We start from the raw sequence: 58826 nt of genomic DNA on the forward strand, positions 1-58826 counted from the left end.
AATATTTCGATCTGGATCCGATATTTAGTTTGAAATTGAATATTTGGTCTGAATTATCTGATTTCTGAAAATCAAATAAATTATTTAGTTTTTACAACCAAATATTGGATAATTCGAATCGGATAATATATGACTTTATCTTTTATATGAGTTAAGTCCACAATAAAATCCCAGTAGATTTGAGTACAATATTTGACTTTCTCTCTCTAAATTACACATCTAGACCTTATAACTTATATTAATTGGTTACTAACTTAAGAGTCGGAAAAACTATTATGGGACCACTCCTGTGGTTTTTGGTGTTATTTTGCAGAAATTTAATATTAAATTTCTAGTCAACTATCATACTACCACCACAACTACACTAAGGATATCTTTTCTCTTATATTCTTTCCTATTTTTATACAAAACAAATACTCCCTCCTATTCTACCCATTAGTCCCATTATTTTTTTTCACTATTCACTTATTATTCTTAATTTGTATTTTATTTTCAGTGTATAAGTTAAAACATAGTCATGTAAGATCTTATTTAATTCGTCTCAATACAAGGATTATTAATATTAATTTTTTATAATTTTTAATTAAGAATAATTAGAAATATTAAATGTTAAAATGTTGCCTCGACGAGTGTGAAAAACTAAATGAGACTAATGGGTTGAATAGAAGGTAGTATTATATTATTATGAAATATATGAGGAGCTATCTTTTAATGGTATTTTACAAAAATAAATAAAAAATGAGTAATATTTTGAAAAACTTATTTTACAATAAATTTCTTGCAAAGGACTAACAAATGTCGATTTCCGCCAAGTTTGAACTTTTATTTTGTGATTGAATTGCATATGGTAGTCAAAAGATAAAATTTAAATTAATAAACCTGGCTTTTGTTTGTTTTTTCCATGTGAACATTCAATCAAAACAATTTACTATTTGAAACCTCTATACTTGAAAACTAAGATTTACACATTGAATTTAGTTATTTGACTTTTTAGACACAATTTTTTAATCAATAAAATATTTATCATAAATTTTTTCTTCAATTATTCTGTATATACTCCCAAGTGCCAACCATAGGATAGATAATCTTGTGTTTAGGCATGGTTCATGGACACAGTTTCGATTATGAGCACAAGTCGGCCAACTTATCGCCTAGGACCCCATTAATCAGTGGTCTTAAATATTAACTATTTAGACCCGATTCTGAGCAATACTTTTTAGTGATTTGTTTATAAATTTTTTTAGATTTAAAATGATTTTAGAATATAATGTTATAATACAATTTGTCTTAAATTATTTTTTTGGTGGAGTGGAAATTTTTTTAACTTTTGATATAATAAAGGATCCCATTTTGAAAGATATTGCAAAAAATAAATAGGGCTTGCATGGACATCATATTACGTATGCTATTGGCCTATTGGTTGAAGGGTTGCAAACCACAAAACAAGTGTGTAAAGGAGGTGTTTGGTACAATAGCTTATTAGACAATATCAGTTTATTTTGGCTTAAATATATGGTTGAGAGGTGAAATCATCAAATATTTGTATTTGGTAAATTAGTTGATTGAAAAAGTTTTTTTTTTTTTTTTTTTTTTTTTTTGTTGTTGTAAATCAACTATTTAGTCACTAATAAACAAATGAAATCAAAGAATAAGAATAATGTTATATGTTTGAATGAGTGAATGAATGTGACATACCATGCAATTATATATGGGTTCTTTATAGTAGAAATAGAGCAAACTATGGTAACATAATGGACTAAAATGATATGCATGTAATTATTACAAAATAATGTGTTGAATTGGATTAATTTATTTTGAGAATTTTGTATTATATATAATGTGTTATGTGTTATGTATGATATATATTTATCTAACTGATTTCGAAAAGTTATCATAAAACTAATACCGAGTAAAACCCTAAGGAATTTTAAAGTCAAATTTTGAATTATATTTGGAAGTCAATCCTTTTATGAATTTTGATTTTGATTATTATAAATATGGACAAAATTGCAATACTAATGAACTCAAATTTTATTATTAAAAAAGGACTTTCATATTTTGCAAAATATAATTGCCCCAATCCAATCGTTTATACACAAGTATTTTTTAATACCTACATATAATTAATTTTCCTTTTAATTTCTTGTTAAAACTAGATTACCCATCAACAAATAAGCCATGTAGGCAATCATCAACGAATAAAAAATAGTCCAGAAAACGACGATGTATTAGAGTTCGAACAATGTGTTTCAAACTCCAATATTGCCAAGATCGAGTGTATGAAGTTTTAGTGACAAATAAATTACGCTATCAATGATATCAATGTTTGTAGGAGAAAATAAAGCAATAAAACGACACAAAGATTTAACGAGGTTCACCCAACTAAGGCTACGTACTCCGGTGTGTAGTATCTCTTATATTATCAAAAGGAGTTCAAAGAACTCTCAAATATAGAGAATTACAATAGAGAAGAGATATAGGCTAGTGTATGGCTTGGGGTGTATTTGTGGATGATTACAATGTGATTGAGAGCTCTCTATTTATAGGAGATATTACACTAAGTTACATTAAGTACATTAAAGCTATGATTAAATGACAATGAAACATCCCTAAGTACATGAAGAGTCATAAAACAACATTCTGGAGTATCAGAGACTTCGCTCGACCAAAACAGGGGTTCGCTCGGTCGAGCGACTTGGTCGAGCGGACTTCAAGAAGCTTCTGGTTGCATTTTGTCTGCTCGCTTGACCCAACCTGGAGCTCGCTCGATCAAGCGAGCTGGTCGAGCGGCTCTTCAGAGTCTTCTGACAGTATTGCTCGACTTGCATAGTAGAGCATCTTGAATCAACCTTTCCACTTCTTCATTAAGTCCCATAACTCTCACACTTCATTACCTTATTAATCCATACTTAATCACCATCATAAATCAATCATCAAAACTTAACTTAATACACCCACATTAACACATTCATGGGATTTCATCCCAAAGGTCACACATGAATGCACCTCATCAAATGTGCACTCAAGTCACACCAATCACAACAAGTCCAATTGTCAATTTTTATGTGAAATTTTGAGATGCTTAATTTGGCAACAACTTAATTTGGTAACAATTTTAATGTTAAGTTTTTTAGAGGATTTTGCAGATCTTAAAGAGGATAGCTTGAAGGGTTAAATCTTATATTATTTATTATTTATTTACAACAAGAACCAGTCAAGCTGTTGTCCTTTTATGAGTATGTGTTTGCAAAATACATATATGTTATAGATGGTATATGATAAGGAGAAAAGATTATGAAATAAATCATTTTAGGGATGATATTTTTCTTGATTCATTACATTCATTACATATTTTTTTAATGATTATATTATATAATACGACTCATATATGATTAATACTACAAATTACAAAATATAACTCATAATTAACTCATCTTTTGAGGGGTTTTTTGGCTGAATTTGACTTTATTTGGCTTTTGAATATGTAGAGATTATCCAATTATGCTAGAACAGCTACTCATTATTTTCTTATGAATTTAATCTGTTGCATAAATAGAAGAATTGATAATACGTAGAATATTTATTTTTTGAATAAGTGAGAATTTATACAACGTTACAAGGATAAGAGTCTTTTGAGTTTATTTTCAATTTTGTTGAATGCATAACTTCTTTTTGGCAATTAAATGGAATATACATATTCCAAAAAACCTTTTTACAACCCAGACTAAAAAAAAGAAATAAAGCACCCCCAAACACAAAAAGAGGCACTGACCAAATAACCCGTCAACAAGGCCAACCAAAACAAGCCAACAGAAAAAACAGAAATACCATGACTACTAATTATCTTTTGGAGTTAACAACAACAAAAAGGAAGACAAAGAAAGGAAAAACAAAAACAGTGTAGCCAAAACGACAACTCTTGAAAGGAAAAGAACAAGCTATTCAGCCAAATCGCCTTGATGAGATCCCAGAGCAAAGGAATTGAGAGAACGAAATTCAACCCACCAGACTAGGTTGACTTTCTGAGCTATTAGCAGCTTCACTCCTTACGTCTTTACTTTTAGACTCTTTTTTTCTATTCGCTTGGTGTAACATTTGGAAAATTAATATTTTAAGACGAGTAAGTTTAAGAAAATTATCAGCGCGAGAATGATCTTAAATACACATGACATAAAATATTCCCAATTTAATTTCTCTTCTTTTCCTCTTTTTTTTAAAAAAAAAAAACAAAACAACAACAAAAAAAAATAAAAACCCGGCATTGACCTTCTTCTTCCTTCTCCCTTACTTTAAAATCCTAAACCCGACATTCCCTTACATTAAACCCTTAATTCTTTTCATGCGTCAAATCTGAATCCATGGACTCATTCTCACCGGCATATTCGAAGACAACGCGCATTACTCCTCAATCCTCTTCTTCCTCGGATCTTTGAAGGATTTGGGCTGCGAAAAAATCAGTTGATTTTACTCTCTTTTGTGATTTTTTTTAAGGCAAATGATCGATTCTTCTACATTCTTGGTTGTTTGTATAAATTATGACTAATTGATCCTTCTTTCTCACTCATTTCTGAATTCGAACCACAAGGAGTGATATAGCAGCCGAAATCTTCCTCCCTTGCCTCTGAATTTTGCCGAAATTAGGGGGGAAAGAATGAGTTTCAATCTTTTTGATTAGGCACCAAATTCAAACCGAGAATCAAGCATTTAATCTGATTTTCTTTTTGTTTCTTGTAGCTACAACAAAAGGTAATCCTTCTTGCTTTCCTTTTCTGTTTATAAATAATTGTACTCTTCTTCATATACTTTCACTCGTATAACCTTTTATTCATGTGTTAAACCCTAAATGTTGTTGAATCTTGGAATGTATATGAGTTAGTTAGATGAGTTCTTAATTGGAAAACTTATGGGAAATGTGTTATTAATGAGTTATGTGATGATGAGAATTTAAGTGTGGATTATGATTTTAGTAGTAGATTTTTCGAATGATTTAGTTGTGGTTACTTCAGTGTTCTTGGATGTAATATTAACCTTTTCAAATTATGGTAATGGTTAAATGTTGATTGATTCGTTGTTCTTGAAAGTATCTAGGGTTCGTGTGGAAATTATTAGCTGAATGGATAAATTAGCTGCGTTCTGTCTAGATAATTTGTTAATCTTGTTTGGTTTCTTGGTTTTGAGTTTAAACGAACATAGAAGTGTTTGAATTGGAATACAAAGGGAATTTTGGAGACGAATGATCTTTACAAGAATATAAGCTAGCCTAAAGTAAAGTTATATATATTTTGATGATATTGGAGGTTGGAGTTAGAGCTTGCGCAATCTTTGAAATGAAAAATATTAGAATAGAAGTTGGAGCTAAGGTGCGTTCTTAGGAGGAGATGCGATGAGCTATATAAACCTAGTTGTAGTATCGTATGCTTTGTTGTGATGCTATATTTGTTTTGCTTCAGGAGGCGATATCATCGAGGAGTCCTTCTAGTGACCGTGGAGCACCAGACTTAGCTTCTTGAAGCGTACTTTTTGGTGAGTAGTAGCAGTCCCTTAAAGGGTCTGGTTAGACTACGTTCTTGAAAATAAACTTTTTACTAAAACTCTTTTGAAATTGGAAACTATTGAGACGAATGTTGTTGTGAATGCTTATTTTGATATTATGATATGGTTAATGGATTGGGCTTGCGAGCTGGTCATTGACGGAATTAAGAAATATTTTTCCCTACTCCCTATTTTTTGAAGCAAATTGTCGTTTAGATATTGACTAACTTCACCCGAGAGCGACTTAGCCTTAGAGCTATGGGGCACCTCTCAAACTAGACTTCCTGTGCGCATATAGATCTAGAAAACTAATGTTGCTTTTAAACCTATGATTTGAATAACTGTGTTTTGTTGTTTTGGATTGTTATTTCTCATTCAGTTTAATCTGACCTTCTGTTGTTTCCAACTTTTAGTTTGTCTACAGATCGGAACCAGTTGGGAATAATGGATTAGCGGAGGTGATTAGAGGTTCCAAGGATGTATATTGAGCTGAGCACTAAGGAATTTGTAGTTTTGTATTAGGATTTTGGATAAATATAAATTTGATTTGGTTGTGTTGGTTATATCGGACTTGTAGAGAATTGTATGATTATCATGTGTTTTAGTTAGATGTTTGTTTTGAGATATAGCTGAGTTAGTTACGTTAAAGAGCCGGTGACCCCTTTACTCAAGTTTTGGAAGTGTGATTTCAGTTTCTCGGGAAATGAACCCCGTGATGTCCCTATTTACTCAGTCAACGGTAAGTCGGGGTGTTACACTTTGACCCATTTTCTCTTCTCTACATAGGCAGTCTCACCCTAAGGTCTCCCATCAGCCATTCCATGTACCACTGCCTGGACAACAGTTCCCTGCTTAGGCACAACAAACAAAGAACTCCCCCAAGAAATCTTACTTTATTTACCTGTACGAGTGAAAACAATCGAATTAAAGTTGTAGAAATCAAGTGTTTAATTAAAGTTGTAAAAACTAAGGGTTGAATTGAATTGTATGCATACATTTAATTAGTAATCCTATTAAGTGTGATAATGATTGAAAAACTGAAACCATGTAACATTATCTATTATGATATACTATACCATTAACGATTTTCATGAGCTAAAATTATTTAACATGATATACTTAAATCATGTAATATTATTTAGGTCTTTATATACTCTAAATGTCTGACATCTTTTCCCTTAAATTTCCATTTATGTGTGACTTTAGACTTAACTCTCTTTGTTCTTCTACCTTTTTATCCTTTATAATTTCTTAAATATAGTTGAGAATTTTTTTGATAATTCATTGTTATAGAGAGAATGTAATGTTATATGTTTGAATGAGAGATATGGATGTGACATACCATGAAATTATATAGGTTTTTTATATTATAAATAGGGTGAACTATGGTAAATAATGGGCTAAAATGATATGCACCTAATTATTACAAAATAATGTGTTGAATTGGAATAATTTATTTGAGAATTATATTAATTATATTATATATATATATATATTATATATATATATATATATATATATATATATATATATATATATATATATATATATATATATATATATATAACTGATATTGAAAAGTTACCATAAAAAAATAGATTACCCATCAATAAACAAGCCATGTAGAAAATCATCAGCAAATAAAAATTGTCAAATTGTCAATTTCTATGTGAAGTTTTAAAATGCATAATTCGTTAACAAATTAATTTGGTTTTGGAGGGTTTTGCAAATTTTAAAGAGGATATCTAGGAGGGTTAAATCGTATATTATTTACTCCCTCCGTTCCTTTTTGATTTTCCACATTACTATAACGGGTAGTTTCAAAAGTTCTTCCACTTTAGAATACTTTCTATTTTTAGAAAGTTTTTATCTCACTTTTACCCCTTAAAATCCCCTTTTCTTTTAATGTACCCATTTTCTTTTATTTATAATTATTTTCTCTCTCATACTTACAAAACAATCATTACTTCACACTACTATTTAATTAAAATAATACCCACTACAACCTCATACTTACAATACAATCATTACTTCCCACTATTATATAATTAAAATAATACCCACTACCACCAAAGATTCTCTTTTTCTTAATCTTTGTGAAATACCCAAATAGGAACGGAGGGAGTATTATTTATAAACAACAAGAATTAATCAAGCTGTTATCATTGTATGAATATGTGTTTGCAAATACAGATAAGTTATGAATGGTATATTATAAGGAGAAAAGATTCAGAAATAAATCTTTTTAGGGATGATACTTTTCTTGATTCACTACACTCATTACATATACTTTTAATGATTATATTATTGTAATACAACTCATATATAAATAATATTACAAAATACAACTAATAATTGACTCATCTTTTGAGGATTTTTTTGCCTGAATTTTACTTTATTATGCTTCTAAATATGTTTAGATTACCCAATTATGTAATAATGGCCATGCAATATTTCCTTATGAATAATGTGCGGGTCGATATTCGTTTTTGATAAAGATCGTTGATACTGCCTACGACTTGGTCTATGAACTTTGTACATGTCAAATATATCCAAGGTAGTTAGATAAGGAAGATCGCTGAGGATGTCAAATGTACACAAGAGGTCTACTATTCCTAAGATGATAATCTGACGATACTTGTCGATAAGTAGAGACTGTGCTCCGTCAGCTGAAAATTCTGTAGAAAATATTTTTCTGATTTTTTAGTTGACGTACGGGTGAAATTAATTTGTTGCATCATTAATTTGTTAAGTTAGTTGGCACAGCATTTTATAACTTCTTTTAAAATAACCGGTACATTTTCTTAAAGGTGGAGAAAAATTCAAAGTTTTCTCCACATAATAGGCTTGAATTATTGGTTTAATTAAGAAAAACTAACTTGCTTAATTTTAGAAAATAAAACCGTAGCTTTATTTCTTGCAAATCAAGTTTTACTTACTCTTCCTTAATTTTAGGATTAAGGATGTAGTAGGTAGTTATTTTTCCTCAAAATGCTACGTGAGCTCCTATATAAAAGGGAGATGTTTTTTAACCGGTTGTTGAGTAAGTGTGTGAGTATTGAAAAATATCAAGAAATATTTTTGCTTAAAAATTGCCAATCAACTTAATAATATTTCTTGTGCAAGTCATTAATTTTTATCCTTAAGTATTTGGCCTTTGTAAAGAGTTTTTGAGAGAATTATTGTAACTAGACTTAGAGAAGTCTAGGGGAGAAGAGAGAAGCTTCGTGTGAAGCATGAGAAGGTGAAAGATAAGGACAAAGAGAAAGAGAAGGACAAAGAGAAAGAGAAAGAGAAGTTGAAGTTGACCTAGTTTTGTTTATTTGTTTTATGTAATTGTAACTAAATGCTTAAAACATAGTAGAGAATTTGAAATTCCGGGGGTCGTGGTTTTTCCTTCTATTTAGGCCTAGAAGGTTTCCACGTAAAAATTGTGTTGTCTCTTTCTAGTTTTGCGCATCAAGTTTAAGTTTTAATTCCGCAATCTAATTCCGCAAAAACATGGCTAAAACACTTTAACTTATCAAACAACAATTCACCTCCCTTTTGTTATCTCTAACTGTTTCTACAAAACTAAATTTTTTTCATATTGTAATAGGTTTATTAGGTCTCCGTTTATATTTACTTACTATTGAGTATGGTGCATGCTACGAAAGAACTCCCCTAAGAAATCCTATTTTTATTTAGAGAAAATTATAATAAACTACCTATTGTATACCTCTTTTTGCAAAAAACTACCTTATCTAAAATTTTTTGCAAAAAACTACCTTGTAAAATACATTTCTTTGCAAAAGACTAAATTAACGGTTGACTATCACGTGATAGTCACGTGAGCTTATAATGCTTTATTTGTTCTTCATTTCAGAATCTTCATTGCATTTGCTCCTCCTTCTTCATCATTGAAAAACCCTAAATTGTTGCTGTAATTTGTCTTTATCCCTTCTTTTTATCAATCCCTTGATTTACAATTCCTAAATCATTCAAAGAACCCAATTTTTTCCAGGTAATTAGTAATGTCTTCTTCTTCTTCTTCTACCGAAAAATCGATACCTGAAAAATGTGGGTGTGGAGTTCCCTTTGCAAGGAGGGTTTCATGGACCAAGGAAAATCCAGGAAGAAGGTTTAAGACTTGCGTTTTTTATGATCCTGATACAAAATGGAGGGGATGCAAAAAGTTTAAATGGGTTGATGAACCTGAAATGACTGTTTGGCAAAGAGAAGTCACTAACAAACTTGTGGAGGAGAAGCGACAATTGGCAACCGAAATCAAGATTTTGACATCAAGAGTTTGTTGCTTGGAACATGAAAAGGATCAAGCAATTTCAGAAATTAAAAGGATTAAGAAGAAATGGATGAATGAGAGGAAGCAAGGAAATCAGATTGCAAGCTTTGTATTAGGGTTTTTCTTTTGTTTTTTGTTGGTGTTTCTTGTATTAATCAAGGCTAGTAATTGAAGTTTAGGACCTATTTAAGAATAATTGTAACAGTGATTTGGGTATTGTAACATGATCATGATGAATGAATGAATTAAGTTTTTATTTTTTTCATTTAATTTCTTTGCAGGTACTGTAAATACACTTGTGTTTTAAATTAACGGTTGACTATCACGTGATAGTCACGTGAGCTTATAATGCTTTATTTGTTCTTCATTTCAGAATCTTCATTGCATTTGCTCCTCCTTCTTCATCATTGAAAAACCCTAAATTGTTGCTGTAATTTGTCTTTATCCCTTCTTTTTATCAATCCCTTGATTTACAATTCCTAAATCATTCAAAGAACCCAATTTTTTCCAGGTAATTAGTAATGTCTTCTTCTTCTTCTTCTACCGAAAAATCGATACCTGAAAAATGTGGGTGTGGAGTTCCCTTTGCAAGGAGGGTTTCATGGACCAAGGAAAATCCAGGAAGAAGGTTTAAGACTTGCGTTTTTTATGATCCTGATACAAAATGGAGGGGATGCAAAAAGTTTAAATGGGTTGATGAACCTGAAATGACTGTTTGGCAAAGAGAAGTCACTAACAAACTTGTGGAGGAGAAGCGACAATTGGCAACCGAAATCAAGATTTTGACATCAAGAGTTTGTTGCTTGGAACATGAAAAGGATCAAGCAATTTCAGAAATTAAAAGGATTAAGAAGAAATGGATGAATGAGAGGAAGCAAGGAAATCAGATTGCAAGCTTTGTATTAGGGTTTTTCTTTTGTTTTTTGTTGGTGTTTCTTGTATTAATCAAGGCTAGTAATTGAAGTTTAGGACCTATTTAAGAATAATTGTAACAGTGATTTGGGTATTGTAACATGATCATGATGAATGAATGAATTAAGTTTTTATTTTTTTCATTTAATTTCTTTGCAGGTACTGTAAATACACTTGTGTTTTAAATTAACGGTTGACTATCACGTGATAGTCACGTGAGCTTATAATGCTTTATTTGTTCTTCATTTCAGAATCTTCATTGCATTTGCTCCTCCTTCTTCATCATTGAAAAACCCTAAATTGTTGCTGTAATTTGTCTTTATCCCTTCTTTTTATCAATCCCTTGATTTACAATTCCTAAATCATTCAAAGAACCCAATTTTTTCCAAGTAATTAGTAATGTCTTCTTCTTCTTCTTCTACCGAAAAATCGATACCTGAAAAATGTGGGTGTGGAGTTCCCTTTGCAAGGAGGGTTTCATGGACCAAGGAAAATCCAGGAAGAAGGTTTAAGACTTGCGTTTTTTATGATCCTGATACAAAATGGAGGGGATGCAAAAAGTTTAAATGGGTTGATGAACCTGAAATGACTGTTTGGCAAAGAGAAGTCACTAACAAACTTGTGGAGGAGAAGCGACAATTGGCAACCGAAATCAAGATTTTGACATCAAGAGTTTGTTGCTTGGAACATGAAAAGGATCAAGCAATTTCAGAAATTAAAAGGATTAAGAAGAAATGGATGAATGAGAGGAAGCAAGGAAATCAGATTGCAAGCTTTGTATTAGGGTTTTTCTTTTGTTTTTTGTTGGTGTTTCTTGTATTAATCAAGGCTAGTAATTGAAGTTTAGGACCTATTTAAGAATAATTGTAACAGTGATTTGGGTATTGTAACATGATCATGATGAATGAATGAATTAAGTTTTTATTTTTTTCATTTAATTTCTTTGCAGGTACTGTAAATACACTTGTGTTTTAAATTAACGGTTGACTATCACGTGATAGTCACGTGAGCTTATAATGCTTTATTTGTTCTTCATTTCAGAATCTTCATTGCATTTGCTCCTCCTTCTTCATCATTGAAAAACCCTAAATTGTTGCTGTAATTTGTCTTTATCCCTTCTTTTTATCAATCCCTTGATTTACAATTCCTAAATCATTCAAAGAACCCAATTTTTTCCAGGTAATTAGTAATGTCTTCTTCTTCTTCTTCTACCGAAAAATCGATACCTGAAAAATGTGGGTGTGGAGTTCCCTTTGCAAGGAGGGTTTCATGGACCAAGGAAAATCCAGGAAGAAGGTTTAAGACTTGCGTTTTTTATGATCCTGATACAAAATGGAGGGGATGCAAAAAGTTTAAATGGGTTGATGAACCTGAAATGACTGTTTGGCAAAGAGAAGTCACTAACAAACTTGTGGAGGAGAAGCGACAATTGGCAACCGAAATCAAGATTTTGACATCAAGAGTTTGTTGCTTGGAACATGAAAAGGATCAAGCAATTTCAGAAATTAAAAGGATTAAGAAGAAATGGATGAATGAGAGGAAGCAAGGAAATCAGATTGCAAGCTTTGTATTAGGGTTTTTCTTTTGTTTTTTGTTGGTGTTTCTTGTATTAATCAAGGCTAGTAATTGAAGTTTAGGACCTATTTAAGAATAATTGTAACAGTGATTTGGGTATTGTAACATGATCATGATGAATGAATGAATTAAGTTTTTATTTTTTTCATTTAATTTCTTTGCAGGTACTGTAAATACACTTGTGTTTATGTAATGTGCGTTGTGTTTGCTGTGTTTGTTGTGTTGTGCTGGTTGTTTATGTTGTGTTTGCTGTGCTTGCTGTGTTTGCCTTCAACACTAATTTGCAGCACCCAAACTTAAAATGTAATTGCTGTGTTTGCCTACTGCTTGGAACATTGATCAAGTGACTACAGAGTCAATGAATTCTTTTGTTTTGGTGTTGTTGTGTATGTTGGAACATTGGAACATTACCTACTGAGTCAATGAATTCTTTTGTTTTGGTGTTGTTGGAAATCAGATGGCTCAGGTGCATACAACATTTAACAGCATAAGACTTCAGTACGCTCTGATCAAACAACAGATCATGGTTTTCAGAACTACATGCTGTACACAACATACAACATATAGCATACAACACTGATCAAGTGCAGTACATACTCAACACTGATTCAACTACATGCTGCACAACACAATGCACTTAACCAATCAACTTCAGCACATACTGAACTTCAGTAGGAACTGATTCAAACAGAGTTCTTAAACAAAACATCACTTTTTCAGAACTAATTTACTTAATTAAACAAACAGAGTACATTCTCAGTTCATATACTTACATACAGCTATTACATGCTGCACAACACATATCTCTTAATGAATCAACTTGAGCACATACTCAGAACTAATCAAGTTCAGTAACCATCTGAACATTGATCTTAAACAACTGAGTACACTCTCAGTTCAGTACAGCTATTACATGCTTACATTCAGTAGCCATATGAAGAATGAAGCACACAGTGACTACTTCTCAAAACACAGTAATTAACAAATTTACTTAATTCAAGATAGTAAGTCAATGAAACAAAGTACATTCTCAATTCAAATACTGATTTGCTTACATGCTGCTCAACACAATACACATTATATGTCTTACATTAATTCAGCACATTACATTCAACTTCAATTTACTTATACAGCTCTATATTTGACTTTGTTGATCCAATATACATGAAGTAGATGCTACTGTTGCACTTTGCGTTTGTTGACTACTGAAGCAAGGAACATCATTTGGTGTGGACTGTTGAGTACAAGAATTTCCCATTTTAGGCCTTCCACCCTTTGACTTCGTCTTTGTTGGTTGTGGTTTGGATGGATTCTTGCATCCTTTTTTGTAGTGACCTAAGTCACCACAATTACCACATCTCCGTTGCTTGAATTCTCGAACAGCACTTACAGGCTTCTTACATCCTTTACCTTCATCAGCTTCTTTTTTTCTTTTCCTCATTTTAGGCCTTCCAGGCATCTTTCGAAATGGTGGAGGTAGAGGTTTGGCTAAAGTGGTTGTCGGCTACATATTGTGTCCTGGCATACCGTAAAACTTTGGAGCATACGTCTTTGCATACGTTTCTACAAGATACGCCTCATGGACAAATTCACTTGGATCTAATTTTCTGATAACAATACAAGCCATTGCATGTTTACAAGGGATACCAAGAAGATTCCAACTTCCACAAAGGCATGTCTTATTGGTCAAGTTTACAACGTAAGATTCTTCATCATCATCCACCTCAAACTCAGACACATCCACTGGGATTACCCTCAAACCATATATTTCCTTTGAATTTCTTTCAATCATTTTGGTGATAGCTGGCATTAAAACACCTTTAAAGTTACTCAACCCTTCTCTTTTTGATGCACTTCTTTGCATCACATATCTCCTAATCCACTCCATAAGAGAAATTATGGGCTTCCCCCTTGCTTCTACTAAAACATTATTGAATGACTCACAACAATTGTTTGATAACATCCCAGACTTACTCCTACTACAAAAAGCATGCCTAGACCAGTGTTTAACAGGAATAGCAGCTAGATATTCATATGCCTCAACAGAAATATTCTTTATTTCAATCATCTCTCTATCAAAATGAAACTGTAAAAGGTAGATTGTCCACAAATTAGTTCGACATTACATTCAAATATTTAATTGTACACTTGAATCCATACCTTATTGTAAGCTTTTGCTGCTTTCCAAAAGTGATGTTTGTACAACTCTCCAGGAAACTTGATCTTGAAATTAGCCCAAATATGCCTACAGTAGAACCTAATTTCAGCTTCAGGAATCACCGAGTTCAAAGCTTCAATCAAACCCTACATTGTCCACAAATTAGTATAAGGGTTATAACATTAGTTAAATTTGAAACAAGATATGTGTTAACAAGTTATTACGTTCATACCTTTTGCCTATCGCTCATGAAGGTAAAATCTTCACATCCTGCTTCTACACAACTACTTGATGGATTAACCGACTTTAAGTCTTCTACGAGGAGATTTAGAAACCAAGTCCAAGTTTCTACGTTTTCTGTTTCGACCACAGCCCATGCAACAGGGAAGATGTTATTGTTCCCATCCTTACCTACAGCAGTCAGCAACACCCCAGGGAAAGGTCCCTTCAAATGTGCCCCATCAACACTTATAATAGGCCTACAGCCAGTCAGCCAGCAACAAAACCCTCCTTACATGCTGGCAAACATATATACATCCTTTGAAACAAGGGTTGAGGTGTGTCTATTCCGATACATTTCATGATTGCAGTGCTTCCTGGGTTAAACCTCCTTATTGCTTCCGCATAATCCCACACCCTGCTATACTCTTCACTAGCATCACCAACTATCATTTTCTTAGCAATTCTTTTAGCCATGTAACACTTATAGTACTTCACTTCACAACCTAACTCCCTGTTTACCCGTTTCTTAAATGCCTTTAATTCCCAATTTGGATTTTCCTCCAATCCTGTATGTATTTCTCAGCTAAATACAAAGCAGTGACTTTGTTATTTTGGTGTTGGTGACCACAAGTGTGCTCGGGAAAATAACTCCTTATTTGAAGTGTCTCCTCATCTTTCAACTTCACAGCATGAACCTTAAAATAACACTTCTTATCCTTCCCACAAACACAGTTCACAATTCTAGCTTTCGATTTCACACAATCGCATCTATTGTAGCAATACACACTTATCCTACTTCTACCATTATGCAGGTAATAATAATTGTAACCACATTCAATAGCATGGTACCTTAATGCTTTTCTAAACACATATGTAGAAGGAAACTTAAGGCCTAAAGACAAATTGATCTTACCCTTAAAATCAACCTCGGGATTGAATGTAGGATAGCTGGCTATACCTTCCTCATCAACATTCAATGCACCCAAATCATCATCATCAGACTCCAATTCATCATCATTAAAGTATATGTCTCTATTGTTTTCCTCATCAACCTCCTTATCTACTACAATCTAATTTCATCATCAACTATAAACACATCATCGAGACCATAAACTATATTTTCTGCAAACAAATCAGAATCATCCTCATATTCATCCTCATCACAACAACTGTAATCATCATCACTGCTATCCTCAAAATCACAAAGTTCTTGTTGTATGTGTCCTCTCTCAATTGGTGTAAGGTTTAGGGTAGAAATAGCAGCTGAGTTATTTGTTTTAAATCTAGGGTTAGCACTTACACATTCTTTATAACCCGTATATGTGTTTGGTGGTCCCATTTGCCCAACATCAACATCTACATTTGCTCTTTCCAACTCATCCACAACCTCATGTGCCACATCAGATCTTTCGAGCTCCACCTCATCTACCCTAACATTGCCCAACTCAGTTGCCAACTCAGAATGCTGCATTTTCGAAGTACTTGCTTTTTTCCAAATTTTCAATTTCTTCATCTTATTGATTTATCTAATTTTAAGAACCTTAATACATTATTCACACACAACAACAATCAATTAACAAATTACAAGATAAAAACAGGAAATTGAATAGGTAAAACCGCAGCCAAAGAAATTATTGTTGTAAAACGAATTCAATTTTAAAGACAAAATAAAATACAACAATGAAGAACAAAACCTTAATAGAGTAGTACTACATACCTGGAAGATTGGAAATTCAATGCAGCAAGAAGATGTCGCAAGGAAGAAGGGAGCGAATTCAAGAAGTTAGAGCACTGATTTTTTCGAATGAAGAATGGGAAGCAAATGCCTGGAAGATTGTGAAATGAAGAAGAAGGAAAGAATTATAAGCTCACGTGACTATCACGTGATAGTCAACCGTTAATTAAGACGGTCAAACGCTACAAACCGTTATAAGGTAGTCTTTTGCAAAAAAAGTATTATATAAGGTAGTTTTTTACAAAAAATTTTAGATAAGATAGTTTTTTGCAAATAGAGGTATACAATAGGTAGTTTATTATAATTTTCTCTTTTATTTACTTTTACGAGTGAAAATAATCGAATTAAAGTCGTAGAAATCAAGTGTTTAATTAAAGCTGTAAAACTTAAGAGTTAAATTGAATTGTATGCATACATGTTAGAAATAGCTAAGTTGCCCATTCATGGGGTGAAGATGGATAGTGGAGTTGTGGTTAGTGTGATTTACAAGTTTTACTGGGATCAATGGAGTTCGTAACTTGAGTCTTTAGGTAACTTTTTCAATCCTCATTGTAAGTTCATACCGTCCTATAAATTTTGAGCTCGACTTGCCTTTCTTGTCAAATCTCAAACTCCTTTCATCGACAAAATTCTCAATAGCACATATTGTCTCGCATCAAAACTTATCTTGTTTTCTCTTAAAATCTAAATAAGAATTTTTTTTTTTTCTTATCTTAGATTTAAGTTTTTTATGAATCATTTTCACTTGTTTGGTCATCTTCTTTAGCATAGCAGGATTTAAAGTGACAGACTCACTAATATTATTTCAGTATATAGTATGAAACTTATCGAGTGCTACTAACTAATTCCCTTTTATATGACTATGTATTGGAATAAATATTATCTTTGGATAAATTAACATTAATAATCCAACTTTTCACTCATCAGTTATGAATCATTTTACCTTTGGATTATCTTTTAATAATCAAATATTTGTCTAAATTTTGCTGTTTGTATACTAATAGGTTATGTTGATACAAAATAAATACAAGAATATAACGGAAATGTGGAAAAATTTGAGAGCAAAAACTGGATGCTACCATGTGGAAAAATGTTACAAAATGATGAATTAAACAGAAATTAACAAGAATATAACGGAAAATACCACGATAGTTAATTAGTTTATAAACTGAAAGCTACCATGTGGAAAAATCTAACAAAAGTGCTACCACTGGCATTTCATGAATACTGGATGCTACCATATAGAATTTTCCATAAATTAATAATAACAAATAAAAATAAACTAATTCCCTTTTATATGTCTAAGTTGTTGAATGAATAAATTTTATGTCTTTACATTTTACCTTTCTAAATGATTAAAATGAAAATAAAAAATATAATAAAAACCAACCTTTTAATTTTCTATTAAAATTCACATGCTCGATGTTAGTAATAGTGAACAAGTGAAAACGTAATTTTTTTTTTCTTTTTTTAAATTTTCTTTTTTTCATTTTTGATGAATAGACTTGATTGTTATATTTTAATTAGGTGAAGAAAATAAAATCATACAATTAACTAAAAGGATAGAAAATTATCATGAAGCGTCATCATAAAAATTTGTCACATGGAATAATCAAATTGATTAATTGCTATTCATTGTTTATATAATCTAACCAATTTGTGATTTTCCTATAATAATCTCACCTATTAACCATGAATAATACCAACTTTGAGGGGTATTCTCCTAGAGTAAAACCGGTGATCGGATGACTTGCTATAGCAAGTTTTATTTTATAAAAAAACGATAAATTAAATTAAAATGTCAAAAAATGTTTTAAAAAATTTTTTAAAAAAATTATGATTTTTTTTATTATTTAGAATTTCTACGTGAAATTTCAAATTTTTTCTCTAATTATAAATTAATTTTCAGTTTACTTTGGTGAATTACCTACTGTAGCAGGTCATCGGGTTACCCAAGTTTATTCTAGGCAAATACCCCTTAAAGTTGAAATTATTCATGGTTAATCAATAGGTGGGATTATTATAGGAAAATCATGAAAATTTTGGATTATTCTAGGTGATTTTTTCTATAAATAAAACTTAAAAAATAAGAGATAAATTTTTTAAAAAAATTTTAGTTGGACAGAGATAAATTGTGGGTTGTATATTTGAATTAATATTTGTATACTTTCGTTATCTATTTTTCTGTGTGTTTTTTAATAGTGTAAAGTACTCCATGTTCTAGGAAATTAGTCTCAAATATATATTTTGTGCAAATAAAGTAAAGGGACGAAAATGGCGAAAAATACTCCCTTCATCCCACTTATATGGCATTATTTGCTATCACACTTAATTTAAATTATTTCTAATTTTGGACAATGATTCATTAATTTTTTTTTAAATTCATCCGATTCATACATGTTACGTCTCTTTTAATTTCTTTCACACAATTTATTTTCTGTTTAATTATTATTAAATATCCACATTTTCTTAGAAACACCTAATTTCTTTTTGCCAGTAATTTAAAGGGACGGAGTTGTATACTTAAAAGGAAAGTGAAGAAAAGTGACTATTATTAATTTGTTATAATTACAATTGTTATAAAATTTTTAATGTGTAAATTTCAATTTGATAAAGATATTATATAATTATATCATTATTTAAAAATCATAATACTTTTATATCTTAATAATAATAACTGTGCGCACGAGTGCCTATACTAGTAAAATAATAAATGCATAATTAATTCCCTTTTGTATGACTAAGCTTTCGAAATGGTTTTGTTATTGGATTAATTAACATTAATAATCAAACCTTTTACTCATCCAAAAGTGAATATATATATATATATATATATATATATATATATATATATATATATATATATATATATATATATATATATATATATATATATATATATATATATTTGCCCTAAGTTTGTTGTTAGCACTAATAGGGTATGATGATAGGTAACTAAAAGCAAATAATGAACTATTAAAAACTAAAAGGGTATGCTGACAACAAATTAAGGAGAACAATTGAAATATTGGTGTCAATTTCTTTTGACTTTCTTGAATAAATAAAATAATTATAAAATAAAAGAAGATAAAAACTAATTAACATTTTCCTTTTTATAAGCGTGCCTTGTTGAAAGGATATTTTTTTTTCATGTTTTATCTTCCTTAGGTGAATAATTAAATAACAAAAAGTAAAATAAACTAATTCCCTTTCATACGTCTACGTTGTTGAAAACATAAATTTTGAGTTTTTTAGTCATTGTCACTTCTATAAATTAATAAAATGAAACTAAAAAATATAATAAAAACTAACTAAACTAACTAATTGTGTTTTATACGCATAAGTTGTTGAACAGATAATGATTTGATTCTATTTCATTTTTACATGCATAAATGATTTTAACATGGAATATAAAGCTATGAACTAATTTCCTTTTACACACATAATTTGCTCAATATATTTTTTTACTTTTTTGATCATAAATAATCTAAAATAATATTTCTATTTCATTTTTTAGAAATAATAATGGCATTTTGCTATCAGCCAATCATTTTATAATACTTGTGCCAAGCCGAAATTGGTACAAATATTATAAAACAGAGTTACAGAGATATGATAATTCAAATGCACTTTTATTTTTTTTTATTAATAAACTTATTTGGTACAAACATTTGCATATTGGTTAATAGACACATTGTAAATTAAGCAAACTATAAAAGTAAAAGTCCGGTATAGATTTGATCTACACTATTTTAGTATGAACCATCTAATAATAACGAGTACTCGCTCCGTTTTCTATTGAAGCTCTCACAAGTAATGTTCACGAGAATTAAGAAAAATAGAATATTTTAAATAGTGGATATATTATTTCAGCTCGTCTTGTATGAGACCGTCTCACCGTGAGAGAGGGCCCATTTCTTCAATTGATTACTTTAAGATCATAAATAATCGTTTTAAGGTTATGAATAATCACTCTAAGGCTATAAAAAGTAATTACATTAAAATTATAAGTGATCACTTTAACGTTATAAGTGATCATTTTAAGATAAAAAATATATATTGGGTCAGCCCAATAGAGATGGTTTCACAGTGAGACCGTATTATTTAAAAATTAGTGATATTATTTAACCATACAATCTATTAATTTTAATGTATAATAACAAATGGCAAACTAAGGATGATTGTGCCATCTATCATTTTTTGATTGGATTAAAAATATTTTACATTGCAATTTGGTAATCAAGGAAATAATTAATGAGATCAATTAAATATTTACATAATTTAATCATATTTATTTATAATATTGAACCTCAAAGTAAAAATGAAAATAAATAAATAGATATTTAAAATCAATCAATCACAATTTGTCAACTACCATAAATATGACAATTCCTTTTACATATACAATTATAGAATCCCTTTTTCAATTATAATTTTGCATTCAAGGAAAAAAAATAATTATTATTATAATAAATTTGCATTTAAGGAAAAGATTATATATCATTACAGTTAATTAATTAAATAAAAATCTTAAAGAATTTAATTGTTTCAAAATAACATTTTATATATAGGTAAGGGATTATTTATAAAAAGTTATTAATTTAACTTACTAAATGATGTTTGAATAAGGTTAAAATTAAATCAAAATAAATTAATTTGAATAAACTGAAAATAATCTAAATTCATTCATTAATAGTTAGATTATTTTATTTAATGGAAGAAACCATCAAAATATATTTATTGTAATTTTAGAGTTAAATTAGATTATATATTTTAGTAAATTGTATTGTTATTAAAAGTAATTATTTTATTAAAATATACAACATTTATATACTTAAACGAAAGATATAATTTTCTTGGATATACCTCCATTCTAAATTTCGTGCATTATACGGTTTCTAAACTAGTTAATAATAAATTTGATGGAAGAAAAGAGATGACCATATGTTAGTAAAAGTGCCAAAACTCATAACAATGGCGTTGACTTTAATCACTTAATCAAACATGTCTTAGCTTGTACTTAAAGAGAAATGATGAGGATGTGTCGAGTATAAGTGAATTGAAGTTTGGACGATCGATAAGGTGCTAAATACGTGGCTAATGAGGCTTCCTTAAAGGGTGAAGCCATGCGTTGGACAAGTTAAGGCATGAGAAAGGGTTTGCTCGATCAAGGCATTAGAGAAATAGCAAACAGAAGCTGTAGGAGCAATCTGCCCATTCGAGCAAGCCACCTGCTCATTCGAGCAGACCTATCAGAGGCTCACATAAGCTCAACAACAATGCTGGTCGTTCGAGCATGGAGAGAGCTCGTTTAAGCAACTTGCCTCGGATGCTAATTTTAACCTTTTTGCATTGATGGACATGTATTGATTTGCTTGATGCTATATTTCTTGTGTTGTTTATTGTCATACTTATTATGATGATTAGTGTCGATGTTTATTGTGAGTATGGTGATTCAAGAGGGAATTCTAAGAGTGATGTATAACTTGCCTATAAATAAGATACTCACAGAATCATTCACCATAAGCACACAAACTTGTGAGAGGGCTATTTCTTTGTAAAAATTTGAGTGTTCTTCATAGAATTAATATTGTGATCTGGAAAGGATTGTCCTCTGGATAAGAGAGTTATATTTATATTGTATTGTTGAATCTAATTTAAATAAAACTACTTTCTCCGTTTCAATTTACTGGTAATGTTTGTTTTTTCACGCAATCCAATACACTAATTCAAATCTTAATATCTCTAATTATGTATAACAAAAAATTATAAAAATTTGATATTAATAATATTTGCAATGAGACAATCAAACAAGATTTCACTTGACTATATTTTAACTTATAGATTAAAAACTAATCACAAATTAAGAGTAATGAATGAATATTTCATTTTGCCTAATGTTGCAACTAATATGGAACGAAATAAGTACATTTGAGGGGGTGGTATCCAAGATACCTCATAAACACATTGTGTCCATTCTCTCGCTTTTATTTGTTAATTATCATCTTGTGTTTCGTAAAGGTAACCTCTTGTAGCTTTTATTTCACCATAAGCATTAAAAAAATACTTATCAAAAGAAAGTTAGTAAAAATATGAGGACCGCAACTAATAAAAAAATATTTTTATAATGTTAGTGAAAAATATGTATGACCATAAGAAATATAAAAATGTTAAAATAAAACTCGTTGAAGATATGTAAGGACCATAAACATTATAAAAAAACATTAAAACGAGAATACATATGGTTACTTTTGTCCAAAATTTGTGATATAATAAATTGGTTTTTTATGTAAAGAACTGATAAAACATCCTAATGGAAAAATGAAACTTCTCTAATGAATGGAGAAGGGAGTATTTTTCAATTAAAATAATAATTATTTTTATAAAGTATTTAAATTGATAAACTCTAAAATAACGGAGTAGCATGAACACATACTTTTTCAACTTAAAAATGCCATTCAGAAAGCGGGAACATATAAAAAGGCTTTTGAAATGATTTCAACTTTTTCTAGGCGACACTAAATTTTCCCGCGAACACAAATGCCACGCTGGCAATCCGGGACATTCCATATAGACCAATTAAAATCCACGATCTCTTCTTATAAAAACAAGAACACCCTTGTATCTCTTGTGAAAAACCCTCGCCTTTTTCTCTTCTCTCACCAACCTCCTCTTTTTTCCCACACTCTCTCTCCTAGGGTTCAGGTAAAAAACAACAATGAGTGGCAAAGATGGTTCTGGATCTACCAAAGGAGGACGCGGAAAACCTAAATCTTCGAAATCGGTTTCTAGATCTTCCAAGGCTGGTCTTCAGTTTCCTGTTGGTAGAATCGCAAGGTTTTTGAAGGCTGGAAAATATGCGGAGCGTGTTGGTGCTGGTGCTCCTGTTTATCTCTCTGCTGTTCTCGAGTATCTCGCTGCTGAGGTATTTGACAATTTATTGATGTTCTTCAGTTATTTTTCAGTCGATTAGTTTGAGTTAGGCTATGGTTTTTGGCTGTTTGAGATTGACATAATTTGTTGTTTTTGGTGAATTGGTATGTTTTTAACGATTTTTAGGGTTTGAAGGTTTATGTCATATTTAGTTAGTAGCTCGGATGGTTTGATTGAGATATAGATTGTCTAATCTTACAGTATGTTAATTAAGCTTTGAGTCTTTGACGCATAATTTCAGAATCGAATACACGGTTTGATTTGATTTGCTGTGACTCTGAGTGTTTGGTTTGATTGAAATTGGAGTGTGATCATCAAAATGTCGTTGATTATTTGGATGATTTGACAGGATTTTTATGGTTTAAAGTCTAAATAATGTTTAATGAGTAGTTTTGATGGTTTAATTGGGGAGCATGTTAGTAAGTTTTAACGCTTGATTTCGGAATCCTTTTATTTGAGGCCTTCGAGACTCCTCAAATTAATATTTGATTGTGATCAATAGTCTTTATTAAGGTCTCTAGGGATATTTAATAAATTGAAATTCGAAATTTGAGTGAGAATCAGGATTTCTAGGATTTTATGAGCAAATATTCTAATTCTAAAACTGAAAATGGTGTATAGGTGTTGGAGCTGGCTGGAAATGCAGCGAGAGACAACAAGAAGAATAGAATAGTACCGCGTCACATTCAATTAGCAGTAAGGAACGATGAAGAGTTGAGCAAGTTATTGGGGCAAGTAACAATTGCCAATGGCGGTGTGTTGCCGAATATTCATCAGACTCTTTTGCCTAAGAAGCAAGGTGGTGGTGGTAAAGGAGATATTGGTTCTGCTTCTCAGGAATTCTAGAATATTCTCGGATGTACTTAAAAAAATGATGATTAAGATTAGTTTAATGGGGTTCTAGCTCGATCTCTTTCTTTGAATCTTGTTTCATATATATTTACATCCTGCAAGGAAATATAGAATAGAATGAACTCCATTAGTGATGGAACTGTGTAATTTTGATCTCGGATTTTGGTTTTTAAATGGAATTCTGTGATTTTACGGTTGCATTTAAAATAATTTATTTCAGTAACTGATGTTTATTTCAGAGAAATATTCATGTCTTAAATGCAATTTTATTCTATAAATTCTACTTCATAGTAATAATTACATTAACTCGTAAATGAGTATACACATTGTCTGGTTTTGTGAATATGATATCAATTGTAATAATTACGGTTGCATTAATTACATTGATAAGCTCTTTTGGTTATAAACTGGTAAGGGATGTTGATGTAAATATGATATTAAACTTTAAATTATTCATGCTTAATTCAAAATTTGTATAAAAATTATTATTCAAAATAATTTTTCTTAAATTCAATCTAGTTATGGTGAACAATTATCTGTCTTTATTAAGGACAAGAGTCGGGTATAAATATTAAAAAATGACCGCTTTGGAGGAGCGGTGAACCTTAACAACAAAGGAATATCCACTTGATCCTTTGTGCAAATTTTGGCTTTCTTCGAGGTACCAGCTTTACCTTAGTTTTATCTGAAGAGTCAATAGTAGCCTTTTGATGTGGTGACTTATTGGTTGTGAAGTCGGTTAATTAGTGCAAAATTCACTTTTGTCGTATTTTTCAAAAGCTCTTCTATTTCCGATATTTAACCTTCGCTATCTTTTTTATTTTATCATCATCTTCAAATAAAATTACGCATTTGCTCTTATAATTTGAAAAAATTACAATTTTACCACTGCACTTAAAATTTCCTATATATACCACAATCTCACTAATAATTTTCTTATCACACTTAAAAAACAAACTTACATAAGTAAATTTTTGGAGCAAAAACTAAGAAGTTTAATCCGCAAACAATTAATCGAGGTAATTTTTCTTTCGAATTTTATTATTTGAAAATTATATAAAAAAAATAAACGAGTCACACAGATCTGGGCGACTAGACCTCGGTTCAGTCGCAAAAAAACCGCGATTGGACCCCGGTTCAGTCGCACTATTTTGTGCGACTGAACCGGGGTCCAACCGCGGTTTTTTCTGCGACTGAACCGGGGTCTGGTCGCCAGATCTGTGCAACTCAATTTTTTTTTCATTTTTTTATGAATAATAATTATTATTTTAATTATATTATTATTATTGTTATTATTATTATTATTATTATTATTATTATTATTATTATTATTATTTTTACTGTTATTATTATTATTTTTATTATTGTTGTTGTGATTGTTATTATTTTTATTATTAAATTTTTATTTTTGTTTTAATTATTAATTTGTTATTTTAAATATGTTTGTTATAATTATTATTATTAACTTTTTTATATTCTTTTGAATATTATTTTTATTGTTATTGTTGGTGTTGTTGTTGTTATTGTCAATGTTATTAAATTTTCCTTTGATTTTATTTTTAATTATTGTTTTTGTTATTAGTGTTATAATTATTGTTATTGTTTGTGTTATTACTGTTATGATTATTATTAATGTTATTTTTTTTGTTAATATTGTTATTATTATCATTATTATTATTATGATTATTGTGAATTTAGAAAATTAATTACAATAATATTATTAATAATCCTAATAATAAATATGTTGTAACATTATGTTTGTTGATAATGATTAGATAAATTATGTTGTTGCTAATTAATTATTGTTTTTTTTATGTGGTTAAACGTAATGTTTGATTATCTTCATTTATTATTAATATTTACTTAAATTATCAAAAATTGTAGTAAATGGCTGTTAATCAAGGAAGAGAAAAGGGTTTTTTTAGAAACTTGTTGAGCGGTAATAGTTCTAGGCCTACCTTACTCAGAGGGGACCCGCATGAGAGGGAGGTAACGGGTTCAGCTAGGAGGCCTAGGCAGGAAGAGGCTGCCAGATACAGTATTGCCCAACGGTCGACTGCGTTGGACCTAGTGCGAACCCCTCTTGAGGACCAGGCTAGTAGCATCCAGAGTAGTTGGGGTTTCAAGTGATGATGATAATGTTGCTGATGATGTTGAATACAAAGCTCTTGATTTTCGCCCAGTGGACTGGACTATTGTCCGGGGGCGCGACGGGAGATTTGCACGTGGCGGCCCTAGTTCTTCAGCCGCCTCTGAGCGCACTGGACGCAGTTTCGTCGATAATGAGTCGGCCCGAGAGAGCAGGCGCTCAAAGTCCGCTAACACGGACTGATTAGTCATATCGCCCCAGCCCAGGGGGCCGACAGATACCCGATTGATCCCTAGCTATGGTGGGCGCATAGCGAAACTTATTTTCGACGGCTCCGAGCGTACACCTCCGGTTCTGGAATGCCGTAGTAGGAAGAGGCCGTTGAAGGCCATCATCGGACTGAGGGATATGACCGATGGACATATGTAAATAACATGCACACGACAATCCATGGGTGTGTTGAAGTACACAACCGCATTTGTTAAATACAAAATCACCCAGTTCTAACATACGGTTATACTCAAGTTGGAGCTGCTCCAAGGCATAGATAGATACGTGGCGATATAAAGGTCTAAAGAAATGCTGTCGCATCGACCTTGCTACAAAATTCATGGATTCCTGTAGCGCTTGTCGGATCCTAGCATGCTGATTTGTAATCTGTGCGTGTGCCCTTTTAAAAAGGGTATCGAATGAGCTATTACCGCTACCAAGGTAATACTTGAAAGATGAGTGTTGGCTTTCAACTCTGCTGCTAGTCTGGTTACCCATGTGCAAACAATCATTCGTCCACGCACGCACAAATTTCTCTCTAGGTGGAATCCATGTTCCAGCCAGATACCGAATGACCTTGTTCTTAACCGACCACGTAGTCACGATCGCTTGCCATCTCTGTTCAAATTCCCCGATTGTAGAACTTTCAACCAAGGGGTTCTATCTATCCTGCCTGATTATTTGCCCTTGTTGATTTTTTTTCCCGCCACACAACTTGTCCACCATGTTCTCAACGTCGTTTGCAATATGCCTAATGCATAACAAATAACGTACATCTACATTAAACACAACATTGAACGTAATTAAGACATATTCAATAGATAGAACGACATTAATTAATCAACAAAACCTTTTTACCTGGGAAGACGTCACGAATAGCTACAGATAAACCTTCGTCTCGATCGGTTACAATGACGCTAGGAGTCTGAGCAGGGCCGAAAATATCTCTCAATCCCTGCAACATCCAAGAATACGACACAGCCTCCTCATCTCGCATCAAACAGAACGCAACCAAGAAGTTGTGATTGGTTGGCGTCATTCCGATCACTTCACATAGTGGCCACTTTTGTTTGTTCTTTTTGTACGTTGTATCTATCAGCACAACATACGGCCACGTACATATCATTTGGATAGAGGTAGGATTTGCAACTAATAGCCTGCTTAGTTCCCCTTTGCTATCCAAGTCTGTCCAGACCACGTAATTAAGTTTTGTGGCCATATAAAGACAGTGTTGAAGGGGAGTCCTACCCTCCATCTCTTCTCTCCTTATTGATTGCCTAATATTATATATCTGATTCATGCTAGTAAAAATACCAGGAAAATTTTCTCTAATAGAAGTCATAATAAAGGCCGGTTGTATTTCGGTTGCACTAAGCTGTCGAATGTGCTCTCGAATATCTACATTGATCCTATTCGCCCTTACATGACTATCTCTGTACACTAAGAACGGGTGGTTATGTTTTCCTTTTTCACCAGGACACACCCTTACCGTCCAAGGTCTTTCTCTTGGTTTACGACTACTTGCTACAATCAAAAATTTACACCCGCAACTTCTACTTTTAGAACCAGGTCGGGCAGTATTATCTAAATTGTGTACATCACCCCTAATATTACCATAGCGATGACATCTTAAATACACACTAACTCTAGAACGTTCTTCTTTTGTTTTATAAGAAGCACGTGTAAATTGAAAACCAATTGCTATTGCTATCGCATCGGCCCAACTATGTAACTCATCTAAGGAAATAAATTCCCTATCCGTAACAAAGCTACCGGAGTAATCTACGTTGTCTCCGAAGTTTTCAAACTCCTGCAAATTTTAAATATAAATAATATAAATTAATTACATTAATAATGAAAATATAAATAATAATAATAACAAAAATTAATAAAAATACTAATACTAAAAAAACTTTAATAATAATAATAATAATAATAATAATAATAATAATAATAATAATAATAATAATAATAATAATAATAATAATAATAATAATAATAATAATAATAATAATAATAATGACAATAATAATAATAATAATAATAATAATAATAATAATAATAATAATAATAATAATAATAATAACAATAATAAAAAAATTACGACAAATAAAATTAATAATAATTATAATAACAAATAAAAAAATAATAATGTAAATAAAAAAAAAAAAAAAGAATCGCACGAAACTGGGCGACTGAACCATGGTTCAGTCGCACAAAACTGGGTGACTGGACCATGGTTCAGTCGCCCAGTTTGGTGTGATTCTTTTTTTTTTAAACACATTTCCAATGATTCAAATCGAAAAATTTACGTACCAGATTCGATTCATAATCGCTTTCGTTAGCCATAGTTAATCGATTACAAGTAACAACTTGTTTAAAATCGTACAACAATTTTAGAGAGTTTTTAGAGAGATAGTACTGTGTTTGAATTCGTACTTCATACAAGAACGCGTCTGAAAATTCGATATATATAGACAAATCTTCGGGATTAAAGTATTAACAGTGTTATTAAATGTGATTTACATTTGTTAATTAAGTTTTAAGTCCAGTGGCAATTTTGTAATTTTTTAAACTTCAGGGGCAAATTCGTAATTTCAAAGGGAGTGGCAATAAAATGAAAAGGAGTGGCGAAATTTAATAACTGCCTTTCTATTTAATTGGATAAAGTAGTCTAATGGTTTTCATGCAACCGGGTAAACTATTGTAGCTTTACTATTCATTAATTCATTACTACCATGAATATAGTGGAACGTCTTTTACGGGATTTGGAAAGATTTCTTAGCCATTGCTTGTAGGATGTTATCTCAGCCCGCGTTATTACTTTGCGCTATTAAGATGTAAATCTTGAGATCCTAATTTAGACGCATTTAATTTGCCCCCTAAACCTTTGAAGTATGGTACAAAATTAATGGGCTTGTCTGAAAATCCTCTTATGTTTTGTGTGATTGCTCCTTTTTGTGGAGTTAGCCTTTACGTTGCGAGTCTTGTCTTAAGTCTAGGTTTTCGTTCTCCAAGGCAAACTCTATCTAGATAAAATCAATCTAGAAGAAATTTGACTGTCTATAAAAACTCTTATTTGTGACCTCTCCAGAGTCTAGAACATGTACCTGGAAGGCAATTATCTGAGATGAATCCTCTGGAATAATATGTCTAGGATAAACCCTTAAGAATGAAACATTTAAGATAAACCCTCAGAGACGAAACGTTTAGGATATACCCTTAGGGGCAAACCTTATCTAGGAGGTATTTTATCTGGTAAGAACCTTTTGGACGAACTTTAAGGGAATCATTTGTTAAAGTTGGCTTCTTTTGACACAAGTTGATCCAGATTGCTGGTTCACCACTTTCAACTGGGGTAGAATCCTCTCCCCGAATTACTTTGAGTGACGTGTCTTTAACTAACAGATTTGTCAACCCTAATGGTGATTCAACGTCCCTAGGGTAGTCTTTCATCATTATCTGCGCCTTGAGTACTGATTGCATTTAATGCAAACATACCATAATCCAACTTTTGATTTCGACGGTTGGGATTCTCAATAGAAGCCCTTTAAGGTGGGGCATTGATTCTATAAAGTATCTTTCCAAACTCTTTTGCAAGAACATTAACTTTACACAAATTTCTACGTCGATATGACAAATGATATTGACTGAAATCTCAATGACAATGGTTTTTAATTTTTTAGGCCACTTAGGTCACAACTCTTTTCCACGAGGTTGCTCGAGAGTTAGATGAGACGATTGATGAGCTAATTTTATTAACTCTTTTCCACAAGGTGCAAGGCACAATTTCTGCCGGAAGACTACTGTTACATAGACCGGAACAAGGCTATCATTTTAGGATTAGGGAACCCTTGATAGTGGCTGATGAGTATATTATCAACCAAGATCCTTATTCAGATATCTACATCCCTGTTGACATTCTCTACCACTAGTTCGATCTACACTTTCTTCTTTATCCTTTCTTCCAACATATTATATGCCACTATTGCATGAGAGCACATGGGATTTCCTACTAATCTTCAAGATGTTCAAGTTCGTCTTCAAGCTGGATGTGATAACGAATAAGCCTTACGACACCTGCATTCCAGATCATTCTAGGGTAGCAGATTACATTGACCTCAACGATCTTAAACATTACTTGGACAAAACTATGTGGGTCAAAGTAAGGTAACGCTAAACGGATCTAAATCAACGTTGGAGATAAAAAATTTCACTCAATGTGAGAGACACACCTTTTTGTACAAACGTACAAGGGGATGGAACGCTTTCCATAACACTAGCCACCTCACGCTGGGGTGATAAGGCTGGACATGGTCCTAGTTGTGGTTGATATGCTCGATTATCTAGAGCAAGACATGCTTTAAGGCCTTGTTCCTTGCTTTTTTATCTTGTTGCAAGACTTATAACTTCTTTTTCCCTTTTTTTTTCCAGAGGATGTTGTTGGCCGCGTAGCTGGAAAAAGTTAGGCATTCCTCCAAGAGCAAAATACTAAAGGTCAGTTCTAAAGGCTCCAATGGGTGACACACTGACACTTTTCAGTCTGCATATTAGTGGTGGGGCTTATGCTCTAAGGAGCCCCTCCTAGTGAAAGGTTATATTGCGGGTCTTAGCTTTAAGTACTATGCAAACTCCGCAGGCTTACAAAAGACAACGCCAAATATTAGAAGGTGGACTATGTCCTTGCTAACTCTAATTTTTGTCGCCTGGGACGTAGTCCAATTCCAGAGGCATCAGCTATGTATATAGACCCTTAGAGTTAATGTTGGAGGGGATTGGTCAAAATGATAGTAAACCAAAGGGGGTTTGCACTAGGAGAGCCAAATCAATAAAAGTTTCCCCCAAGCCAACACATAAAAAACTAAGCTTAATAAACTAAAAACTGAAAACTAGAGCATTAGGGCATCTAGGGCACTAAAAGCACAAAAAAAATGAAATTAACTAATGCCTATTTATATTCTAAGGTTGCTTGGGGAACAATCTCCCCAAAAATAACTGACTTCTTATAATAGAATAAAGCTAAAATACACTAAACCACTAAAATAGTGAAAGAAAACCATCAGCTTGTGGATATCAGTAGTTGGAGACGAGTCGTAGCTTTTAGGCGACGACTCGTTGCTTTACTTTTGACTAGCGAACTTTAAATAACCGTCATTGCTTACTCGGTTGTTGAAATTGGATATATAATATACCGTTGGAAAACTCTTGAAGTATACTTTCCAATGTTGCAAACCTTTCATTAATAAGACCTTTCTATCAAAACATATGATCAAAAGAGTGATCATGTATCAAATTTCACCTTAAAACTTTTGTATTTTAAACACTTTTCTACTCTTTTGCCCATCTTCATTGTAAACATCTTCAAACGAGCAATAATCTCCTTAGTAATCTCTATCATCATTAAAACCAAAAGAATAATGCTTAAACGATCAAAACTGCTCAAAATCATCATGAATAACCAAAATGGGTAAAGTAGCATAGATCTTCAAAATAAGCATGAAATTACTAACAATAACCATCATTAAGGAGTTTAAAATGATATAAATAAGTGCAAATAATTGCACTTATCAATGCCCCTTATTTCTATAGCCCTTAGGCAGTCGGCAACCCCAGATAGCCTAAGAAACGACTGTGGTCAAGTCTGATAGACAAGTTGTTGATACAATGATTGTCTAGAATTGAAAAGGTGATGATCTTCTTCTCTTTGTGGTTCGCTTGTCTTATTGATATATAGGAACCCCTTAACATTCGATCTCTTCTAAGGGTGTGAGAGATTTTATACTAGCCACCATGGGAGGTGTTCCTATTGAAGATGAATTTCCTTCTTTTCCTATTTTTTCCTTTTTTTAAAAAAATTTGCTAAAACTTTTTGTTTCCTCATACGGGTGACCCCTAAGAGCAAGAAGTTGTTGCCAAGAAGGAAACTTCTAGAGAGCCTGCTGGGCCATCTCTGGCTCTAGAGGAGGTGGTCCTAGTCAGAGACGTGGGGGATGGGTTTGATGATGAAGTTTAAATTCCCCTTGTTAGGAAACAATGCATTAAGCCTTAAGGGTTCTGAATCAAGGAGATATTGAGAATCTTATCCTATTCGCTTCTCCGAATCGTCCAAATGTTGAGTTTTATACAATCCAAGTAGATATAGATGACCATCAATTCCTACTTCAAATATCATGAACACCTACTTTGTATTCAACAAACACTTATTTTTCATATTATATACACCTACTTTACATGATATAAAACCCTACTTCAAATACGAAAACCCATACTACACATACTATAAACCCCTACTTCACATATATTACACCTACTTCATATATTAAAAACACCTAATCCACATATTAAAAACCCCTACCTTAAATATCAAAATCACATACTTTGTATTCTGCAAACACCTACTTTGCATAAGATAAAAACACCTACATTGCATGTGATAAAATCCTACTTTACATAATATAAAATCCTACTTTACATAATATAAAATCCTACTTCACTTATTAAAAACCTTACTACACATCATAAACCTCTACTTCACATATTAAAAATCTCTACGTCACATATCCTCAGGCATGGCCACGGTCCGGGTTGGTCCGGTTCCGTTCCGGTTCCGGTTCCACCCGGTTCCGGTTCCATTTGGAACCTGTCGCGAACGGTTCCGGTTCCGGGCGGTTCCAAACGGTTCCTTGGCGGTTCATGAGGCGGTTCCGGCGGTTCCAACTCACGGGACGGGCGGGTCGGACCATCGGTTCCATTTTTATTTTTTCTTTAAATATTTATATAATAAAAAAATCCTATAATATTGCGGACGTACCTTTGATGATTACTTGATTATTAGCGAAATTCATTGCATGTCAATCCTATTCGTCTTCGTCATCATCATGTGGTTGGATAGATGCTTCCGCTGACTCTCCTCCTGACGATGATGCAGATGTATCCATCATCATCCATGGATCATCATCGTCGTCTTGATCATCATCATTCCTTAGTCCTTGTGTTCGAATCTCCGCTTGATCCCAATCTTTCTTGCAAACACATATTTGAATACTCTGTGGAGCAAGACGAGATCTCTTTTCGTCCAAAACTTTTCTACCTGCACTAAAAGCAGACTCCGACGCAATTGTTGACGCGGGAATTGCAAGGATATCCTTTGCAATTCTCGATAAAATGGGAAATTTTACAGATTTTTCTTTCCACCACTCTAAAATATTATAGCTACCTTGGTCTATTTCAAAGTGGTGTTTAAGATAACGATCTAGTTCTAAATATGAGGTCGAGGAAGAAGATGATCCTACAAAACTATCATCTTGACTCATTATATTAGCTATTACCGAATTATAGTAAGAGGGACGTGCCAAAACGCTAGCACGCTAGACGTATCGCGTTTTGGGTTATATACACTAGCGTAATAATCATAGAGTTCTGCTAAATATTTTTTACATGTTCCTACATAATTATGTACATCAGTAGGCGGGAGATCTAACGATTGGTAGTAAAATCCTATTACTTTAGTAAGGACCTCAGTTTTAAAACATGGGTCCAAAATGGTTGCGATTCCATAAATATAAGGAAATTCGGTAAAATATGCCTTCCATTTTTCCATCATATCTGCAAGAATCGGCTTCAAATATGGGTTAGTATCATCATGCGTATATTTAAGGAGATGATAAAAAATAGTAATACACTCACTTATTACTAAGTGAACGTTCGGTTCATAAACATATGAAAAAATCTTAGTCGTGTGGTCATACGCTTCTAATATATTATGTACACCTATAGCTAATTCCCAAGTGTCATCAGCTATGTAACTATCTGAACACTCACTATATAGTTGTGTTACAACTGGATGATAAGCAATCGCCTTTCTTAATAAATCGTTGGTTGAGCCCCAACGTGTAGGAGTATCTAATGACCAATACACTTTTTTAAGTTGATATTGGTCACATAATTGTTTATATCGTCTCTTTATCTTTCCAATCCTAAGCCACTTCATTATATCCCTAATTGGTTCTAATAAATCGCTTAATTGTTATATGCCAGCTTGGCAAGATAAGTTAACTATATGCGCACAACAATGTATGTGTAATAAGCTACCCCCAAGGATAAAACTAAATGCAGGTTCGTTATACAAAAGTTCTAGACGTTTAATGTTCGCGGTTGCATTATCAGTTGAACAACAAAATATCTTATCTAATAAGTTCCATTCTCTACATATCTCTACTAATCTATATTTTATGTTTTCACCGGTATGTCTTTCTGGCATTGTCTCAAAAGCAATTATTCTTTTTTGAATAATCCAATTTTGATCTATCCAATGTGCTGTTACACACATATAAGATTCTAAATGTGGGGGAGCAGACCAAATGTCAGTTGTTATGCTAACCCTACCATTAAAAGATTTAAACATTTCAACTAATTCATAGCGCATTGATTCATATAATTTAATTGTGCGTCTTTTAAGAGTGCTCCTAGGGATTGCTCTATATTGTGGTTGCAAAGTTTTTCTAGCGTAACGCTCGTGTGCCCTACTTTCACCGTGGTTAAAAGGCAATTCATCATAAATTACATACCTAGAAAATTCATCAATCATATCATTACGATTATATCTAAAAGGCATACCTGTGCTGGGAATGTCCCACTGTGTCTGTCGGCTTCCAGTTCCACTTGTGGTCCCGCTGCCGCTTGCTGCATGAGTTTCTTTTGTGATTCCATGCTTCTTTGCCAAATGTTTGTTAAAGGATCCCGTACCACCACCTAACACGTATTCACAAAACACAATAAATAAATTTTTATAAAATATGAATATATAAAGTATGTATAAAAAACTTAAAAAGTATTTACCTCTGGCGAAATTGTATGAAACTAAGGGCTTTACTCCTTGACTTTCACAAATTTGACAAGTGCATAAGAAAATATCTGGATTCTCGGTTGGTTCTTTTGTGAAATACGACCACACATGTGAAACAGCTCTACCACTAGGAGGTGGCATTGCCGGAAAAGGTTGTCTTACTGGTTCATCTTCATCTAAATAAATAATTTAAAATTATAAAACTATAATTAAATAAATAAATAATTTAAAATTTAATTAATTTGAAGAATAAAATTATAAAACTAACCGATAGTTTGGAAATTGACTCGTTTACCACGAGCTTGTCTTTGTTGTTGTTGTTCTCCTTGTTCTTCATGTGATCTTGTTGATGACTGTCGAGATATATGTATCCCAATAGGGGTCGTTGGTTCCTCTTCTTGTTCTTCTTCTTCATCAATTTGTATTTCTCTTTTCACTTTTTCTGCATAATTATGTAATTCTGGGTCGTACCCTTCTGGATAATTTGGTTCATATTTATAATTACTAATGGAAGGTGTTGTTGATACCGACGGCGACGGAGTAGAAGTGGCCTTTCTTTTGGAGGAGCTGAAACCTCCCAATGATTTTGCCACTTTAGTAACTTTTTTTGAGGCTTTTTTCAAAAATGAAGACATGATTGGTAATATTGAAATAATAATAGAATTAAGAAATAAATAAATAATTAATAGACTAATTATGTAATTAACTAAATTAAGAAATAATTAAAAGACTAATTATGTAATTAACAGAATAATTGCGTAATTAAAGAATTAAGTAGAGAGAGTAAGTAGAGAGAGTAGAAGAAGAGATAAGTTGTGAATGAAAATGATTGAAAGTGATGAGTATTTATAGGGGAAAATGCAACGGCTCTCTAACGGCTAGTTTTGGCGGTTCCGGTTCCATAGAACCGTTGAGCCGGTTCAACCGGACCGGTCCCGGTGCCGGTTCCATGGAACCGTTGGGCCGGTTCACCCGGATCGGTTCCGGTTCCAAACCGCGGTTTTTTAGGTCCGGTTCATGAAGTATTTTTCCGGCGGTTTCACGGTTCCGCGGTTCGGGGCGGTTCGGAACCTGTCGCAAACGGTTCCGGTTCCAAGCGGTTCGGGACCGGTTCGGTTCCGGGTAACCCGCCCCGTGGCCATGCCTACATATCCTGAACACCTACTTCAAGTATCATAAACATCTATTTTACATACTAAAATTCCTATTTCACGTATCATAAACACCTACTTCACATAATTAAAACTCCTTATTTCACATATTATAAACACCTATTTCTTATACCATAAACGCCCACTTCAGATATCAAAAACCCGCACTTTACATATTAAAGACCCCTACTTCACATATTCTAAATACCTACTTCTGATATCAAAAACATCTACTTTACATATAAAAATCCCAACTTTATGTATCACAAACACCTACTACACATACTAAAAACCCATACTTCATATGTCATAAACATACACTTTACATAATAAAAAGGGAAAATTGTCATTAATAATACAACCTATGCTAGATTCGCTGAAAATAAACCCACTTATTGTTTATTTTTCAATAAACTCACCTAATGTGGTATCTTGCTCATAGCATTTCATTATTACCTGCAACCGGTTAGATTTGCAAAAAGTGAGTTTGCCTCTAGCACCTCTACCTATATTAAGTCATTCTCTCTCTCTTCCATCCACATGAACTTATTCTCTCTTCCACCCAATATTATAAGAGCCGGGAAACACCACAACAACATTGAAATACAAAGGAAAGAATAAGGCCTTAAGGGTCACAATTACCCCTTTTTCTTGATCATAATTTTGTTTTAATGCCAAATTGGTGACCCAAAAAGAGAGATTGAGGGCAGTTTTCAACAACCGATGTCTATTATTAGTGGCTTCAATGTGGGTTGAATCATGTGCATGGGTTCAATATTTGTTTGGAAGTATATCCCCGGTAATACAAAGCACTGTGCGTTATTGTCAGAAGCAAATTTCTTAGGTGGGTGTGACTAGAAACTTGGGTGATTGTATAGGGGTATTTGATTGTTTGTTGAGGTTTTACATAATGTTATTGGTATGGATTTCTTTGGCTAATTATTTCCAACAAATGGAATTATTTACCCTTGTGGGTAAGTTCTTAAATTTCTTTAAGCTTAGTATAAGTATAATTATATGTTTGTGTTGCAATTTATTGTTATTAGCATAATAATGTTGTTGAAGAATAATTAGATGCCTTGAAAGACTTCACCTTCAAAAAGTTGAAAGTTCAAAAAGGTGGAAGATTGAGTTCATGTAAATGGTGGAAGATGAAGTACTTTAGAATGGTGGTAACTCTTAATGTCAAAAAAAAAGTTGGTAATCCTTTGTTATTGGTTATTCACCTGCTCGGAGCGCTATGAGCAAGGTTTCTATAGTTGGGTTTATTAAAAAATAAATAATAGATGAGTTTATTTTCAGCAGATTGAGCATATGTTGTATTATTAATGACAATTTCCCCTAATAAAAATCCCTACTTAATTTACATAACATAAAACCTATTTCATATGTCAATTACACCTACTTCACATATTAAAAATATCTGTTGCACATGCAATAAACATGTACTTCACAAATCATAAATAACGACTTCTCATGCTACAAACACCTATTGTAAATATCATAATTGCCTTCTTTACATTCCATAAATACATACTTCATATACCATAAACTCTTACTTTATATACCTTGAACATCTAATTCATTAACCATAAACACTTATTACTTTATATACCATAAACACATGCAAATACATAAACACCTACTTTATATACCATAAAAACTACTTTAACACCTATAAACACTTACTTTGACTCATATAAAAACCTAAATACTTTATAAACTCCTATATTCACAACTATGGTAAAACACTAATTTTTGCATTGTTTTACATTTACATGTCTAATTTGGTGGTTAGGTGTAATAATTAGAATGGTGTGTAAGCAGTATTAGGGAATTTGGTCTTAAAAACAAGAGATAAGACTTTTTTATCTTAAAAATCTCATCTTAAAGTCTCACAAATCTCATTCTCTTGTGTCAAAAACCCCCTAAGAGAAATTCTACTTGATAGCAACCAAATTTAGGGAAACGTGAGTGACAATATTTTTTTTAAAGTTTCTTCCTCATGATAGCAACAATGTTTTAACTTTACTTAAATCATAGCAATTTTAGTTAAATAATTTCTAAAAATAAATAAAAAAACAATTACACCCTTACTTTTTGAACGTTATACATTTTAATTTAAAAACAATAAACAAACTATAAAACCACCTAACCCACCCCTGGCCAATACCATCCCCGCCTATCACATGTCATGTAGCACAACCCCTTCACATATTATTACTCCCACGAAGCCTAAAAGCACATCCTACCAGTCGCACAACCCTACTCCATCATTTAACACCAGTCATGTGCTCACCACCTGTTTGAAAAACACAACCCACCACTTTAATCAATTGAAAAAGCCCACTCACCACCTGAAAAATCTCAAAAAATCCCAACAAAGAAAATTAACATTAGTGTTGTGCGACAGCGGAATCAAGGTCGATGAACAACAATGAAACAGCAAGAAATTCAATGCAAACAATCAGAAAATGACACCAGAAATTTAACGTGGTTCACTATCAATGTGATAGCTACGTCCACCGGCACGGAGAACAAACAATTTCACTATGATCGCAAAGAATACAAGATGAATTACAATCACGCTCACAAATTACGATGGCTCTCTTGTGATCTCTTTCTCAATTTGTGAATCATAATCCCTACTGCTAACAAGAGGGTGTATTTATAACAAATCAACTTGAAAGATAGTTTTAGGGACTAAGTAACCACAAATAACCGACCACAAATAAAGGTAACCGTCCCAAAAGACGTTTCCCGTAAAAAGAAACTTCAATTGTGTGACCCGTGTAAAACTACGCGAGCCGCAGAGTGAGATCAGAAGAAAATCCGCGCCCCGCGGACCTGAGGCAGAGTCAACTCCGCGCCCCGCGGAGTTCTACGCGTTCCGCGGAGTACTCTCTGACCTGAACCCATCTTCTTCCAATGGTGCTAGCAAGTTTGAGTCACCATTATTAACAATCTCCACCTTGACGAAAACTCGTATTCAGCAAATGAACTCATCAATACATAGTGAACATATCTCAAGCCAAAACCCGATGTAAAGCTCATGCATAAGCCGTACATCCCGATAAATCTTCAACCAAGACTCATCCGGACAAGTCTCCAACCAAGACTTATCAACTACTTGTCACCAAGTATAACAACTCATAATGCTGCACCTGCATCACAAGCCTCGGGCAAGCTCCACCTTAAGGCCAACATGCCTACAACAGAAGCTCCCCAACACCGCCTCTATGGGCCTACTACATCACATAGTAATCAATATTTAGCAAGTCTAAGCAATGTTTAAACTTACTAAATGGAACAGACTTAGTAAAGAAATTAGCTGGGTTGTCAGCGGTCCCGATCTTCTTTATCTTCATCCTCTTGTCAGTACGCAAAAAATGATACCTGACATCAATGTGCTTGGTCCGATCATGGTGTACTTGGTCTTTAGCTAAGCAAATGGCACTTAGACTATCACAATACACCGTAGCAAAATCCTGTGCGATACCCAGTTCACCTACAAGGCCTTTGAGCCATATAGATTCCTTAGCTGCAGAAGTTAAAGCCATGTACTTAGCTTCAGTAGTAGACAACGTAACCGAAGGCTGCAATGTAGACTCTTTACCATTTGCATACACAAGACCAATATCAGCTGTCCCTCTCAAATAGCGAAAAATCCTTTTCACCCCTTGCCAGTGCTCTCTCCCAGGTTGAGCCATGAACCTACTCACAACACTGACAGCGTGCGCAATATCCGGCCTAGTACAGACCATAGCATACATCAAACAGCCAACAACGTTGGCATACGGGACTCTAGAGATATACACCAACTCCTCCTCAGTTTGAGGTGACATGGACAAAGACAACTTGTAGCTCATAGATGTTGGTGTACTTATAGGCTTCGATTTTTCCATCCCAAAACGAGATAAAATCCTTTCGATATAACTTTTCTGAGTCAAGAAAATCTTACCTCTAGCCCGATCCCTATAGATCTCCATACCCAAAATCTTCTTAGCTAGACCCAAATCTTTCATGTCAAATTCCGAGCTAAGCAACTCTTAAAGTCTAGCAATATCCGATTTATTCTTTGTGGCAACAAGCATGTCATCAACATATAGCAACAAATAAATCATGGAACCGTCATCCAGCTTACTATGATACACACAACAATCATACGAATTCCTATCAAAACCATGATAAAAGAATCAAACCTCTTGTACCACTGCCGAGGGGATTGCTTAAGTCCATACAACGACTTTAGCAATCTGCATGCATAGTGCTCTTTCCCTGGAATCTCGAATCCCTCGGGCTGCTTCATCAAAATCTCCTCCTCCAAATCGCCATGAAAGAAAACCATCTTAACATCTAGCTGCTCCAGCTCAAGGTCATAATGTGCTACAATTGACAATAGCACACGAATAGAAGTATGTCGAACCACCGGTGAGAATATCTCCACAAAGTCAACCCCTTCTACCTGACTGAACCCCTTTGCAACTAGCCTAGCCTTAAAACGAACTTTCTCAGATTCAGATGACCCTTCTTTCTTCTTAAAGATCCACTTACACCCTACAAGTTTTCTCCCCTTAGGTACCTTCACAAGTCCCCACTCTCTGTTCTTGTAAAGAGATTACATCTCTTCACCCATTGCAGCAAGCCATTGCGCAGACTCACTGCAACTAATTGCTTGTTTATACGTGGCAGGTTCATATGACTCTACATCATCAGCTACACTCAATGCATAACTTGTCAAATTCTCAACAAAGCAATTCCTTCCTTCCATCTCTTCAATCAACCTAACAGGCTTCTTGATTACTCGTGTAGGTCTCTCAAGAATGGTGTCAGATTGACTAGATGACCCCTGATTAGACTGCTCCACCTCCTCCCCAAAGTTAGGAGGAGATGGAACAACCTCAGGTTCAGGAGTACTCAGCACTGGAACCTCAGCATCATCATCAATAAATTGCACTCGAGGTAAATCAACAATGGATGACTGATGTACCTCAGGTACTCCATCTGTCTGCAGCAAGTTCTCCCCTTCTTTTCCCAAATCAGAAGACTCCGAGCTCTTCTTGGAATACATGGTGCTCTCATAAAAAGTGACATCCCTACTAAGAATGACCCGACGCTCCGAAGGTGAATAGATCGTAAACCTCTTCACACCATTACCGTACCCAACAAAACACCCCGTCTTGACTCGTGGATCCAACTTACCCTCACTAACATGATAATAAGCAACACAGCCAAAAATCTTCAAATTAGAGAAATTAGGCAACTTACCACTCCAGATCTCAAACGGGATTTTGAAGTCAATTCCCGAATGAGGACCCCTATTGATGATATAACAAGCTGTTATCACAGCTTCACTCCAATACCTCCTCCCAAACCCTACATTAGAGAGCATGCATCGAACTCTCTCAAGCAGTGTCTGATTAACCCGTTTTGCAACACCGTTCTGCTGTGGTGTCATCCTGACGGTATGATGCCGACTAATACCCTCATCTGCACAGAACTGATTAAACTCTTCTTTGCAAAACTTTAGCCCATTGTCTGTTCGTAGCTTCTTGATCTTCCTACCCTTTCGATTCTCCACTAAAGCTTTCCATTGCTTAAAAGCTTTGAAGGCCTCATCCTTTGACTTAAGCAACCTAAGCCATGTGTATCAGGATTTGTCATCTACAAATGACACAAAATAGCGGAAACCTCCCATACCTTCCACCCTAGATGGACCCCAGCAATCTGAATGGACATAATCGAGCACTTCATCAGTATTGTGAGCACCCTTGCTGAACTTTGACCTGTGTTTCTTCCCAAACACACAATGCTCACAAAATTCAAGGTTGGTAACCTTGATCCCCGATAGTAGGCCCCTCTTAGACAAAAGCTGCATCCCCTTCTCCCTCATATGACCAAGCCTCATGTGCCAAATCTTGGTCATCTCCTGGTGAGATACTGATGCGCAAACCGCAGAACTAGACAGTGTGACACCCTCAAAGACATAAAGGGTGTTCCTCTTGATACCCTTAAGTACCAACTCCGAACCTCGATAAATGGACAGCTCCCCATCTGAAAACGTTCCATTGTACCCCAAATCATCCAAGGTACCCAATGAAATCAGATTCTTCCCCAAAGCAGGGACATGCCGCACCCTAGTCAATGTCAACTTCGCCCATCTCTAGTCCTCAATCTTATGGATCCGATACCCGTAACCTTACAAGGTGTGTTGTTACCTACAATAACATTACCCCCATTGCAAGACTCATACGTGTCAAACCAATCTCGACGGGGACTCATATGGAATGAACACCCCGAATCTAGAACCCAATCATCAGAAAGATCCCCAGACTTAGCAGAACTCACTAATGCCAAGTCTTCCTCCGAATTATAGTTCTCCTTCGGTTTTACTTCAACTACAACAACTTGGGACTTGCCCTTCCTCACCGGAAAATTAGCCCTAAAGTGACCCGGTTCTTTGCAGTAATAACAGGTCTTCCCCGCAATCTTACCAGATCCCTCATTGCCGTTTCCAGCACCCGACCCAGTATTGTTGCCCTTGTTAACCCCCTTCTTCCTTTTAGACTTCCCGGACTTAACAAACAACCCACTGCCACTATCCCCGTTATCACCTATAGCTTTTTGACTAAGTTCCCTAGTATGAAGTGCTGCCTTCACTTCTTCTAGGGTCAGAGCGTCTTTACCAACAACAAACGACTCCACAAAATTCTCATAGCTAGACGGTAGAGACATAAGTGAAATTAACGCAGCATCCTCATCATCTACTTTAACATCTAAGTTACGCAAATCCAGTAAAATAGAGTTAAGTTTTTCAAGATGTTCCCGTAAGGGAGTACCTGATTGCATTTGGAGGCTAAACAACCGCTGCTTCAGTAATAGTTTGTTGGTCAGCGACTTAGTCATATACAATGACTCCAACTTCATCCAAAGTTCCGCTGCTGTAGCCTGATCAGCGACCTCCATGATGATGTGATCATCCAAACTTAGCAAAATGGTAGAATGAGCCTTTTCTTCCATTACTGCTAATTGCCCGTCGGTTAATCCATCATCCGACCCCGTAGTGGTACTCCATAAAGCCAACGGACGCCAGATTTGCTGCTGTTTCAACAGAGCCTTCATCTTTATTTGCCATAGCCCGAAGCTATTTTTCCCGATAAATTTTTCAATTCTTATTGTAGAATCTCAAGCCATTGTTTCACTAAAAAAACTCTCCAAGGAATTAAAACCTGAGCTTTGATACCAATTGTTGTGCGACAGCGGAAGCAAGGTCGATGAACAACAATGAAACAACAAGAAATTCAATGCAAACATCAGAAAATGACACCGGAAATTTAACGTAGTTCACTATCAATGTGATAGCTACGTTCACCGGCACGGAGAACAAACAATTTCACTATGATCGCAAAGAATACAAGATGAATTACAATCACGCTCACAAATTACGATGGCGCTCTTGTGATCTCTTTCTCAATTTGTGAATCATAATCCCTAGTGCTAACAAGAGGGTGTATTTATAATAAATCAACTTGAAAGATATTTTTAGGGACTAAGTAACCACAAATAACCGACCACAAATAAAGGTAACCGTCCCAAAAGACGTTTCCCGTAAAAAGAAACTTCAATTGTGTGACCCGTGTAAAACTTGAAACCGTCTCACTTGAAAGTTTGTATTTTGAAAAATATACTCTCTCTGTTTTTCATTTGTTCTTCCCATTTACTTTTTGCGCATATCAGATTGATTTTCCTAATTGGGGTTAAAAAATAAAAAAAATTCCAACTTTGGTGTTCTCTAAAACTTAATTCCCAAAATGGGGTTCATATAGTTAAATAGTTTTGCTAAGCTACATTTTTTTGGATTGGTAAATCTGAACCTACAAGAGGATAATATTTTTTTGTCAAGCAAATATATGCGCTAAACAAATTTAAAAAAATCCCACAAGTCTTATAGAAAAGAGTCGAATATCCAAAAAATACTTCTACATACAACCAAAAATCTCAATCAAGTCTAAAAGTCAAAATCAATAAGGATGTTTGTCGAAACTACTATACTTAGTTTGTAAATTGGTTAAGGCCACCATAGAACTTGTGTGACTTTACCATGTCTAAAGCCAAAAAAACATGTCAAACCGAGTAAAAATCCACATTTACCATCATCAAATATAACAAACATTCTCTAAAAAACAAATATAACAGTTTAACAAATATGCAATGTCCAAGGCTATCTCTAAATGAAGATAGCATTATCCTTCTGATCTTTTGTTAAAAAAATTGAAAATTTTGATAAAAAAAAAGTAGTAGCAATTGGATGTGAATGCTACCATCTTCTTTGTTTACTGTCAATCACAATAAACTGTGAGTGCATTAACAATACATAATAAAGTGTAATTTGTTTAGTGACAATTGATGAATTGCATAACAAAGTCAATTGATAAATTGAGATTGACTAACAAATTAAACATCAACATAACATATTTTAATATTCTTATTGAAATAGCATAGTAACATCAACCGTTTACCATAGATCCGATTGACAGTTTTGTGATTATACAAGTCACTCAATAATATTTTTATTCATAGAGATCCAAAAATATCAGAAAATAAATACAAGATAAATAACAACATGACCACAATATATTAAGTTAATTGTTAGGATAGGATTTTCGAACCAAATATTTTAGCTTAGTAAAACTCCTTACGTAAAAGAACACATTTTGGGAATTAAAATTTAGAGAACACCAAAGTTGAATTTTTTTTTTTTTCAAACACAAATCATTCAAGATCCCAATACAAACTTAAAAGTCAAATAATTTAAATTGCAAGTTTTTAAAAATTCTAATAAGTTAATATTTAGAAAATATATATTGAAACGAATCTATCAAAACTCCTATAAATATGTTTTTCATAAGTCGATAAAAAATCATAATCAAAACTTAACTCTAAAATTCGTAAATTCTATTAAAAAAAAATAATAATATTCCTATTTTCTATACAAAAAAACCTTGAATAACACAACAGATCTTCCAACCAATTACAGAATGATGAATCTTAAGAGTAACCAATAATAGAAGTCCTTGACAATGAAGTTTCTTCGTTTTACTTTTCCATTTCCATTTCCATTTCCCAACCCTCAAAGGTCAAAAGTCTTTACTGTCCAAACAACGTACTTGCCTCCAATTTCACTCAAATCTAAATTCTCTCTGTGATTTACCCTTCAATAAGGAAAAATGGCAGTTCAATGGGCTTTAGTATGCCATGGCATAATCACAATGTTAATATTAGTCTCCTTTATTTGTGGGCAATGGCCAATTTTTCAGGGCACTTTCATTGAACGCATTCACAATTTCATCACTTTTGGTGCCTATGAATATTTCTTGTAATTTCTGTTCCTCCTTTCGATTATTTTTCATGGGTTCGGATAAAAAATTGAATCTTTAATTTGTTGTTGAATTGTTTCAGGAAATTTGTGGGGTGGGTTTGTGGAGATCGAGCCATGAATGCAGTTTTATCTGTTGAGTATTACTGCTGTTATCGTTCTAATCCTACACTTCAGGTAATTTTGTTATTTTTATTGGGAAATTTGTAATTTGTTTTCAAATTTTAGCTGATGGATTTTTTTACAGCAGAGAATCGTGGGTGTTGATCATAAACTTTCGTTTGGTTGAGCTGGGCGATCTTTTTTGAAGTTAGATCTTGATTATATTGGAATAGTTGTTTCTGTATTAATAAAGATTGATGCTTTAATTTCAGATTTTTATTTTTATTAGTTTACCCATTAAAGCATATTAAAATCTTGCTATAGGAGATTTGAGTGTTGGTTATTGTTTACTTGTTGTCTTTTATAAGTATGTTTCTTCTGTTATTGGTTTGTTGAATTCGGAGAGATGCTGTTTTTGTGCATTTTTTGGTGCCCCTCCTCATTGGTGTTTGGAATTTCTTGTGTATGTGATACTCATGTTGTAATTCTAGCTATTTTGATTTTTAACAATGTAGAATTATGAGTAAAGTGTACCCAAAAGGTTAAAGAATTGTGAATGCAATGAAATGTTTTGAGCTATTTGATCTAAGATAAAATTTGCTTTCTAATAAGCGAAGCAAAGTGAAAGTAACTAGAAGTATAGAGGATGCTTTCTCAATTTACAATGTTGGTTGAGGCCATTGATAAGCAACAAATGTTAGATTTGGAGCTTTAGTTTGTTGGGGAGATAATCATAGAGATTAGGATGAAGAACTTGAACACTCTATGATAGAATTTGAAGAAAGGTTGAAGCGTAAAGTTCGTTGTGCTTTTTGAGGACTCCTCAGCTTCCACTTCAGTCTTTGAAGTCTTGCATATATAAGGTTTTTATTCCCATGGAGTGAATCTGAAATGCTGAAAAGTTGAGAGTCTGTTGCGTTAGGGGTGAGTTGTCTTTTGAAGAATGGAAGCTAGCATTAGTTTACCAATTTCTTCCTTTTGTTCGATTGTAGTACCTTGAAGTCTTCACAAGTTTTCATTGGTAGGCCGATTCACATCTTGGTAAAGGGTTCTTCACGACCTCTTACTTTTTGCATATCTATCCTATTGTTTTATTTTGAGGGTTTTTGCCTAACTTTACGTTGTTTGATACTTCTTGTAAAGTTGAAAATATCGTAATTCTTTTGGTCAAGTCGTAGAAATCATCTTGCAAAAAATATAAGTTTTACTATTTGTTTGTTGCTATTATTGGAATCTATGGTTGGCTGTGGAATGGTGTGGGCATTGGGTATAATGCTTCCCATACACCAAAAGAGTCAATTATTTTCTTCAGGGCCAAAAGAGTTTAAGGAGAACCAGATTTTACACTATGTCATAAGGCCTAAGGCATTATGACTTTTATCATTCTGGGAGAAGACTTCACTTCTTGTATTGGTAGTTTCTTTTCAAGTAATAAAAGTAGAAACAAAGCTAAATTGGAGTATGTTATTGACTGACGTAGCCGTGGATGATATTATATTGACTTAGGCAGCTTTCTATTATTATTTCATAGCGAATCGTACAAAAAATGTGTGTGAATAGATGAATTGTATGCAATGGAATGAATGAATGCATGTATATGGGTTGTATGTAAAATGTGTGTGAATATACTCACTCAAGAGACTATTGCAAATAAGAGAAAGTTTGAGGGTAGTTTTGTGGTTTAGGGATTATGGTGAGTGAAAAGTGCTTGGAATTTTTTGTGTCGGTTGAAAATGATAAAAGGTTTGAGAATTCAAAAGTTGTATTGGAATCAGGCCTGACCCAGAAGGTAGGCCCAAAGGGCTACCGCCCAGGGCCCCATTATAAAAATCAGAAAACAAGGATAGAAGGGGGCCTCTAAGTGAGTACATCAAAAAGTCTAAGATTAAGTTTGGGGCCCAAAAATTAGAAGACACAAAGCTCAAAAATTAGAGGAAGATGGAAAATGGGAAATTGTACCGTAATAACTTCAACAGTTGGGATTTGACACCTCATTTTTGAGCTGTTGGGATTTGTTGTTGATTGTAAGTCCAATTTTTACCGCTTCATTTGCATAAAGATTTTGGGATAATCCTGAGTTCTCATCCTCAAGCTATATTAATAAGAAGTATATGATTACTAAAAGGATTCCATTATTATATTTAATCTATCTTCCTGGTTTTGTAACAACGAATTTCATTATTATATTTAGCTGTAATGTAGGAATAAAAATATATAGAAGTATATATTATAACTAGTCTAAATTTCATTATTATATTTAAGTTATATAGTTGTTATTCTTTTAAATTATATACTACCAATTATTGTTTGGGGCAAATAAAATTTTAGAGCTTCTCTTAATTTTAATTTTATGATTTGTTTGTTTTCAAATGAAAATCCGAATGGTATAATTTGTAGTAATGGTATTATGTGGTAGTATTTATTTATTTATTTATACGGTATAATTGTACTAGAGTATAGATAAATATCTCACTAATGTTATAATTGTACCAGTCTTCTTTAAGGACCTCATTATACGATTTTGCCTAGGGCCTCCAAAATGTCAAAGACGATCCTGATTGGAATTTTCCTTTTGTGTTATCCATCTAAAGCGAAAACAAAACTTCTCAAAAATGGATGGATACTTATTGTGCTGCAAAAACATTAACTTTGCTTGCCAATAGAAAACTGTTTCTCTATTGTGTTTATCTCCTCATCTTGCAAGGTGCAAGATCTGGCAATGGGTAGTGGTCAATGGTCATCACCTTAGATTGTGGAGATCTACTGGGAATACCTTTATTCATGTATGTTCTATCTATTACTTATCTTTCTCCGATTCATGCTACTCCGAGCTCCTCTTCAATGCTTGAGATCTTCAAATATGGAACTTTACCATGATAAGGAGAATTATGAGGTCACTGTGGTTTTTGATGTTTCGTCTCATGGTACTCCCTTGATATTTGAGTTTTCATCTCAATTATCGGTGTAGGTACCATGGTGTTGATCAACTGATTTTCTACGAAGCTCTTGAAGTCCTTTATGGTTTGCTCACTTTTTCCACCAAGACATTATGTTTTACGGTTGAAACATTTATTTGGTAGGCTAGGATTCCCCTTAGGGGCTAAGGCAGCTAGAACAATTACTTAGTTTGAGGAAAGTTTGTAAAATTAGGTTAGCTTATCATATTTAATTGGTGTTGTGAGGACAACATGTCTTTGGTTTTCACTTTTTATTTGTTCATGTATGACTGCTTTAACAATTTTAAAATTGAGACATTTATTTTACAAAAATGAAAAAATAGTTCTATATAGCTCAAAAAATAAGAATAAAGTATATTAAATAAAAATAACCATCTTAGTTAGCAAAACAAATAGAATTTCCAAATTCAATATTAGATAATGTAAAGTCGGTGAGAGAAGGATTCTCTGAATCTTTCGGAGGCTCGACAATTACACCTTAAAGGAAGAGAATTTAATTTTTCTGGTGCTAGATATATGGTTAAGGGTCCTTGGATTAGCTTCACCTGGTGTTTTAAATTGTTAGGTAACTTTTTAAAAACACCAATTTGCTGGCTATGATTGGTGTTTTTTTTGAATGCTTGGCCTATAGTATTTCAAAACATTATTGATAATGGTCTCATTGATTGTTGTATGACGGGCAATTTACAATGTCATATGGTTAAAAGAAATAGGATATAATCTATAGAAAAAAGAAAAAAGAAATGAAAAAGAAGATCAAGAAAAAAGAAAAAATCGAAAAATGAATTAGAAAAGGAGAGGGGATACATTTGAAAATTTTTTCATCCCCTTTTTTTCCCTCACCAAAAGCGCTTGTGGCTCAATGGATAGAGCATCTGCAAGTTGAGCAGAAGGTTTGGGGTTCGACCCCTACTGGGCGCAGGTATCAGCTAGGGGGTGTAACACCCCGGCCTCTCGAACCGCCGGTTACTACTCATGGAGACTGTAGCCTGACCCCACAGACCAACACAAGTCTTTCCAGCGCACTTTGGCCTCACTCGTGCGCGCACGGGAAAACTTCCCAGGAGGTCACCCATCCTAAGATTGCTCCCGACCAAGCACGCTTAACTGTGGAGTTCTTAGCAAATGGGCTCCCATGAAAAGAAGATGCACCTTGTTGATATGAGTAGTCTATCAATCCTTTTTCATGCTAAATCCGGGGTATCACAGGGGGTTTCTTGACTGCACGCATCCTCTTTACTCCCTCCTTGAAGGAAATATGTATGGTTTGTCCGCATCTTTCAGGATAAAAACCCTCCACCCGGACCTTGCCTTGTGCGGGATACTGGAGCGTCCTTTACTTTTACCTTTACCTTTTCTTTCCCTCCTAAACAATCAAGGGGTTTTCCCTCACGTATCCCTCTTTCTTTTCCTTTCCTTCCCTCCTAATTTTTAATCCAAACATAGGTTAATACATATGTGATGGATAAATTTGTCAAGAGGTTTAAATTCCTATTAAAAATTACTATGAGATCCCTCATTATTATCACTTTCTTTGCTTTATGCTTGTGGTTTTTTTTCCACCCTTGCCTTTAGTGTATGTGTTAGTTGCATTTTGCCTTTATTTGTGTGTGTATAGTTTGGAAACATAGCATCTTTTTAATCTACACCTTTTTTGCAGATCATATACCTCGGAATACTTTCAACAACGTATTACTTTATTGTGACATCCTCATTTGCTTACATCCCTAATTATTATTTGGGTGAAGTTCATAGGTATGACTATCGAAAAATCTTGTACGTAACGAGTTTTACTTCTTTTTTCTCACTTTTTCGCATGTTTTTTCCTTTTAGATTTTATAGATTTTTCTTTGGTATCATATTTCATGCAGGTACATAAGCATATTGGCTGTTGGTGTAGGTGTAGTGCTTTTTTTGCTCACGAGCTTTTCTGATCCTGGAACCGTGACTGCCAAAAACGTATACCAGTATATCTCCGTTTATCCCTATGATAATGTTATATTTTCAGAGAGAGAATGTTCTACTTGCAAAATTCTGAAGTGAGTTATACCACCTTATCTTTTAGATGTTTTCTTTGGAGCTTGCGTTCATTGTAAATTGACAACATCTCTGGCTGGTTTAGACCTGCAAGATCCAAGCACTGCAATGTGTGTAATCGTTGTGTAGCTCGATTTGATCATCATTGTGGATGGATGGTTTGTACTTCCAATTGGCCTTTTATGTTTTACAAAGGGATGTATTCAACTTTATATGTTAAATTTAGTTTATTGTCCTGCAGAATAATTGCATTGGAGAAAAAAACACTAGGTACTTCATGGCTTTTCTCTACTGGTGAGTATATGGCCACTACTCAGTTTCCTTGTGGAGTTATCTTATGAATATGATCCAAATGCTAGGAGATAAGGGCATCTTTTATATTATGCAATATTCAATCAATAGTTGCTTATCTTCAAGGTACCTACTCCCATTGTTCTTTTTACTCATGACCATTCCATGTGAGGGTTAAGGGATTTATTAATCAACCATTGCAACTTACAGAAAAACGAGAAAAAAATGAGGGTGTATGTTAGAAATACTTCACATGTGAGGAAGATCCCACGTCACTAACATAGTGGGTTGTGGACTTGAATATGATGCTTAGTGGGTAATCCTTCTAATACCATATGATTTTTGGGAAGAGTGAACCTCATCAAGTGTGTATGCAAGTCAACGCTCATTACCCAACGAGTTTGTGGGCCCGAGCTCACGGATGCCCCGTGGGTGTGGCCACACGAGTGGGCCTACAGGGTGGGTGATTATGTGATGAATTGTCACGACCTAACAGTGTACGTGTTATTGCTCATAGAGAAATCATTTCTCTTGCATGAAGTTGTTGGACCCATTTGGAGCCGAATATAGGATATCTCTAGTATGATGTATTTTATTTAGTTCACTAGACTCGTAAGCAATTAGAAAATGCTTTAGTATATTTGGAACTTGTATTTTACGTGCATAGCTGCCCGCAATTTGTGAAAGAGTTCACTTCCCTCAGCAGATTTTACTTTTTTTTGTTATACAATTTTGCTTTAGAATATTTGGATCTTATAACTTTAAAGCATCCTGTTCTCTGTTCTCATTATGTCTGTGCTCTTACAGGCATTTCTGTCTTTGTTTATATGGAACCGTAGCGATTATTTTGATTCTTGCTAGTCGGTTAAAGGAGTTGAAAGTAATACACATTTTGACAGGTAGGTATTGTATCCCCAAAACTTGAGTGATGAACCTCGTTGTGTCTGTTTGATTTTGAAGATTTTTTATTCTTTTCCTTGTGGTTACAGTTTACTATAATGTCGAGAATTCTTTTAAAGGGTTAGCTCCACATGTCGTCCAGGTAAACAAGTCATAGCTCACCTTATGCTTAGTATGATTTCAATAATTACTAATATACTTCATCGGTAGTTAACTAGTGTTTTCGTTGCTGGTTAAAAAAAAAAAATTGTTGCAAAATTCTCGTTTTCTAAGGAGGGTCCTGGAGAAAGCAAATTTTCAACATTTGCGCTCTTGTTTGTGTTACTGGGGTCAATAGTTACCTTTTTATCACTTGCCAGCCTGGGAGAATGAAATGTTAATCCCTTAAGCAACTATGTAAGGCGATGGAATTGTGCAGCATAATTCACCAGTTAATTAGCCTTTTGAATTCGCGATTTACTCAAACTGCCCCTAAAATAGCCCTAAACCGACCGTTCCAATCGGTATTTTAAATTTCCGATGCCGGAAACCATGAGCATAGGCTGAGTCACATTCCTGAGGATGAGTTGGTGTTTCTTCTATTTGTTTTTCTGAATTTGAGTTATGGATTCCTCTTTTTTTTAACTATTTGGATGTCTATTTAGTATTTACTTTCATACTTTCTGTATTTTCAAGATGTATGCCTTTTCTTTTCGTCTACTAATGAATATCACTAATTCTTTCCGACATCGGTTCTTGAACAGTGGTTGTTGAGCTCCTATAACACTCAAATACTTCTGATGGTGTTTCTTGCCATTGTCTCTATGCTCATGGCCGCCTTTTTCGGCTATCACGCCAAACTGTGTCTTACAAATACCACCACAAATGAGGTATTATCTCTGTTTAATGATTTTACTGTATCCTTATTTGAGATTGAACATTTTGCTTATGCTTAAAAGAGGGCCCGCAAGATACTGTGCTTTGTTCAATACCAGTGTAACTTAATTTGCTAGTTAATTTGCTTTTTAATTCGCGATTCGCTCAAAATGATTGTAAAATAGCCCAAAACCGACCATAATTCGCTTTTTTTTATTTGTGATTCGCAAGGAGATTAATGAATCATGTGACAGTGTTCAATATCGGAAGAAGCAATTATCAGTGATCCTAAACTAAGTTGTTTACAAGCGGAAAAACACTCGTATTAATTTTTTATCGGTCTTTTTTTTGAGATTGTTCTTTGGATGAAGGAAAAATGTTCGAGTCGTATGCCTGCCTTACAATAGTTACAAATACTATTGTGCAACTATAGGCGTCTGAGTGAGTTTGTTTTTGTGTTTTATTTTTGAATTTCTGTTAAACGTGACCAGACATACAAATGGCAAGATCATCGGAACCTTCAAATGAAGATAAATGAAGCTAAAGCGAGTGCCTCAGCGCTAAAGGCAAGTATTAATGGTCTAACCCCTGAAAGCACCCCTCCCGAAAGCAAATGGAAATCCTTCTTCAAAAGGTCGCCTCTGAAAGACGCAGAAGTGGTGGTAAAGAAAAATGCTTACGACAAAGGGATCATCCACAATCTTTGCGAGGTCATCTTTCCCTTCTCTACAAGATCCTCATTCAGACAAGCTAAAAAAAAGTCTCGTTGATTTCGTATTCATTCCATTTGTGCAATCTGATCTCTCTATGACGTTCACAATTTACCCAACCTTTTTAGCTCAGACAGCAGCATTATTTCGGGGTTAGTGTGATCATGGTGGCGGCTCTAGCGCGGATGAACCATATTGTATCAGTTGGTGCATCATTCTTTGGTTATTAGGCATGTATACAAATTAAGTTATACATAGATTCTCATTGTATTATCCTCCCATTTTTAAGTGTTTGATTCTGGTAATAGAACCAAATGAGTTTATACAGTAAAATATTCATCTTTGCATAGTCAAACATGGATCAACATAGCCATTGAAATATTTGCCCAATGACTTGAAATCTATTATTCCGTTTTTTTTTTAATTGGTGGGCATTTACTAATGAGCTACTCTTGTGAGAGATCGACTCTTTGTGAGTCAGTCTTAAAAAGAGGAGTGTATATGTTGATAATAGTATAAGTTCGGTTATTCAATCCATATATGAAAAATGGCTTATAGTGAGATATCTCACACAAGAATTTGTATATACTATTTGCTCACAAGTCACATGTAACAATAACTTGGTTAAAATTTGGATTGAACCACTCAAGAATCGAAACTTTAGTCATGTCGGTTGTAGTTCCTAACTTACTACACTGGTATGTATATAACTTGTCCGATGCAAGCAGTATCGTTCATGACATTGTATAGGCTCTAGGCAAACTAAAAGAAATGGGCCCTCCTTATGGTGGGTTGATTATGAACTAACGGATGTTTGAAAGAATAACAGGCGTACTCTATGTAGACGTATCATATAATTCTTAAATGATAAAAGAACTACTCATCAATCGTAAATTTTTAAGTGTCACTTCCGTTAACTAGCATTTTCTAATTTTAGGGCCCTTTCTAACTATGAGCCCTAGGTAAATGTCTATCTAACCTATAGTCAGGAACGACCCTAGATGCAAGTATGCCTTTTTCACTACAATCGAAACAAAAAAAGAAGACTTTGCTAATTATGGAATTAGTGATGATCTTTTTAGCCATGGGCAGAGTTTTAACTGTGAGTACTTGATTAGAGTTTTTTACAATCAAAATAGAGTCACCTTAGTAACACTCTCAAATGATGCAAATTCACATTCTATGAAGCAACTCGTTGATATTTGATTGAAATATTTTGTTTACTCCCTTTGTCCTATATAGTTTGAACTAAAAAATTTTTTTTGTTTTTTTAAAAAAATGAATAATGGTAATAAACGAAGAGAGAGAATAAATTGTGTGGATGAAATTAAAAGAGAGTGAAAATATATGGATGAGATTAAAAAAAAGTGGTGAGTTATTGTCAAAAAATAAAAATAATGCAAATTAAATGGGACAGATAAAAATGACAAATAATGTAAATTTGATGGGACTAAGGCCCTGTTCTCTTCGTCTGATCTGATTGGATAAGGTCTGAATTTACTAAGGTCTGATTTGATCTGATCTGATCTGGTCTGATCTGGTTTGATTCAGTCTGATCTGATCTGAATCTTTCTGATCTGATCTGAATCTTTCTGATCTGATCTGATCTGGTCTGATCTGATCTGGTCTGGTCTGATCTGATCTGGTCTGATCTGATCTGGTCTGGTCTGATCTGATCTGATTTGATTTGGTTTCATTGAGTTTGTTATTAATAGTAGTAGTTAAATTATTATTATTATTATTATTATTATTATTATTATTATTGTTGTTGTTGTTGTTGTTGTTGTTGTTGTTGTTGTTGTTGTTGTTGTTTTTGTTGTTGTTGTAGTTGTTGTTGTTGTTGTTGTTGTTGTTATTATTATTATTATTATTATTATTATTATTATTATTATTATTATGTCTTATTATTAATATTACATATTACATAGTTTCTCCATCTAATAATAATATACATACATTACATGCTACAAATTAAACATCAAAAACTACGATGTTTCTGCTTCTCTTTGGATTGATGCCCAAATATCGTTGGCTATATTTAGTTGGATTCTATCCATTTCATTCTTGCGCTCTTTGTTAAACATGTTGGTATCACTTCTTGGTTCAATGTTAACCCCACTTGATATTTGGATACCTAATTGATGTAGGCGAATAAAATTATGAAGCGTAAATGTTGACACCATAATAGCCAACTGATATTTGATCTCCATACTAGGCATATTTTTCAATATCTTCCATTGATTTTTTAGCACTCCAAAGCATCTCTCAATTGTCGTACGCAAGGATGAGTGTCTGTAATTAAAATGTTCAGGCATCCCTGTAGGAGGTGGACCAACACGAAACTGAGGCATATGATATCTAATATCATCATGTTTTATTGGACTGAGGTATCCTAGAGTGTTAGGATATCCGGAATCGACCAAATAGTATTTTCCTAAATTTATAACAAAAGTTAGACATTTATATTTAAACATGGATTATATGAATATGAAATTGTTATGTAATACCTGGAGGTGGATGTGGAAACATAAATTTTGGTTCAAACAAACTATGACTCCATACTGTTATGCCTTGGCCACTACCTTCGAACCCCACATTGACAAATGTGAAAAGTCTATCAAACGAACATGAAGCCAAAACATTCCATGTTTTATTCCCTTTGCGTCCTCTGAAAGGTAAACCATTTTCATCTGATATAGTTGCTTCAATAAGGGTCCCGTCCAAGGCTCCAACACAATGCTAAATAAAAATATTAATGTATTAGAATGATAATAAGAATAAAAATTTATAGCCACTAGTACGCAATGAAGGTACCTCAAAAAATGGCCAATATTTTGAGTCGTTTGCTATTTTATCTGGAACATCATTCAAGTCTTGGAAAGGTTTAATAATCTCCGTGGATAACATAATCAGCGCTTGTAATACTTTTCTAAAGTATTTGCTAATTGTCGCTAGACCATGCTGAAACTTATCAGCTGTTGTGCGGTATGAAGCCCCTTTAGCCAATATATATAAGGCAATTCCAATTTGCTCAGCGACTGATATGTATCTACCATCCGATAGCCAGCCTTTATACTCTACGTATTGGACTAGTTTAATAAATATGTCTCTATCCAATCTTAATTGCTCCCTACATAAATCAGGATGAATATTCAATAATCTATGTATGTAATCGCAACCCGGTTCTCCCCCGACTCTCAAAGGTCGTCGTTCGAGTGGAGTGAGCAGTCTTTTTAACTCTTCTAGTGCAATGATCATGGTACATGTTCGCACTCGTACAATGTCCATCCTACAGTGTAAAAGCAATGCAATCACATATATTTATTAAATATTAAACATAAATTTTATAGAGCCATATGATAATTAGCATCGCTAAGTACAAGATTAATACAAAAGTTGCTCTAACTAGTACTAGATTAATACAAAAGTGGCTCTAACTAAATTAAGATGCTATAAAATAGATTTATGGAGAAGTAGAGACACATTCTACTTCAGGTAGATTAATATCAAATGCCGTCTTCAAGAACATAAGTTTTTGTTGATTTGATAACAATTGTAGAAAATAGTCAACATTGTCTCCTGCACGTAGGAATTGCATACATTTAAAAATAAACTCTTCACCCTTTTCTTTGACTTCCTTAAGATCATTTAGAGCTGTAGCAACTTGAGAGTGTTTAGAAACTTCAAGAGATGGTGACCCAGATAAAATGGACATTTTGAGTATCTCTAAACAAGTCTCAATATCAGTCTTAGCTTTTTTAGAGCTACTTGTACTCCCTACATTCTTACGTTTCCCCTTTGACTTGGTTGTGGGTGGACTTTTGCTCACTTCATGACCAGAGTCACACTTTTCCTCTCTAAATTCTGTTTCAAAACAATCATCACTATCACCAGTTTCTTCGGTATCATTTCCATCACCTTCCCCTAAAAGTGATTTACCACTCTCACATCCAGGAGAATAACTATATTTGCTAGTTGCAAAAGAACCACTATAAAGACTACGTAGCAATGCCAAATTAGCTAAAGGCTTCTTCAAGAATCTGGCAGGTATGCCTTTATGTTTCTGTTTACACAAATAAAATAATATAACTACCTCATAAACACCTAAATTAATTTTATCAACAAGCATTCAAGTATTTTTTACCTCCACAAATCCAGCCCATCTATCATCTTGGTCAACTTGTGGACATCCACTCTCGGGATCAAATGAAAGACCAGTCCACTTCAATTCCATCTCATTCCATATTTTAAATTGTGCTTTCAAGTCATCATACTTATTTCTAGCTTGTTTATCATTAAAATTTTTTCCGGTTGCTACATTTAAACCTTGAACAATTTTGGCCCAATTTGTTTTGCGTCCACTTGATCCTGCTTTTAATTGGATACAAATCTCCAAGAATTTTTTAGTATCTTGCTCACTCCATGAGAGTCTCTCTTTCGGAGCCATATACTTTGCTCACCACAAACACAAATTGAGCTAGATTAATTTTATTTTTTTTAAAAAAACACAAACTAATAAATCATGTACATTGAAATATTAATGTAGTTATATAAAACAAGTAGAAGTTTGTTAGAATTCATGAAAAAACATATTAAGCAAACTTGGAAGATCATATACATAACATGTGAAAAGGAGAAATTCTTACAGTTAGATAGATAAGAATAACGTGGCAGAACACACTAGCAAGTGGCAATGGCAAAGCCCACGATACTTGATTTTATATCAGTTGCTTTGTTTGTTTGATAATGTTTATGTAGTTATATGCAATGGCAAAGCCCAAGTATTTACTAATGGAACTTAAATGCAATAGGAAAAAATTAGATAGATATTAATGGCTAGAAGCTAATGCAACAGGTAAAGGCAAGTATTTACTATTAGATAGATATTAGGTAGTTGTTAAAGTCAACCTACATGACATATCAATTTTTCGTTGCATTTATTATTATTATTATTATTATTATTATTATTATTATTATTATTATTATTATATAATAATAATTATAATAATAATAATAATAATACTAATATAATAATAATAATA

General features: G+C 33.6%; 4 protein-coding genes across 5 annotated transcripts; 2 read left to right on the forward strand and 2 right to left on the reverse strand.

Moving 5' to 3' along the window:
- Positions 1-13805: 13805 nt before the first annotated feature.
- Positions 13806-16152, reverse strand: LOC130818607 (uncharacterized). Its single transcript, XM_057684771.1, has 6 exons — positions 15789-16152; positions 14995-15247; positions 14692-14938; positions 14462-14605; positions 14120-14387; positions 13806-14008 (listed from the first exon to the last, which is right to left on the reverse strand). The coding sequence occupies exons 1-6, from the start codon at positions 16150-16152 to the stop codon at positions 13806-13808; spliced, it is 1479 nt and encodes a 492-aa protein (XP_057540754.1).
- Positions 16153-23037: 6885 nt separating this feature from the next.
- LOC130818948 (histone H2AX) lies at positions 23038-24445 on the forward strand. Its single transcript, XM_057685231.1, has 2 exons — positions 23038-23341; positions 23971-24445. Exons 1-2 carry the CDS (start codon positions 23135-23137, stop codon positions 24193-24195), a joined length of 432 nt encoding a protein of 143 aa, XP_057541214.1. The 5' UTR covers positions 23038-23134; the 3' UTR covers positions 24196-24445.
- A 21118-nt stretch (positions 24446-45563) lies between these two features.
- Positions 45564-54208, forward strand: LOC130818949 (probable protein S-acyltransferase 17). The gene is made up of 10 exons (XM_057685232.1): positions 45564-45932; positions 46016-46109; positions 50652-50746; positions 50863-51030; positions 51114-51186; positions 51270-51322; positions 52127-52218; positions 52309-52361; positions 52963-53088; positions 53566-54208. Exons 1-10 carry the CDS (start codon positions 45784-45786, stop codon positions 53842-53844), a joined length of 1182 nt encoding a protein of 393 aa, XP_057541215.1. The 5' UTR covers positions 45564-45783; the 3' UTR covers positions 53845-54208.
- A 1511-nt stretch (positions 54209-55719) lies between these two features.
- LOC130818950 (uncharacterized) lies at positions 55720-58571 on the reverse strand. 2 transcript variants are annotated; one of them, XM_057685233.1, is made up of 4 exons: positions 58431-58537; positions 56599-57073; positions 56292-56523; positions 55720-56218 (listed from the first exon to the last, which is right to left on the reverse strand). In XM_057685233.1, the coding sequence occupies exons 2-4, from the start codon at positions 57070-57072 to the stop codon at positions 55770-55772; spliced, it is 1155 nt and encodes a 384-aa protein (XP_057541216.1). In that variant the 5' UTR covers position 57073; positions 58431-58537; the 3' UTR covers positions 55720-55769. The 2 variants fall into 2 exon arrangements, with proteins under 2 accessions (XP_057541216.1, XP_057541217.1); XM_057685234.1 differs by lacking the exons at positions 55720-56218; positions 56292-56523; positions 56599-57073 and adding exons at positions 57148-57847; positions 57929-58234 and having other exon boundaries at positions 58431-58571.
- Positions 58572-58826: the final 255 nt, after the last annotated feature.

This window comes from Amaranthus tricolor, chromosome 7, assembly GCF_026212465.1.
Source record: "Amaranthus tricolor cultivar Red isolate AtriRed21 chromosome 7, ASM2621246v1, whole genome shotgun sequence".
Taxonomy (NCBI): domain Eukaryota; kingdom Viridiplantae; phylum Streptophyta; class Magnoliopsida; order Caryophyllales; family Amaranthaceae; genus Amaranthus; species Amaranthus tricolor.

Excerpts from the sequence above, each read along its gene's own strand:
- LOC130818950 (XM_057685233.1), bottom strand. The coding sequence starts at position 57,072 with ATGGACATTGTACGAGTGCGAACATGTACCATGATCATTGCACTAGAA. Across the intron at positions 56,524-56,598 it reads AATATTGGCCATTTTTTGAG|CATTGTGTTGGAGCCTTGGA; the intron begins GTACCTTCATTG and ends ATTTTTATTTAG. Across the intron at positions 56,219-56,291 it reads GTTTCCACATCCACCTCCAG|GAAAATACTATTTGGTCGAT; the intron begins GTATTACATAAC and ends TTATAAATTTAG.
- LOC130818948 (XM_057685231.1), top strand. The coding sequence starts at position 23,135 with ATGAGTGGCAAAGATGGTTCTGGATCTACCAAAGGAGGACGCGGAAAA. Across the intron at positions 23,342-23,970 it reads TCGAGTATCTCGCTGCTGAG|GTGTTGGAGCTGGCTGGAAA; the intron begins GTATTTGACAAT and ends AATGGTGTATAG.
- LOC130818949 (XM_057685232.1), top strand. The coding sequence starts at position 45,784 with ATGGCAGTTCAATGGGCTTTAGTATGCCATGGCATAATCACAATGTTA. Across the intron at positions 52,219-52,308 it reads AGTAATACACATTTTGACAG|TTTACTATAATGTCGAGAAT; the intron begins GTAGGTATTGTA and ends TTGTGGTTACAG. Across the intron at positions 52,362-52,962 it reads TAGCTCCACATGTCGTCCAG|TGGTTGTTGAGCTCCTATAA; the intron begins GTAAACAAGTCA and ends GTTCTTGAACAG.
- LOC130818607 (XM_057684771.1), bottom strand. The coding sequence starts at position 16,152 with ATGCAGCATTCTGAGTTGGCAACTGAGTTGGGCAATGTTAGGGTAGAT. Across the intron at positions 15,248-15,788 it reads TGCAGAAAATATAGTTTATG|GATTGGAGGAAAATCCAAAT; the intron begins GTCTCGATGATG and ends AAATACATACAG. Across the intron at positions 14,606-14,691 it reads TCATGAGCGATAGGCAAAAG|GGTTTGATTGAAGCTTTGAA; the intron begins GTATGAACGTAA and ends TGGACAATGTAG.